The 72,089-nt window shown below is 39.8% G+C and overlaps 1 protein-coding gene across 1 annotated transcript; it reads right to left on the reverse strand.

Annotated features, from left to right (window-relative positions):
- Positions 1 to 4,021: 4,021 nt before the first annotated feature.
- Rad21 (RAD21 cohesin complex component) lies at positions 4,022 to 30,969 on the reverse strand. The gene is given in 14 exon segments (NM_001025701.1): positions 4,022 to 5,657; positions 6,310 to 6,393; positions 7,873 to 8,022; positions 8,878 to 9,026; positions 9,408 to 9,579; positions 10,828 to 11,051; positions 12,625 to 12,747; positions 13,090 to 13,215; positions 13,757 to 13,963; positions 14,542 to 14,648; positions 16,742 to 16,841; positions 18,292 to 18,421; positions 22,275 to 22,449; positions 30,796 to 30,969. Coding segments are annotated over 13 exon segments (1,908 nt in total). The 5' UTR covers positions 22,419 to 22,449; positions 30,796 to 30,969; the 3' UTR covers positions 4,022 to 5,465.
- Positions 30,970 to 72,089: the final 41,120 nt, after the last annotated feature.

Below are 72,089 nucleotides of genomic sequence, written 5' to 3' on the forward strand. Positions count from 1 at the left end.
AGCATTCGCATTTTGGTCATCCTTCTTGAGTTTCATGTGTTCTGTGCATCTAGGGTAATTCAAGCATTTGGGCTAATAGCCACTTATCAATGAGTGCATACCATGTGTGTTTTTCTGTTAAAAGGTTACCTCACTCAGGATAATGTTTTCCAGTTCCATCCATTTGTCTATGAATTCATAAAGTTATTGTTTTGATAGCTGAGTAATATTCCATTGTGTAGATGTACCACATTTTCTGGATCCATTCCTCTGTTGAAGGGCATCTGGGTTCTTTCCAGCTTCTGGCTATTATAAATAAGGCTGCTATGAACATAGTGGAGCATGTGTCTTTGTTATATGTTGGGGCATCTTTTGGGTATATGCCCAAGAGAGGTATAGCTGGGTCCTCAGGTAGTTAAATGTCTAGTTTTCTGAGGAACCTCCAGACTGATTTCCAGAATGGTTGTATCAGTCTGCAATCCCACCAACAATGGAGGAGTGTTCCTCTTTCTCCACATCCTCGTCAGCATTTGCTGTCACCTGAGTTTTTGATCTTAGCCATTCTCACTTGTGTGAGGTGAAGTCTGAGGGTTGTTTTGATTTGCATTTCCCTTATGACTAAAGATGTTGAACATTTCTTTAGGTGTTTCTCAGCCATTCGGCATTGCTCAGTTGTGAATTCTTTGTTTAGCTGTGAAACCCCTTTTTTTAAATAGGGTTATTTGTCTCCCTGCGGTCTAACTTATTGAGTTCTTTGTATATTTTGGATATAAGCCCTCTATTTGTTGTAGGATTGGTAGATCTTTTCCCAATCTGTTGGTTGTCGTTTTCTCCTAACAACAATGTCCTTTGCCTTACATAAGCTTTGCAGTTTTATGAGATCCCATTTGTCGATTCTTGATCTTAAGAGCATAAGCCATTGGTGTTTTGTTCAGGAAATTTTCTCCAGTGCCCATGTGTTCCAGATGCTTTCCCACTTTTTCTTCTATTAGTTTGAGTGTATCTGGTTTGATGTGGAGGTCCTTGATCCACTTGGACTTAAGCTTTGTACAGGGTAATAAGCATGGATCGATATGCATTCTTCTACATGTTGACCTCCAGTTGAACCAGCACCATTTGCTGAAAATGCTATCTTTTTTTCCATTGGATGGTTTTGGCTCCTTTGTCAAAAATCAAGTGCCCATAGGTGTGTAGGTTCATTTCTGGGTCTTCAATTAAATTCTGTCTGTCTATCTGTCTCTGTATCAATACCACGCAGTTTTTATCACTATTGCTCTGTAATACTTCTTGAGTTCAGGGACAGTGATTCCCCCAGAAGTCCTTTTATTGTTGAGGATCGTTTTAGCTATCCTGGGTTTTTTGTTATTCCAGATGAATTTGCAAATTGTTCTAACTCTTTGAAGAATTGGATTGGTATTATGATGGGGATTGCATTGAATCTGTAGATCACTTTTGGTAAAATGGCCATTTTTACTATATTAATCCATGGCATGATGTTTTAATAGACATACAACACATACTGATCAGAATAACTGACACGTCACCTCAGGTTTGTGACATTATAATCTACAACATTTAAAATCTTGTTTATTTCGAACATCCAACTAATTACTGTCAACTATAGTTAGCACACTGTTACAGAATCTTGGACAGTCCATCCCAATGTGCTCAGACAGGCAACACCTGAGGTTCTCTACCTTATCAACCTTATAGTGTCCTATACATAAGGAACATGGTTTGCTTATCTGTGTGACTCCAATTATATTTACAATTTATATATATTCCATACAACGTATTTTGATATTCCCAACTCCTCCCAGACCCAATCCTACCTCACTACCCCAACTTCATACTTTTCTTTCTTAATAGCCCATTCACTCCCAATTTGTGTGGCTCCTGGATCCAGAGCCACTCACTGGAGTATGGTCCACCTACCAGAAACCATACCCTCTTTAAAAAACAAACAAACAAACAAACAAAAAAAAAACCCAAACAATTCCCTTTCCCCTAGAAGCCACCAACTGTCCAGTTTTTTAGCTGGCGGTGTGGGTTCATGAACGCTTCTCCACTGCAGGCTTATATGCTGACTGGGTTGGTCCTATTCAGGTCTAGTGCAATGCACATTGCTCAGTTCTATCCGCACTGCCTCACATGACGAGATTTTACCTGTTTTATGATTCAGTGTTCTACCATGAACACATACATCTTTTATGCAGTGACCTGTCAATGGGCACTTGTAGGTTGTTCCCATCTTTGGCTACTATGAATAGCTGTGCTACCATAGGCATCTGCGTCTCTTATTTACCATACTGACCTCAGCCCTTTCAGTAATGGATCATACTGACCTAGTTTTAGTTTTCTGAGGAATCCATACCAGTTGCGTAGTGGCTTGGTTTTAAATTCCTACCACCCATATGAAGGTGTGTGTTTAATTCCAAGCGTCCCTCAAGGCTCCTGTGGTTTTGATGGCTGTAAGGACTGGCTGGTAGCTTACTACTTACTCCGCATTTAGCTCTGTGTGTGTCCTGGCCCAAGCTAGAGGAGACATTGCCATTTGATCCTTTTGTGTTTACATAAAGTGTGGATGGTCAACCTGCCTCTGGGCTAAGCTTTTATCACAGGTGACTATAGAAGGACCAAGCATGAGAATTCTGAGAGTTTGGTATATTTCACGTATATTTAACATTACATAGTCAAACTAAGTAGAAGACTGAAAAGATCTTACAACTGCTTAAGTATTGTCAGTTACTTATGAAATTTGTTAGTCACTTTCTGGGAGCCTAAAGAGCAGTCAATCAGAATACCTGACCTAATGTAGCCCAGGCTGGGTCAGCAGTCTCTCTTGAGGAAATTTACCCTCAGCTGGAATCTGAAAGGTATGCAGCATTTACCGTCCGCATAAGCAATTCACCCTGCAGACGACAGCAAAGGCAATATACTCGAAAGAAGGAGTCGCAGTAGACAGATACCTATAGTCCTTCCAGTCTCTGTAACACTCCATTATTATTCTTGAAAACAGCCTATTTTGGTTTCTTGTTTTATACATTTTCACAAGAGCAAGCATTTATTGAATACCTAGTTTTAAACACTTCCCTATTCTTTATGCCATGTGATTTTCAACACTTCAAGACCGACTTGTATCATTGAGGAAACCAAGACCCAAGACACACTAATGCTAAAAAGTAGAGTGGAGTTTCAAATCCTGGTCCGTTTTAACTGCAAATATTAAGTCTCTTTCTAGTTGGCACTCTCAGATTCAGGCAATGGTGGCATGGTGCCAAGGATTACTCACAATTTACTGCAAAAACACTTCAAGAAGCATCAATACCCCTGCAAGCTTGTGGCAGCAGACTCAAGCTCTGAAACCCCTTTCATCCAGTCAGTTATTACGGACTGGGAAGCAAGACGCCAGAGAACACTGCGGGGAGTAGGCTGTAGCCAGTCTGTCCTAAGGTCCACTGGGCGTGACGGAAATGACAGCAACAGGAAGCATAACCATACAAAATCTGAGTCCTAGCAGCTTTTGCTCTACCTACTAATACTTCCTTTACACTTTCAGTCATACTGATCTTTCTTTACCTGTCCCTAGGGTCCCCCTTCTGCAACACTGGGCCCATTTATTAATTACCCCCTTCCCTGGTCTAAATCTTCAAATCTTTTATTGCTCAGAAACTCACCTTCTCCGAGAGGCTTATCCTGACTAACCTACACTAATACTGCAGTCTATCCTACTATCTGGACCTATGACGTCAGCTTCTCGTGACTTGTCTCCCTGTCAGACAGAAGCTCTAAGAAAGCACAGGATTTGTTCTATGTAAGGACTCCAAGCACTCTGCCTAGGTTTAGAATTACCTTAAGACAGTGCTGTCTTTCAGCACAAGCTGTCAGACAATGGTCATCATTATTCATGTAACTACTGAACTTAAAAAATTCACTTAATTAGCATGAAATATCTCTAGGTAAAGCAAATGAAATATTGGCCACAGTACCTTTTTCAGTCAACATTTCTCTTGTGATATATCACCGAGTATATTCCAAAATATACAGCTTGAAACACAACTTTTATTAGAAAAGTTATACATAACATAGCATTGACTATTTTCAAGAACAATATTAAACCCAATAAGCGACAAAAACTGGACTAACAAAATGTGTAACAAGAAACTAATGGCCTTTCTATAATCAACATTCAATTATCTACAGTGTCTTTTTACAAAGGGGATCCATGGTTTCCAGGCACGTCTTACTGAAAAGAAACCGCAAGAGCATCTATACACTTACCATTCTCGAGAAGCTCAATCATTAAAATAGTAATTACGAGTTCACAAATTTAAAATATTTCACATAATTTTAAATTACTGGGTATACATGGAAGTCTTAGTTTTAAAACTGATTTCCCCCCCATAAAAGTGCCAACACTTAAGCTAGAACTTTCAACATAATTTTGTCCTACAAAGTGAACACGTTTTGATATTTATATAGTCACATAATTTCTGGTACTATCTGGTCTGTTAATAATAAAGCCTTTATTAGGATGTTTTTTTCCATTTAAATTATAGGAAACTGATACAGGATTACAGTTGCAAAGTTATTAAAATAGTTTCAAACACAGGAGTGTGCAGCATTGGAAGCTCAGTACTAACATTTATAATAAATATCAGAGAAGCCATTAGTTTTTACAGCACTGTTTGCTTAAAGGAAGTCAATCTGGGGTAGTTTCTCATTGGTTTGCCCTTCAGCAGGCAGGGGAATTTCTATTTTCATGATCTCATTACTCAAGCAAACATCCAGACACCTTTGAGAAAGCGATCTGCAGCCCTTGAGGAGTCCCGCCACTGCAGAAGTCTGTCATTCTGAGCTGCACTAGCGTCAGAGTTCCTAAGAGTCACGGAATGATTTCAGAACATAATAGTCGAAGAGGATCAGTCAGCACAAACTCACAAGTTCTTGCTCATTATGAACTGACTTACTTTAAAACATGATCAAGAAGACAAGCACGATGCCTCACATACTATCCCCAGGTACAGTGGTTAACCAGACTGTTGGTTTCACTGATGGGAAGACATTTTTCTCTTCCTGTCAAGGGACTCAAACCACAGTTCTTAAAGTGTCAGGCATTTTCCTAGGCAGGTTTTTCTTTTAAACAAAGTAATGGAAAACTAACATAAAAATGGGGACTTTTGACTGTTACTCCATATTCTTACATGCACCAATATTGCACACATCTGCTCTGAACTGTTAAAAGTCTTCTGGGTTCTTGGGGGTACTGTCTTCTCCAGGAATACAAACCCAACCCAAATAAGCAGTTTCCCTTAAAAGATGGTCGACAAAATTAGAAACACTGGGGGAAAAAAATGAAGAAAGAAAAGGCAAAGATTTTGTACAAACAAAAATCTAAAAACTTCCTTAAAGGGTTCTGGTGCCCTACACATGGGGCAATTTGTACGTCCTAGTGAGTTAACACTAGCTCTAAAGCGTCTAGCTCCTCAGATGATGTGGAACCTTGGTCCAGGTGTTGCAATGATGTCACTGTACGGCTCTTCCTGTGTGAGCTCGATGGCTTGCTGCTTTTTAAGAACCAAAAAGCTGTAGAACTTTGCTGCTGCCTGCTTTCGGTTTGTGTTTCGACATAGCTCAAGCAAACTGATCGACTCTGCTCCAGTTTTAGCAAGAGCTCGCTGAAATAAAACACAACAAAGTGAACTTAAGGAACTCACACAATAAACTAGTACTTGGATGATGCAATTTTGGCACTCCCAAAGCAAGCTCCCTTTGGCTGGAGCCAAGACCGGACATTCATGTAGTTATGCAAGGGGTTACCGTGCTCATCAAGAGGTAAAGGGCCACAGCACATTAGCTAAAGGCATAAAAAGTCCAGGCAGTAAGTGAAGTTGCTACACTATAGATGAGATAATAAAACCAAAACCAAACCAGCCCTGGCAACACCACAAACCCTAAGTATCAACCATTCCTTCATTTGAAGAAATGAAAGGAAATTGCCAGAATGTCATGGGTGCTCAAGCCTCATCTGTATTTGGAATCCTGAGCCGAGCTTATTGACATCTGGCACTCAATGACTTAGCACATTACCGTTGCTAATCAAACAGAAGACAGAAATGCACATACACAGGTGCGCTCTGAATCAGTGCACCACAGGTCTGCTTTTTAGGATAATCATGGCTAGCTATATGCCCTAGCTTAACATTTCATGTATGTAATTAAGATACTTCAAAGCAATGTAGTCCTGGAGAAATTCCCTCAAAGGCATGCTCCACGGTTCTACCAAGACTTGCTTTCTAGCAAAGAATTCTTTGTAGACTGCTGGCATACCTGAAGACCATGAAGCATCTGCTGAGTCCTTTTGTTCCATCTCCTTTCCTCTTGATCCTGATCACCCCCTGAAGCATCTTCATCCTGAAAAAAAAAATGGCCACTAGAATTGAAAAATCTGCCTGCTGAAATGACTACTTCCCCATATACAGAAAACCTTTAACAGTTGGACGCGTTTGGACTCGTTGACAGAAAACTGTGATCTTGCCTTTTCAAAATCATTTGCCATCGGCTATGAACTTTGATCACAAAGGATAGTTCTTGTGAGCAAACACTTGTACATAATGTCTCTGTAATGCTCTACAAGTCATAGAACATGGATTGTTGCAGGTCACCTAGTTAAGAACCTTGTGCTAGGACTCAAATCACAAAGTACGTTTCTTTCAATTATACATAGCTGTAAATAAAACACAGCCAGGACTCAAATCACATAAAGTACAATGTTTCCTTCAATTATATATATCTGTAAATAAAACACAGCAAAACACTAGGATGGGCAACCCTGGACGATGACAATCTAGTTACTGGGAAAGGTTAATTAATGTTGGATGATAACTTTGTAGTATGATATTCTGGGTCATCTCTGACCAGTACCAAAGAGCCTGCATTTTATGTGAATAACTCAGATTGTTTCTATATTAAATGATGTACACTGTTAATTATTAATGTATGCTTTATTTTACCCTAACCGTCCAAATGGCTTTTTGAATCCTAAGTGGTATGGGCCAGGAGCTGCCACGTTGCCCAGGAACACTGGGTTTTAGACAGCACGCTCTAAGAAGAGCTAGTGATCGGCAGCTTTACCTAGAACAGCAGTGTTTTAATACTGATTCACAATAAATCTGAGATAATAGCATAATCCAACCGTTTGACACTAAATTTTAGTTTAAAACACTGTACCATCACACAAAAGGAAAGGATCTACTTCTGTCACTGGTATGAAGGCAACTAGAAACAAATGGCTGTTAGTAAAACCACTGTAGGCAATATATAAACAGGTTTGGGAAAGATCTTAACAATTCATTTAGTTATCTGGAAAAAGTTTCAAAGGCAAAGGTTTAAATAGATACATACATGATAAAAATATCAGATGAAGAGTTAAGTTATACTACACCTCAAGAAGGATCCAGAAATCAGCAAGATAAAAACTTTGGAAAGGATCTTAACATAGCCCAGGGAGAAAAGGGAAGCATGTCTAAAACATTTTCCATTCTGTAAAAAGGAACAGTGCTCCAAGCTCCACTCCCACAAGCCAGGTCTCACTCTGGTTTAATTAAAACAAAGCCAAAACCCGGCACAAATGGAGTATGTCTGGCTATTTGATTTCCAGGCCACAGGCAGGTTAGACCAGAGGCTGGCTTTAATAGCAATAAGAATCGACTACCGACCACAAGATGATAAAATGCAGCTATAAGCAATTTAGAAGTCTAGCAACAATCTGTAAGGGCAGCCCTTGCCTTTCCTCTGAGGAAAACTTGGAATTATAACAGCACAAAATCTGATGTCTCACTACACTAAGAATTTATTCTAATTTTTATTCTTTTAAACCTTTTAGTTTCTTACCTCCTCCTCTTCTTCCTCCTCCTTCTCCTTCTCTTTCTCCTTCTCCTTTTCTGGTAGAAGCTCTAACTCCGGTATCAGCTGACAGATATTGGGAGGTTCTTCTGGGGGAAGTTCTACTGGTGGTATTTCCATTTGCTCTACCTGCTGAGGCTTAAACAATAAAAGAACAAAAATCAAGATGCGGGTTTTAATGGCACCTTCTCTAAAATGCAGGGTCACGCCAACTACTTTAAAGCTACAATAACTTACTATCCCATGTTCCTTCAGAAAGACCTCTGAAGCAAGCACCAAGAAACATGGAAAAGGACACTGTTTCCTGAGTCTGTATCATTTCATTTTGAATTTAAGGTAAACATTTGAGAGCATTAAAGAGACTGCCGGAAGAGCAGCGTGAAAGAACTCTCACTGACAAGTCCTTTCCAGCACAGGGCACTGAGAAACTTCTCTAGGTCAGCAATAAGCTGTCCTGTCGGTAGTTTTGATGAGGACCTAAACAGGAGCCTAGTGTCACCAGAGTCCTGCTTTCCCTTCAAAGGAATTTATTCCACAGACTTAAAACAGGAGTCCTAAACCAGATACCACGGCTAGTTTTTCTCTTCTAGCAGGACTTCATGGTATCCAAAGTCTGTCGTCGTCAGTTATGGCTTCATTGGTTTTCAGCTCTCTACATACCAATCATTTAATGACTTGCCCAGTACTTGAGAGATGTAAGAATTCTCATGTAATTCTAGTTCAGAACCACTCACTTCAGTGATTAAGGTTACTCATTCTGGACCACTCTGAAGCAAGACCATTCACAAAGAGCCAACAAGTCTCTGCTGAGTGCATTAACATCCTTTCCCACATATGACAAAGACTGTGCTCCTAATTCTGCTGTCACTCTTGTAGATCCACTTCTTGTTATCCTCTGCCTAAACCAAGAGACTCCTAAGTCAGACTCCTTAAATGCCTCTTGCAACTAACTGCATGGCCATCTCTCCTACCTGTGTTTTTCTTTATACTTACAGGAATCGCAGGCTCCGGGTCTACTTGCCCGGCTTTTCGCTTAACTCCCTGAGGGGGTGGTGGAGGCATGGCCGACTCTTCTATGTTTGTTCTGCTGGCCTCCATCACTGAGTCCTGAAGGCGGCTTGGCTCTTCTATAATGGGCTCATCTGCAGTTATCACAAGAAAACAATTTAGTTTTCAACAGTATTTTGGAACAATCTACTTTTAAAATTGGTATATTAAGATTCAGATATAGTTACTTTCCCTAATGAAGACAGGCAGTGAAGCCCAAAGATGATTCAGCTGGGGAGGAGTATTAAAAGTGGCTTACAATCCTGTGAGATACCCTTTCACCATCAATTCAGTCAGCTGAGCCCTGCAGCTTTCTGAACTCGAGTTTCCAATCCAGCAAGGTGAGGAGACTCATGCATCTCCGTGCCACCCAACCAAGCACACCCCCTCACCCTAGAGCACTGTGGCTGTGACAGCACAAAGGTGACGTTTAAGACATTTTCAACTTCATCCAGGAACCCCCCAGCAGAACTAACCAATGACGTCACGCTGCGCCTGCTGCTGCTGTGGCTGCGGCTGCTGCTCCTCTCGGGGGACCTCTGGGTTCTCGAACTCTTTGAGGAACTCATCCAGATTATCTGCCTCTCCCCCTTTCCTTCTTTTCCTAAGGTCTTCTGGTACAAGTGGAGTAAGGCAGCGTGTAAAGAGCTATAAAAACATAAGCACAGCATCAACTATAAAGCCATGGATCGGAAGACTCATTAGCATCTGTACTGTTCTCACTGAAGAACATTTTAATATAGTTTAATATAGTTCATAATCAGGAAGCAGCATACACACACTTTAGCATTTTTATTTCACATTCTCACATTTGTTTTGAAAAACAAGTATTCAAATTATAAATGTAGCCATTTCAGAAAGTGGAGAACAATGATATTAAGCTTTAAGGTTTCTAATTTATTTTCCTGCAGTTATTTTCATTGATAAAATGAACATACAACCTGTTCCAGTACTCAATGCTTGCACCTGTCTTCACACGGTTTAATGACTATCTCACACAACACCACAACCTATTCTTACTTATTATTAACAAGCATGTAAAATATGTGATTATTTCACAGACGAAGAACACCTCATAGTTTAAATTATAAACAGCTATGTTGGCAGAAGTGGTTTTTTCCTCAAATTTTAAACTTTTGCTTAGAAAAAAAAAATGAATCTACTGAAACAAAGACTAATTTTAGATTTTTATTACCCTATATTCATATGAACAGGGTATTTTATGACATTTTAATACAGGTACATGAGCTAGCCCGTCTCATTCAAGCATAGTAAGTTTAGTGGTGCATACATGAGCATGCACGAGGGGTTATCTATACAAATACAGGCATGTGACCTGTGGTTTTGCCACTCATAAAATATATCCTTCCAAAGCATAAACATTTTTACCAGCATCCTTCGAAACTGTTTGCAGGGTTTCCATTAAAGAGCAGCCACCATAACCTTGCTGCCTTGGAGTATTACAGAGAACCCCGGCTGTTCCTCTGCACATTTGAGCTCACCAATCTCACAGCACCATCCCCAGCAGCAGGCATCCTGCACAGTTAGTTTACAGTAGTCTGCAACTCCAATGTGCCCGGGGCTGTGCAGGGGCACTTGTGTAGAGCCAGGATTCCACTGCAGGAGCAGCAGAGCTAACTGCAGAGTGAAGCACGGCGTTCTGAAGCCATGTACATTAAGAGTGGATAGCTGGGTGCTACTCTCCACAGCGACAGTCGACACCAGGGAAATCACATCCTGTCAGTGTCCGTGTCCGAGCACAGCGCACTCAGCAAGCTGTGATGTAAAGTGGAAAGAAGAACCACGTATCTAAAACAAAAACTGTCCAAGCCAAGGTTTTAGATGTCACTGTTTCTAGAAGACAAAACACATAATTAACCCTGGCAGCTGCACTACCTTCAGTAGTCGGTTATTCCACAATGGCTGCGCTGGTAAGGAGAAGAGCTTCTCCACCCCTCCCGTCTCTTTCCACATCATCAGCTTCTTGGTGGGCGGGGCCAGGTCCAGAGTTGTAACAATATCAGAGTAATCACTGAGTTGGGCTCTAATTGTCTTACTATCCAATTCCTTGACACTGTCAACAATCAGCTTCCTCTTCCTCTTGGCTTTTGTTTCTTTGACTAGAATAAAAGAATATAAGATCATTTTTGTGAGAGGCCAGCCTAGAACACCCTCCTCATCTTGGGCTGGGGCTATCCTCTACCTTTCTAGACAAAAAGCATAGGAGCAAGCCCTCATAAAGACAGTATGTCTAAACCGGAAAATTTCAAGCATTTTTTACAACAGAGATGTAATTTGCTGACTGCATAAATCCACACTTTACTATAAAATAGGTAAAATAATTCAAGGGTCAATCTCTTAAAGTCCACAGAGCTTTATTCTGTAAGCAGTACACACGTCACACCTGTCACTCAATTCTGACATTCTTTGAAAGTGTGCATATTTAACTTTTAATTAAATCTTTGCTTTTTGAGAATATAATTACACCGTTTCCCCTTCACCCTTCCCATTGCATGTGGGTGTGCGAGCACGCAAGTCCTCATAAATATAACCTATTCAGTCTACATGATGTTACTTGTATGTATAACCTATTCAGTCTACATGATGTTACTTGTATGCATGCAAGTTTTCAGGCCTGACCACCTGTTAGTGATGAGCCAATTCTGACTTTCTTTTGAGAGAGGCAGGGTACTGCATATGTGGACCAGTTTAGCCACAAAGTCCGAGATCCACCTGCTTCTGCCTCCCAGGTGTCAGCATGCCTGGCTAGTTCTAACACTTTAAACTCTGACTATGAAAAAGAACTAACTTTTAGCAAAACAAACCCAAAAAAAATTATTTTGTTTGAAATAGGCCAAATATATAGGAGCCCAGTGTCTAAAGTAGTCTAAGTTGCCTAGAAAGGATTCCGCTGTATGGCATTTACTGTGGTAGTTATAACTCATAAATGATAACTACACAGAGCTGCTTGATCAAGGGGAAGAAGCCCAGAGTCAATCAGGGTCTGGAAACACATCCTGGCATACCTTAGCTGTTTGCTTCTCATTCATATCACTTTACAAAGACACCTGCATCTGCAGAGACTTCTGGGATTGATTCAATCTCACTCTCATACATTAACCCATTTCATAAAAAAGCATTCACGAGTTTTATAACATAAAAAGATGGATCTCTCTCTGTAACTGTCCTTCTGTTACAGTGCCTTCCCTTCTCCCAGTGAGCTATCATTCTTACTGACTAGAATCCTCTCACAAAAAACTGTCATGTTCTTCCTAAAAATACATTAAAAAAAAGGGGGGGGGGAGTATGTATGTGTATGTAGCACATGTGTAGGCCAGAGCACAACTTAGGGGCATTGCTTCTCCTTTGCCACCATGTGGGACACTGGGATTGAAGGAGCTCAGATCCTCAGGCCTGCTGAGAAACACCTTTACCCACTAAGTCATCTCGCTGACCCGAGACTACTGTTGTTAGTTTTATGAGGACTCCCAAAGACTAAAATACAGTTACAGAAAGCCAGTCCTGTAATTTTACACCTTGCAGCTCCCTGTATAGCTCTTCTACCAGACATCAAATTATAATGGACAGAGTGATGACTGTGATAGAGTATGAGCAAGAAGCTTATCTTCAACAGCAGAGAAAGAAAACACCTAGGACCTTATGTTCTACACACTGTGAACTCCATTTGCTCACCAGTTATATCAATGGGCTCCAATGCAAAAGCTTCTTCCTCATTTGGGACGAGTGTTGTCTGATCAGTCATGGTTGGCATTGGTTCAACAGGATCCACAGAGTCAGGACTATCAGGCCCACCCACTGTAAAAGCAACATGGTTATAACAGGCTTTAGGTATAGCACGCAGACTCTACAAATGGAAAAAGAAACTCCTTTCAGCAAGTGGAACAAACCTCATGGGTTTGAAGGAAACTACTGATGTATTTGCGAGGCAGTCCCTGAAGAGTTCAACTCCAATGTACAAGTGAGGGGAATAGCACTGAGTAACACCAAAAACCAAGAACTGGCAATCAATCCTAACCAAGCCAGTCAAGGGTGCTTACTACTACCAGGAGGTAGTTCTGTGTCACCACTTGCTTTGTGATGTGTCTCTTTCATTGCTACACCACCAACCCCAAGAATCCTAGAACATAACATGCTTACACGAGCCATTGTCATCCTCATCCATATCATCGTGTGCAGGCTGCTCTGGCAACATGACCCCCGTCTCAGACAAGGCAGGGGGGTCGTCAAAGATGCCACCGTCATTATTACTTATAAGTTTGTCGTCTGAAATAGAAATTGAAGTTAAAATTTGAAAAAGAAATGCTATAATTACATTAACTAATCTAGGGAAAAACGGCATTAGGTTTAAGGGAATTAAATTTAAATCCATATTCAATTTGTTTCTCTTAAAGTAGTTTATAAAAGCGAAAACACTTAGTATCTAAAAAAAAAATTCTACCAACACTTTTAAGTTCATACTTTCACAAAAAATATCTATGTGTGGTAACACATGCCTTTAATCCCAGCACTCAGGAAATAGAGGCAAGTGGACCTCTGTGAGTTTGAGGCCAGTTTTTTTTACAAAGTGAATCCCTGTCTTGACCCTCTACCCCCAAATCTACTTATTAGATGTTAAACAAATGCAGCAGCTTGAACATCTAGTGAAATTCAGACCTCTGATCAAAGCATGTATACAAAGGTAAACACTTTCGGTTAGTTTTCTAGAGAGCTTTCGTGAGACAGCTGATCCCCATTCGTACACTGCATGCTTAGCACTCAGACTTGGGGACTGTTCTGAAACAGGAGAACAAGCACGACTACCTACCCAATATACCACCATCATTGCCTTCTCCAAAGTTATCATCTTTGTACTGGTCCTCATACTCTAAATGGTTAATCTTTTCATTCAGGTTGCTGGTGCTCTGCTCAGGCTCTAGGAGGAGGTTGGAAGCACTGGTGCTCACTAACATGTCGTCATCCTCGAAAGCACTGCCTTCTCTCATGATTTCACGGTCATCCATTCCAAAGTCACCTAAACACATTAAGTACGTCATTAGCTGTGAAAAGTCAAAAATGCTACTGTTATAATAGTTGATGTTTTATTACAATTATGATGCCATATTGCTTCCTGAAACCTTATTTGGTGGCAAATATTCAAGTATCTGACGTAAACTTTGTACCTCTGGGGAATGCCTAACAAAAGTCAGATTGCATAAGGTAAACTAAGCATGCACAATTAACACTCTGACTACAACTGATAAAGTGGGACTGTGCAAGACTGAATGTGTACTTGACCACTTAGGTTTTGAACAGTGTTATAGTAGTACAAGCAACTGTTCTAAAACGGCTACTTCACAGTAGCATTACTATAGTGCTTGGAGTTTCCACACAACTTCAAATAACAGGTTCTCTCACTGCACAGCCAACAGCAGGAGTAAGAACCCCAACTCTGGTACAGCAACTGTAAAGATGTCTGACACATAAGCGCACAAACTAGACACAGTTTTTCTGTCCTCAGGTGGGAAAATGTTAACCCTAGTAACCTTTTTAATTCCCGGCAATGTAACAACATAATTAAAACATAACTAATGACTAGCAATTTGCTTTTACCGAAGTCATTTTCCTGTAGGATACTGATGTTCCCAACTTCTTCTCTCATGGTTATCTCTTCTACTCTGCTCTGGTTCAAGCTGAACTGCTGGGCGACGTCAATGTCACTTTAAACAAAATTGAAACACATCAAGTTTCACAAAGTATGCCAATTTCTTCTAGATACCCCTTTGAGAAGTTTAATACTTTATTAAATATTAATATTAAAAAATCAACATAGCCCAAACTTAATTTATATTTAGAAATTTAATAAATTCCATTAATGACAGGAAAGAAAATATCATACATTAAAACCACTACCTAAGGTAATTTGGTAAAGACTTACAGATTATGAATTAGATGAAACTTACAGGATCTGTATGAATTCTAACTTTCCCTAGTGTTTCTGAAACTTGTTCATCTATTAACAAATGACCTCTCTTATAATTTGAAAGTAGACAACATTAAACATTGATGAGAACACCACTGGCAAATGCATAAGCAAATGATCAATAGATGGAAAGAGATGCAGAGCTAGACTTCTAAAGACTGATAGTTACTGGACAGAGCAACTAAATGCATTCTGCAGACTTCATGTAGCCCTCAACCAAAAAGAAGAAAGCTAAAATGTAGGAGTCAACTGGGACATTTAAATACTAACTGGATATATTAAGAATCACTGGTATTTCTTGTGAAGACGGTGGTGGTGCACACCTTTACTCCCAGCACTCAGGAGGCAGAGGCAGGTTGAGTTTGAGGCCAGTCTGGTCTACATAGTGAGTTCTAGGATAGCCTGAGCTAACTAGTGAGGCTTGAAAAAACCCAATACAAAAATACCAAACCAAACAAAGCAGAGTATTATGGGTGTCTAAAAATTCCTTGTCTCTAAAGATGCAAGCTTTACAGATAAAAACATCACCCACGGTTAGTATAAAGTGGGAAGGGGAGTTTAAATAGCCGATATTAGATGACTGTAAAGGCTACAGTTATTGACAGGAAATTCGTAATGCTATTTTTTTGAGGGGTGGGGAAGCTGGTGGCTAGCACCAAGCCACAACTAACAAAATATAGAAATTGGGAAACAAACCAAAAACCCACTAGGAGTCACAGATCTTCTCAAAAAGCAAGAAAATTTGTTGTGAAATACATAGACAATTCAGTGTGGAGGTCTGGTATGGCAACACAGTCCAAGAATGAAGTAGTGTGAGACTTCTGAGAAAAAATCCAAGTAAATGAGAGCCTTGTTTTGACCTTAGTTTCTCCAAAACACAGAATTATTCTTGGAATGTGTTTCTGTGCTCCTCTCAGGTGTAGCAGATAGGAGTTTACTTCAGCTGTTGTTATTCATGTGACTCTATGGAAAAGCCTGCTCTTGTGATTGGACACCTTATTCAGGTGACTTTTTCTGTGGTGGAGACACAGTTTCTCTGTGTAACAGCCCTGGCTGTCCTTGAACTCAGAGATCTGCCTGCCTCTGCATCCCCAGTGCTGGGATTAAAGACTTACATTACCACACTCTGCCAGGTGAGTATAAATTGTTGCTCTGAATAAAGTCGGCTATTTCATGAAACTTTAGTCTGTTTCATTTTGAGATGCAACTCTCCCAGGCGCACACTGACGACTAGAGTGGTAAATAGGCTGACTGCCAACTGCGCTCCCCAACACTCAGTAGGTATAGCCACATCTACCAGCACATCATGGCAGTTAGATGTTAATGCCGGGAGAAGGAAGGAGGAACAACAGTCCTCTGCCAAAACAATCATCTCCATTTAACTTTTTTCTCTTAAATGTTTGTTTTAAACAATGACACTTTTGTATTCTTTACAGAATAATGTAAGTCATCATATATGTATTTTTAAAAATTACAGCTTTCAGTAGTTTGCTAAGACAACAGTACATAACTGTAATACCTCTGAAAAAAAATCTTGAAACAAGACCCAAGTTTAATGATAGCACCACATAAAGAATGTATCAAGACAAAGTCTTCAGCTACGTTAGCCTTGCCTAAGTCTCTCAGTATTCTCAAATTATAGCTGTGTTAGAAGTTGATAGCCACAAGATTTTCTCAGAGAGGAAAAAAAAATTTCCTAAACTGTACATCTTATAATTAACATATTCATAAATCAAGACTGGTGCCTTAGTATCAAACACTAAACAATGTACAAGATGAGGGCTTAGGAAGGAGGAAGGAAGTGATAAGAGAGGAGAGACGCAGACATACTCTAAGTCTGGCAGTGGCTGGTCAAAATCGTGAAATTCCTCAGGTAAAGTAATGGCATTATAAGCCGCTTCCCGATTTTCCTCAGGTAGATCGACAACACCTGGAACAGAGAGACGAGGCTTGAAGGCCTGAGTAGATTACATGTGGTCAGAGGTAGCCCATGCAGCGTCCAGACGGAAGCACATCTTTTGTCTGCTGTCATGTTAGCATGAGCCACAGCCCCTGTTCTACACGTCCAGGCACTGAATGTGCCGTAAGCTAAGTTTCTAAAACAGCATGCCAACAACACTGTTAGTCTTCTACTTTTTACCATGAACTTATCAGGGGTAGTATCAATGGTTACAAAAAGTACAATAAATATAATAATTGTGCTTTCTTTGTGAGCAGTGTGGAAGCCAGAGGTCTAGGTCAGGGGACTTTTCCCAACTGCTCTAGACCTTTCTTGACACAGGGTCTCATTACATTTGAAACTCAACAATTAAGCTGGTTGGGCTGTAAAAGAAGTCTAAGGGACTGTTTCTTCTTCCTTAGCACTGGAATTACAAATGCCACACCGAGCCTGGCTTTTGTTGTTGTCTTCTTATAAGGTGGGTGCAGGACTCATGCCCTTTGTGTTTATAGAAAAAAGTAATAACTAAGTTATTACTTAGGACAGGAGTTGGTTATCTTAGGAATAGTACCACAAAATTTTAGCTATGTTCAAAATTTTCCATGATTAAAGTATTTAAAAATAACATGACAAGTATTAAGGACAAAAAAAATTACTGTCTATTTAGCATAGTATAGACACAATAAATTTTTTATTAGAAAAAATAGGTAGTTTACTGTCATGTATTAAAATAGAAGTATTAGAATATAGCCTCACCACAAGCTGTTATATAAAAGCACACCTTATACATCCAAAGTTGTTATTATTGTTGTTGTTGAGACAGGATCCTCTCCCTCAACATATATCTCACAGATTCTGCAAGGCTAGCTGGTCAGAGAGCCCCTGGCATGAGCCCATCTCTTCCTCCCTTCAGTAAGGATTAGAGGCAGGGCCCACCATTTTTCCATGGGCACTGGAGACTAACCTCAGGCTCTCCTTGTTTGCCTCCAAGCACCTTGGCCACTCAGCTAACCCCACCCCATATTCTGATCACTTAAAACAGCAACATTTCATCAGTGCTAAAATTGTTGAGTGTGAGTTCAGATGAATACTCCAAATACTACTTACTTTGGTTGGTAGAATCCAAATCTAGAACCAAATCTTACCCCAAGCAAAACAATTACAATGACTTGACAATGAAATGTCTCAGGATTAAAGTACATTAAGACTGTTCAGGAAAAAAATAGCCAGAACCCCCTTCAGTCGCATTTTCTGAGCCACCTTTTATAATTCATCACAGAACCACAGTTTTCAGCATTTTTGCTCTGATGACTCAGCTGTAAGTCTGAGAATGGAAATAGTTACCTATGAAGGGCTCCTTACACTGCTATGAAAATAAAACACACCTATGTAGAACAGGCAATCAGCAGTTTCCACCGTGGTAGAAAGCAAGGCACAGTACCTGGCCGAAAAGCCATCTTTATTTTAATAAATGCTTCATTACAGTCCGCGAGGAGGTATTTGGCTTTCCTGTGATAGATGCGGACTACGCCCAGGAGGAGGTGTCCTGACGTCCGCAGCGCCATCTTCACCTGTGAGACATTAAATCCACTGTCTTTAAATGTTCGAGGCAAGTGTACTTTAAAGTGAATATCCTGTGCTATTCATAAGGACCTTTCGCTTTTTTGTATTTTCTGGGTGATTTAAAGTTGGTTAATAAATATTGCACCTTACCATTTACTGTGAGTTCCACTAACACAGACTGAACAACACTAACTCATAAATTCACTTAGACATAAAGGTAACTATGAGGCAGGAGGCAAACCTTCCTGTGGACTTTACCATCAGCACACCAAGGATTATAATTTTGTTTCAGAAGCAAACACTCCTGGCCTTAAAAAAGAGATGATTTCAGGCCTGTCTGTTAAAATTTGTCACGAACCAGGTGTACTCAACACGCTTCAGTCAACTCCGAAAGAGGGGTGGGGTTTGCCAGTGAATTTCTGAGAAAGACTTTCAAAATAAGAGAATGTCTTTGTCCTTCTCCCTTTCCTGCTGTGTGGAGACAGGGCGTGATGGTGTGTGAAAAAGGACAGAGTCACTGAGCAGAATGCTAAGGCTTTGGCCATCTCTGACTACTGAGCCAATCAGAGCTGTCTTGGAATGTCCCTTTAACACTTTTCCCTTGTTAGGCCAACGTTCATTACTTTCTACTACATCAGAAGACACAGTAATGATCTAAACAAACAAAGCATTAATGACCGAAACAGAAATATTCAAAACTTTCCTGGATACAAGAAAAAATAATGCAAAGAATAAAAAATATGAACTCAAGAGTTCCCCAGACAGCTCTTCAAATCATACCCATTAACTTAAGCTTCCCAAATTCTATGGTAAAAACATGCTTGTTAAAAGATATGTTTGAAATTATGTTCATTGTATGTGTACACTGCATTTGTGTAGGACCCCATCTGCAATCTTGTCTCTGCATTTGTGGTTATCTTATGTGATTTAAAGCAAAAATAAATTTGCTACTATAAATTTTTAGACAGTGCCTCTTCAGTGTCTACAATTAGTAAATAATTGTGTTTGTGTTAATTTGGTTTAGAGCGGGTAAAATGAAGTAAGACAAGCTTTCAAGCAGAGGGATGTAAATACAGTAGATAGGACACAGGCTGTATGCTAAAACAAAGGGTTCCTGGTCTAATGGGAGGACTTGGGAAAGTTCACAGAAGCTCCCAGTTAAGGGAGAACAATCCTAACCTCAACACGAAAGGCTCCTCAGTGTCAGGTCAGTCTCACACTGTATTGCAATACAAGCTGATAAAGACCCCCAAAGAAATGATTTCAAAATGTTAAGTGAGTACTTTGTGCTGTCCAACAGTTATCGTTAATGTCAAACTGTCTATATCTGTTACCACACTCTCACCTCTCAGACTTTCTGTAGTGTACACAGTACTCATACATACTGTAACAAGTATCCTTAAAGCCAAAGTAGTTTTGTATTTATGGATATTAAATAAAAGAATACAATCTCTCCAGTTCCTTCTTTAGTACATTTATAACTGATAAATTATACAGCAATATATGGTGACCCAAAGTCCACTTTTGGTTTTAAAGTGCCTGTAAGCACTTGAATTTAATGGACAGAGCCATATCCTCACCACCATGGTTAAGGGAGCACAACTCTACTGCCCTAAATCAAGCCTGCGGTCTCCCAGTCACACTCCTTCTAGCCCCAAGCCCTCATTTTTCACTACTTTTATAGCTGTGCCTTTCTAAGAGTGTTCTGCAGTCAGAACCCTGCAGCAGGAAGCCTTTCCAGAGCAGGGCAATGCACAGGCCAGGTTTTATCAACACATCCACTGAGGATCTCTTAAACACTTAGGATGTTGCACGGCAAATCTGAGTCAAGTTGCTATGAACATCTCTTTGTTTTTAAATATAGACGTATAAGTTTTCAACTACTTCTGGGTAAGTATCAAGAAAAAAAAAAGACTTCTTTCGGGCTTACAATGCAAAGTAAAGGAAACATTCCCACTTCGGTTTCCCTGCAGCTCCACCTTCTCCCCAACGGTTAATACCCCCAGGGTTTTAGATTTTGGTTTTTCAACAGACATGTGATGTCATTTGGTTGTTGGAATTTTTTTATTTATTTTGTCACACAATGTGGAAACACCTTTAAATATATTTACTTGTTCTCTGCATATTTTCTTAATCAACATCTGACTAAAATGTTTGGCATATTTTCTACAAATAGGGTTTGTCTGAGTCTTAATAGGTTATTTTCTAGTTTTATACTTCACATTTTAGGTCTATGACCCTGAGTTAACTTATTTTTGCAAGAAATAAGGTATGTCTCCAGATTTGTTGTCGTACATGCTGATATTATTTGTTCTAGCACTATTTATTATAAAAAAGACCACCCTTTAAGAAAAACATTAATTTTTAACTCTTAAGTCTAAATACACATGTACAATGTTTATGTATGTATATGTCTATAGGGTTAAAGAACAATACCAGGGGTCAGAATTTTCCCACCACCATGTCTTTTCCTAATTACATTTATTTAGTGGGTATATTTGTGTGTCTGCCAGGAGACAACTTGCTGGAATAGGTTATCTCCTTCTATCTCGTGGGTACAAGGGACTGAACTCACATAGTTAGGTCCCCCTTAAGCAAATACCTTAATCTATTGAACCACTGTTGGGGCTCTCCATGTTTGTCTTTCTGTCTTTTTTTTTAAAGTACACAAGGGCTTTCTCCTAGTTTGCCACCGTGCTGTGAACTCCAGTATAGCTAGCCCATGAGCCTTTGTTCAGCAGGGAGGTGGTGGTGGTGTGGTGACGGTGGTGTTGGGGTGATGGTGGTGGTGGTGGTGTGGTGATGGTGGTGGTGGTGTTGGGCAGGAGTTTCCTCCTTTTTCAAATCCCCCCATGCCACAGGTTTAGAGCCACCTCATTCTGCTTTTAAATGAGTTCTAGGGCCCTGAAGTTAGGTCGTTAGGCTTGCACATCAAACGCTTACTCATTAAGTCATCTCTCTGGCCTGAGGACTACCTTTCTAAACTGTATCATTTGCTGCTGTATCTTTCTTTAATGGCTGTATTACACAGAAAAGAGTTAAGACTTCAAAAAGTTAGAAATAAGGTAAACTATCCTAAGAGAAGGCTTAGGATAGTCACATTCAACCCAAACAGTGACTTAGAATTCCAGACTTAAAGTTCTATATGACTTTATGAACGATTTCACCTCAGCTGAAGTATGCTTCAAATCCTCTAAGTTCTGCAGACAAAGGACTCTGGTGCTATGCAACAATTAAATGAGCTATAAACACAGTTTCTGAATGCAGTCAATTACAAGGCAATATAGTTTACTCTTATGTAGACGATACAACTAATACTGTGTATATTGTGAGCACCTACAACATTCTTGCAGGAAAGCAACTACTATGAAAGGGTTCTCTAGGTGATACGGTTATTGATACTGTTTGTCTGTCAGGTCTTCATGATACTAAAAACTTTAAATGAGAATTGTCCTAGGAAGGATATGGAGAAATACCTACAATCCCAGTAAGATCCACGAGCTATTTAAGTCTAAAACCAACCAAATGTCTACAGAACAAACAAAAAACCTCAATCCCCTACCCCTCACCTAAAAAAACAGATGTTTCCTCACAACATTTAAGAACAAGCCTCTGCTCATGTCCATTATCCTCCAGATCCTCTCTTCCTACAGCAATACCAGGGGGCGTTAGCCTAATGGATCTACAGTATTTTTCAGTCTATACATTATGATCATTATTATTTTGAATGATAAAAATGAAAATAAAGGAAAATTGGCGAATCTGCCTATAGGCTTCTCTTGCTTCTGATGCACAGGTACAGTTGTTTTACAAGTTCCGTCTCACACACAAGTATATAAAAATCGCCAGCACCAAACCTACCTTAGGTGAGATGATACTTTCCACACTGCTTTCTAAGTTACACTCAAACACATGGGCTTTGGTTAGCTTCTTGTCCCAATGGGCCGCCAGCCAAATTTTGGCCAGAGGCCCTCGTTTGCTGAGGACAAAATGTGCGTAGAACATTTTTCTTATTTGCTATGAAATAAAAAGAAACCTGAGGAGAGAAAAAAAATTATTAAGTTTCGTGTGAGAACTGAAATATTTATTAAGATGTAGAAAATATGGAAACACTAGTTTTTTACATTGAGTATGAGAATATAAACAGCCTGAAAGTACAGTAAGCATCTTACAAAATAATCCTATTTTAGTATGAGGGCAAGGCCCACCGCCAACATTAACACAGATAGGGAAAAGAGAAGGGTCAAACCCTTTTATGAATTGCTATTCTAAAGACTGTCGTAAAAAATCTCTTATTCTAAACCCAACCAAGTATTAAACCCTATTTCCAATCTAATTACTGATGGCAGACAATACTTCTGCTCATTGGCTAGTATCCACATGAAAAGAAATGTGTAAGCCTAGCAAGCATGAGGCCTTGGGCTTAATCCCTGGCATCACAAAAGAAAACAAAAACACCCCTTCCAAGAAAGGCGCTCAGTACAGGCAGCAGCACACCTGCTGAGGTGAGCAGGACGGTCAATCTGAGGTCAGGCTGAGCAAGTAGGTGAGGTGCAGGGACAGGAGGAACCCAGCACCTCTAACTCTTTAATTACCTTTGAAGACTTTGTTATTTAATTTCCCCCTTCAAGAAGATGTTAAGCCCACCTTTTTTGTCAAATGAATTTGTGCCCTTTTCTGAAATAACAGAGGCCCACTTTAAGAACTAGAAAGCAGATCTTTAACAGTCTATGAATAGTTTTGGCCTTTTAACTTTGGAAGGATTATAGATTCACGACCAGTTGACTCAGTAGTGCTATCCTGTAAACTAAGACAGAGCACATCGCTTCTCTACACCATCATGCCGGATGTGTACAAGTGTACTCAACACTGTAAATGAGACATCCAACTGTTTGCTCAGACAACTGACTCGCCCACTCCTGCCCCCTATGCCTAAGCCTTGGCAAACAAAACTGTATACATTTCATTTTGATATTTTTATATAAACATGTTGACAATAAAGTCACACAGAATGGGCTTTCTTTTGATTTAGCACAGTCAATCACCTTGCTATTTATCAACAGTGCATTCTCTTTATTGCTGAGGAAACTATGAGAGGAAAGAAACTACAATCTACTTGGCCACTCACCCACTGAAGAATATTCAGTTACTTGTTAAGTTTGGGCCACTGCTGATAAAGCTAATGTACATACAGTGTATACACTTACTGTGAGCCGACTTTACAGCGAAAGTTCTAAGTGTGGCTGCTAGGCAGTACATGAGATTACATATGGTTTCAAGGGTATTTTAACACAATGCGCAAAAACAGTGTGCTTTAAGAACCACAGGTAAGATTCTTCTAAAATTAATAGGGAGCAGCAGACAGAAAAGCTAAAACATCTTCAAAAATAAAGAGTAAAACAGAGAGAACAAGCCCATTCAGTTTTAAACCTCAGAGCTGTAAGTCCACTATGGTACTAGCAGAAAGATATTCATAGGGATCGCTGCAACTAAGCAGAAAGCTCACAGACACCCATGTATCTCCAATCTGGCTTTTCGCAGAGATGCAGAAACAAGACAGAGAGAATGATAAATCCTGCAACAAACTGGACTGGAGAGATTTAAGAGTCAACAGACCAAAAGAACAGAAACAAAATGCAAAACCAACAGAGCTAAATTCAAACCTCACAGGCTACACACAAATTATTTAAAAAACAACCAAATTACATTTATCTGAACCCTGGGTTGTGGCCACTGTGCAATCAGAACGCAACTTGCCTGCTCCCTGGATGAAAGGAACACTCCATTTGTACCACATTCAACAAAAGCTAAAGAGTAGACATCTGAAAAGTTTAAGTCTTAAACCATTCCATTTGGCCATTTTACGTTAAACTCAATTAACTGCATAGGAAACAAATTAAATCTGAATAAAAATCTCTCCACAAAATTAGGCCACAGTCTTAAATGTAAACTAGAGCACTTTTAGACAAAAGGTACCAATGTATGGGCTATGTAGCTCTTAGGAACAAAACCACACTGTCCGTAATGAACTCTTTAAACTGGTTTTCATTAAATTAAAACTGTTTGCTTTATAAAAGACTGCTGAGAACTCAAACTGAAAAAGCTAAAAGCCCCATTATTTACCTAGAACTTAATCTAGGATATGTTAGGAACTGTCAAGACCAGTAAGTAAAAAAAGAGGAAAATCCAATAAGAAAACAAGCAAAAAGGAAATTTCCCAGCAAAGACATCCCCATGAGAAATGAGAACATAAAAAGGTATCTAGTATCAGTAAGCCACGAAGAAAATGTACCCTTATCACAACGGTTTAAGTAAAAAAAAAAAAAAAAAAGTAACTGTAATTTCCTTTTTCACATAAAAGGGAATAGTAAATTTTAAAGTGAAAATTTGATTATATTTTAACTAACAACATGCCTGTTCCTTCTATTGATGAAAAGAAACTTTGTTTTCAATGTATCATAGGCAGGAAAATTCATATATGCCAAAAACATTATTTGTGGTAAAGAAAAATGAAATTTTCAGGTAAATGTACAGAACTAGCAAAGATCATATTGCTAACTCAGAAAGACAAACTCTGAATGTTTTCTCTCATGTGTTTCCTAGATTTAATTGCTGAAATCAGTACAGTAACAAAGGAAAAAGGAGGCAATAGAGGGAAATAACCTGGTGTGATCTTAAGGGGAAGATGTAAAAAATGGGGAGGGGGGTTAATTAGAGAGGGAGCAGGGAAATAATAGAGAAGGATGTCTGAAAGTCTTAAAGAATCATTATCTACCTAAAATTACATATAATACATAAGTTGGTATAAAAACATACATACATACTCTACATAAAAATCTCCCATCTGGACTGATGATGCTTCTTCTAAGAGGCAAAGACTGCCTTAACCAAAACTCAACACAGGCATGAAGAGCCCTTCTCTTTTGAATAGTTGTCAGGGTTGTCCAAGAGACTCTACCAAATACTACGACTATTGCCACTGCCCGTGGCTGCCCTATATAAACAGTAAATGGTATTCCAAAAACACCATACACTTTGGAGGCCAGACCAGAGGACCCAAAGGGAAGCAACCAACAGTCCTACCTAGCTATGAGGCCTCAGAACTACAATGATGACCAGCATGGCGCAGTAACTCTAAGGGTACAGGAGTGGCATGCATATCTTGATGGCAACCACAGTTCTCTAGTTGGGCTCAAGATGTGTTCTCTCTAAGAGGGAAATCAAACCTGGAACTGGAAACCTAGCCAGTCCTTGGGGGCTAGTGAAGTCATGAATCTTGGAGGAGAACCTACAACGGTCATTTTACTAAACCAGCACAATTCTTAACTACAGTCTAAATAATTATCCTTAGACCCACAGATAAACACAGTTCTCAACCCTCATTAAAGAAACTCCTCTTTGTAACAAACCATTAACAAAAAGCCACAACTTTCAGAATCCAGATTAGTGGAATCCAGTATTAAATGACAAATCTACAACACAACTCCTACATCCAAGGCTCAGGGATCATTGAGGAAAAGTGGTGGGAAGATTTTAAGAGCCAGAGGAATATTAGGTTTACCACTAGTCTGTGTCTACTAGAAATGCCAGCGAAGCCACACCCATGAAGTCTCACCAAGCAGCCTGCCAAAACAGGATCCAAACAAGGGCAACACCAATAAACATGCAGACAGGGATGGGGATGGGGCAAGCTCATGAGTCCTCAACCCTAGACAAAGAACTAGAGGCAACTAAGGAATGCTGAGAGGAGAGTCTTCGCCAGGGAAGAGCACACCAAATGCTCAGCCCTGAAAACATACGTGTAAGTAACATACAGACTGAACAGGTTTTATTTTTATATTCAGGAACACACACACACACACAGACAAACACAGACACAGACACAGACACAGACACACACACACACTCTCAACAAAGAAAAATAGGCTATGAATTTGAAGAACATGGGGTATGAGGGAAGGTTTGGAGGGATGAAAAGAGAAAGGGAAAATGATATATTATCTTTGGAATAGGTATGATAGCAAGACAGAAACAGTCAAGTTTGCTTCAGCTCCCTCCTTTCCAACACTTAGTAACAAAGGATGCTGAAATTCTTATTTTTCTGAGCCTAATGTTCTAACTGCATCATTAATTTACAGTAGAAAGTGTTCTCAAGGGAAAACAAGAAACCAAGCTTCATCAGCTCTTTATTATACTGTAACCTTTCTCTCAAATACCAGGTTGAAACTAATGAATATTATAATAGAAAATAATAGGTTAATGCTCTGTGGTGTATGAAACAGTACTTCATAAGTTATGTTTGCCACTTAATATTTTATAGAATATTTACCATATCGTGGAGAAACTTACATTTGCAATTCAGAGATTTCGAGCATTAAAGTTTGTTACAGAAAAACCTCAACTATTTCTAGTGTATAAGCAAACCTAGCGAATTTATGGGAATTCAATATGGTAATGTGTTCTTAAAAGTCACTCCAAACACTCTGTTCTAAATAAGAGAAAAACTTGCTACAATAACGTTGGCCACAAGACAGTTACTAAATATATGCTTATTAATAAGAAAATAGGATATACTAACTGCTCTCAATTAAAAAAAGTAAAAAATTCTAGAGAGTCCAGAAATGAAAACTACTAGTATGTTTCAACAGGTGTCAGTAGTTTATGGTACTACTTCAGCTGCTGGGCAGAGAGGCCTGTGCCTAAAGCATTCCAGCTATGCAGAGGCAGATTCCTAAATAGATTTTGGCAGGTGGTGGGAGATAACAAGTAAAGCAGAGGGGCACTAAAATTAATCTGGGAAACAATTAGTAACAGGAGAGCATTCTACCAAGGGAAGTCAGACAGAGCAACTCCAGTAAGTCACTCAGTTACAGCCTGTATCTGAATAAAGAAAAAAAACATAAGCATCATTTCCCCCCTTCCCTCAATAAATCTAAACTTTAAAATATGGCTACTTAATCTGTAGAGATTTTGGAGATTCTAAATTCTGTTGATCACTTGCAAAAGACCTTTGCATTTGAAGTCAAAGCAGAGCTTGTCATGATTTTAAACCGTTTTCTAGTTTTCTAAAGCAGCAAGCAACTCAATTGATGATGCTATTTAGAACATCCTCACTGACGCAAGACTAAAGCAGTCTCTTTTTACAGCAAAGAAGGAAAGTCAAAGTGAAGCTCATGTTTCTGCTCCAAGGTCTGTTTTTACCAGCATTTCACTTACCTACTAGGAAAGTTACTGAATAAACTAGTCCACCCTCTTTCAAGAGCAATTTGGCAAGGTCTTAGGAAAATTTCACACATTCATGCTTTCTGGACAGAAACTATGCTTTCACTAATCAATATTAAAGATATACTGGAATGTGTGGAAAAAGAGACAGGGAAAATGAACTAAGTATGTATGGAATGTTTTGCCCAATTTCCTAAGGACTAAATACTAGCCCATTTTACGTAAGAATAAAGAATATACATGATAACTGTATTCCCTAAGTGCTTGATGGAAGTGTAGCTTTTGTTGCTTTGACGGTGGTGGAGTCTTTGTACTTAATGGATGTGGTCTATGAGCATACAGTTGCCCCTTCAAAGGTAAAAGGTATATATTCTTAGATTAAGCCAACAGCAGTAAGAACTAGTTTTTAAATGTGTGTCAGTAGTGAACATGTACGCCTTTCATCCTTTTCATTATTCCCTAAACAATATGGTATATCAGGAAATTTGAGCATGTCCATATATTTATTCTTTCTTGGTATGGGAGGGGGCTGTAATCCCTGGGGCAGTGTCCCCTGGAGCAAATTTCTTATAGACACCAAAGCACAATGGCCATCTCAAATTTTCCACAAACACACGTACATTTCAGAGCTATTACTGCAGGCTTGGTTCTAGACCGTTTCTACTGAGTCAAAGGAGGCTTTCGCTTGTCAGTATGTATAAAAGTTATTGTTTTAGGACAATAATTGTATAACAGCTTTGTATCTTAAGAAAACTCGGTGCACACTGTAAGTAGTATTTTACCAGCCAAATGACCCGATCCTGATCTGAATGTTGGAAAAAAATGGCATCTATCTCTAGATTGGCTGGGTCAAGGGTTGTTACAAACCTCCCACTGGTTTAACAGACAAAAATTGCCATAGTAAATATGAAAGGCAACAAAAGAGGTATGATTAACATTTTTAATCTGTGGCTGGTTTAGTTCCCCTATGGGACGCTAAGGATATGTAGGGTCATCTGTATACAGTTAGGAGAGTTTGCATAAGTACAAAGTATCTATGGCACTTAAGAATCTGGTGACAACAGTTCCATCTGGAAAGTGACTCTTCACTTTTATACTATTTTGCATTTATGTGAATACTTAAAAAACAAAAATTAGGCACACCAATCCAAAATTGGAACTACCACACTAGAAGTCAAGGCATAATCACAATTTGTAGTAGCTATCCAGTTAGCAAAATGCTCAACTATGATCTGTATGTGTTTTTATAATAGGAAACCTAAAGGTTAGGTTGCTAACTATGGAAAACATCAATACCTAAGTCAAATTAAAACAGAGCTGTCTATTAGTGGCCTGGGAGGTTACAGAGGAAGGGGTGTGTGTGTGTGAGTGTGTTCTGTGTGTCTAGTCTGTCTTGCATATGGCTGCTCAACTCTCTTTGATTCTAGTACTGACAGAGTGCGTTTTCTTTCAAATTTAACTCCTCCTTTACTTCGTTATTTGTAATAAGAAGTCATTTCATGCCTGAAGTTTAGCCTGGACTTGGTGTCTGTAATCCTAGGATTCCTGAGTCTGAGGCAGGAGGATGTTCAAAGCTAGCCTGGGGTACATAATCAGATTTCCTCACCTCTCCTAACAACAGGAACAAAACATAACCCTGATTTTCAGCTATATCAACTACAAAGCAAACAGTATTCATTAGGGATAATGACAATTAAATGAACAGCACATGTAATCCCAAGTATTTCAAACAGTAGTCTCAAAATACAACTTGCCCAGTTAGTATGATCACACCTTTAAGATAGAATGAAAAACAAAATATATTTCTCAAGAATTAGTTTCCCCAACTACCCAAGTATACGATAGTTCTAAGAATCTGCATGCTTTGCTAAGTCTGAAAAGAAATTCCAACTTACTTCTGCATAATACAAAAAGCACCAAGTCCACTCCTTAAACACCTCTGTAATTTTGGTTATACAAATTCTAAAATAATTCAAACACTGGACAAGGACACACACCCTCATCAACACCTTCTCAAAGAAAGCTGCTTTCAACCGTAAAGGTATTTACAACTCAGGAAAGCTACTTCAGTCTGTTCCAAAACTCTGCAGCCTTTCAGTTCACTGACACTTGATTTTTAAGAGGATTTTGCACCCTTGTGGGAGGAGGGAGGGGGACGACAACAATGTTTTTCCCTATACAGTTTAACGAGAGCAAATATTAACTTTCTTTTGTAAAGAGAAGCCACTTCCATAAACCCTTCAAACACCAACGCGTTTTGGAACGCTGAAGACGGCTTAACAAATCAGAGAGCACGAAGAAAACGTCCACAGTCTTTCCCTCTTAAATTTGAAGGCCGCTTGGTCTAGTTGAACACCTCGACAGTGTCACCTTACACTATCCTGGCAGAGCATTCTCAAAGCCTTCCTCTGCTACGAAAAAGGCACCCAGCCTCGGAACCTCTCTACAGCACTCGATCCTTAACCATTAAAAAAAAAAGTTTTGAAAAGTTAAGGGGAATACCAGTTACACTCATGTTCTTTCTTGGAAGCAATGTTACTCTGTAGTGTTTTAGAATAGCCTGATCAAATTCTGAGATTCCCAACATACAAAAAATATATAGAGAGAAGTTGGGTTGAGGGAGACAGCAGTACAGGCTGGCGAGTTCCCGGGTCCTGCGGCCAGCACACGCCTGGCGCGACCCGGACCCCGGACCCCACACCGGGTGCACCACGACCGCCGGCCCAGGAGCCTCCCTGCCGGCTCCCGCCCAGAGTCCCGCGTCTTTGCAGACAGCCATTTTCCCCCGAGGGGGCGGCCAGGTCCGAGAGCGGGCTCGTTCAAACCTCCCTCCTCTCCCCGTGTCCCCACTGTCCGACCTCCAAGTAGCGGAGGGGCTTTTGTGGGCCGTGGAATGCAGCGGAACCATTAGTAACTCAGCAGGCGCGGAACACGGCCCGGCCAGCGAGGACCCCAGGCGAGGGCGGACCCGGGACGCAGGGGCCCGGGCGCGCGGGGTAGCTGGGCGCTGCCCGGGAGCTGGCAGCACGCGGGGGGCGCGGTGCCGGCCGCCTCTCACCGCAAGTCCGGGCCGCGGAGCCCGCGCCCCTAAAGCAGCACGGCGGGGAAGAGCACGGGGGAGGGAGCCAGAGCCTGAGAAGGGGTCGGCCGGGTCGCTTACCTGTATCTCTGCGGGGAGCTGGGAGGGGTGGGTGGCCCGGGGAGGGGGAAAAGGGTCGGGGGAGGGGGCGGGGAAAGGGGGAGCCCTTGTGCGGTGTAGCCTCGGAGTTGCTCCCGCCACCGCCACGGCCGCCGCCTCCTTTCCGATTCACTCAAACAAACAAGATGGCTGCCGTTACGGCGCGGCTCTTCCGGCCGCCCAAATCCTTGGTTCAAATCGGCAGGATGTTTACGGTCAAAAAGGTACTTGTGCGCCTGCGCAACCCGCCGGAGCCACAGAAGGGGCGGCGCAGGCGCGCTGACCACTTCCTTGTCTTTGGACCAGCCGCCTGCTTGCAATGGAGCAGGCGCAAAGGTTCGTCGAAGAGGTTTTTCGAGCGTCAGAGTTGGCAAATAGAGCGCATGCGCAGTGCATTGTAAATACTTTGGTTAAACCTGAATTCGAGTTAAAGCAGATCATGGCCAGTTTTCTGTGCGCCTGGCAAATTTTAATGACCTTGTAGAGCGACGAAGGAAACAAAAGTCTTTAGCTGCAGGAAAAGTAAGGACTAATTGGTTCGACCAACCTGTCTTTATAAACAGCCTTAGGTTTGCCGCTGAGGCTCTGTGAAAATTTTTTGAGTGTAGATTCATTTTACATGCAGTTCTTTAACTCTGGTCTCCCATTCATGGAGTCTCATACATATTCTGGAAAGTTCCCTTTAACAATATTTGATTCTCTGGTGGTGGTAGCATATGCCTTTAATTCCAGAGGCCTTACAAGTATCTCTGTTGAGTTCAAGGTCAGCCTGGTTACAGAGAGAGTTCCAGAACAACCAACGGGACACAGAGAAACCCTATTTCAAACTCAAACCAAACCAAACCAACAACAACAAAACCCAAAAAAACAACGTTTCATTTTTTTGAACAGATGCTTGTTTATGGTTCATGTACACTCGTTTCCTTGTACTGAAATGCCAAGTAAATTTCTTACTTCGGGAGTTAGCTGCTGACAATGCCTCCTCTCACCTGCTGAAGGTGCATGTGTCAACTTAGGCAGTTTGTTTAAAAACTGTTGACAGGACAGATTTAACTGACAGATTTCACCTCTTTTCATTGAAAAATAATTTTTCTTTTCCGGTTACTCAGTAATGACTTGTATGATTTGACATAATAACTTACTGAGAAGCTGGATGTTGCCATTTTCTTGTCTTTTTATAAAGCAGCTCTGTTCTGCCTCTCTGTTTTATGATAACACACAGCACATTTGTGAGGAAAATGGTAGGAGGATGCTAAAACATATAGTAGCAGATTTTGGTTTAGAATTGCACACAGTTTTGCAGATTTGTTCCTCTGAATTCATCAACTTTTGAAAAAGGGTTATACATGCCAAAAACACTACAGTAAGCAGAAAACTTAGGTTAAGAGGATTGACAAAAAGATTTTTTTTTGGAATATCACAATGTTTGTGTTTCATCATAACTTTAAAGTTTTTAGATTAAGTGAAAAAAGATATGAAGCATTTGTTTAATAAAGAAAACTCCCCCAGTGAAATGAAATGCCCTTAAGGTTTTGGATTAAGCAGAAGGAAATGGACTTAAAGCACTGATAAAACACCAATAATGATTATGCTGTCTAGTTGGACTTTGATAAGAAAAATGTCATTTAAGAGTAAAATATGTAGTAAAATGTTATAATCAGGCATAGACATAGAGAAGCAAAGGAATTAGGGATAACACTCAATATTTGAAATACCAACTCAATACAACATGTATGAATTAAACAAGTGATTATATCCCTGTGTGTGTTTTACATTTAAGTTTAATTCATAATTACACCCACCTCATGGGAAAGAAAGGATTTGCGTCAACACCAAGAACAGAACTTCACAGACCATGTCAAGGCTGGGTGTAGGATCTGCTTAGGCATGTGGGTGAATCACCAAATCAGAATCATCTAGGTTCAGGAGTGGGCCTAGAAAGAATGAAGAGTATATATTGATCTGAGATTACAAAGGGTTGATGAGACTAGGGGAAAGCTCAGAAGCAGAGTCTTGTTAGAGTCTATGTAACTAGAGACTTTTGTCCAAAAATTTCATCATACTAACATTTCAATACCAACAACATTTCTGTTATTTCCCTGGGAATATTTGACAGTAATCATTTTGATAACAGACATTTAATAAAATAAGATTGACAGTATTTTTCCCGATGTGTCATTGTTTTACTTTGGTGTGTATCGCATCTTTCATCCAGCAAAATTGCTTAGAAAAAATATTGACAAATAGGGAAATAGAGCTGAGGTGGAACTCTTAAAATAATGTAACAAACAAAGACCTTATACTGCTAAAACTTTGCAAATTAGAAAATAAATTACTATCAGTTGAGAGAAGGATACCACCAATATAGTACTTTCACTGCAAAAGAAATGAACGTGTGTGATGAGGGCCATAAGGAAAGATAGAAGTTGCTAACGTTGGTAAAGGAGAAAAATGGAGTGTTAAGACAAACTCCTAAAAACACTTCTAAGAATGCATGGGGGTCACTGCATAGTTCATGTCCTTTGATAGGGATAAAATTAATTACTACAGCTTCTGTGTTATTTGGAAATCATTATGTTCCAAAAACCATACAAATAGCTGGTGCAAAGATTTGCCGTGTATTACAACACTTAACTTTTTCCTGAAGGAAAGGTCTGTTTATCATCTCTGTCTTGGTATACTTGTGCAGGGTACCTGACAGTCATAGTTTTCTAATTTTATTTGGTTTACTACTTGTCCTGAAATATTATTTCAACTGCATTTGACTTAGAAAGTCTAAGTAGGCCTGAGAATATGCTTTATAAACAGTTTCTATGTAATTACAAGTCTTCTGCTGTATAGACCCTATGTTTTTAAGGCAGTTTGGAATCATGTAGGCCTGAGATTTCATTACAATTTTCCATGTAGAAGCTGCTGATTTTTAAGTTGATCAAACTCTCTGGGGTTAAGTTTTATTTATAAAATCAGGCAATTTTTGTCCATCCAGTTGGCGTTGTGGTGCTTATTACATGTGATAATGTATATAAAGTACTTAGGAGAGCATTTGGCACATTAAACTCAATACATTAAATTATTACTATTATCAGGATTGCTCATAGTAGATTTGGGTATCCATTTACAGTCTTATTCTCCTCAACATTTACTGATTCTTTTCTATTTATCTTTTATCCATATTGAACTATATCGTAAATCTGAGAATTGACTTCCAACCTCTTTGCCTTTAGTTTGGAGCATGCCAAGTTAACTAATAGATTATAGTCCACAATCAATTTTCCAGGAAAATATAAATGAGTCCATATTTATGGAATTGAGCTAGGTGCATGCCTTTAATTCTGGCACTCAGGAGGCAGGGGCAGGCAGATCTCTGAGTTGGAGAGCAGCCCGGTTTACAGAGCAAGTCCCAGGACTACACAGGGAAAAATCTGTCTTGAAAAAACAAAAAGAAGAAACAAAATCTATGGTGTTGATGTTGAAGACTGAATCAAGGGTCTTGTACATGCTATGCAGTTGTTGTAACACTGAACCAAAGCCCAGATTGAATATGTTTTAGTCAAAGTTGTATGTAGACAATCTACGGTATTTTTGTTCTTGTTTTTTAGAAGGGAGCAGGCTGCTCTTTTCTTTCTTCTTTCTTGTTTCTTGGAATGCAGGTTCAATGGTTAACACTCAGACAACAGACTTTGATAATAATGATAAATGTTTAAATAAGAATAGAGAAGCTTGGAGATGGAAAACTGGATGTCTGCAAGTAAAAGAATACAAATAGATACATATCTATCACCCTAAACAAAACTCAAGTCCAAGTGGTTCAAAGACCTCAGCATAAAACCAGATAAACTAAATCTGACAGAACATAAAGTTGGGAATAGCCTTGAACTCATTGGTACAGAAGACAACTTCTTGAACAGAATATGCATATGAATATGAATGGCTCAGGCTCTAAGATCAACAATTGATAAATGGGGGACCTCATGAAACTGAAAAGCTTCTGCAAGGCAAAGGATGACATCAATAAAACTAAATGGCAACCTACAGATGGGGAAAGCATCTTCATCAACCCTACAGCCAATAGAGGGCTAATGTCCAAAAATTCATAAAGAACTCAAGAAAGTAGACACCAACAAACCAAATGACCCAATTTAAAAAATGGAGTACAGAACTGAACAGAATTCTCAACAGAGGAATCTTGAATGGCTATGAAGCAGTTAAAGAAAAATTCAATATCCTTAGTCATCAGGGAAATTCAAAATGACTCCAAGATTCCATCAGAATGGCTAAAATAAAAAACTGAAGTGATAGCACATACTGTGGAGAAAGCCTCTTGAGCTATGTTTGACTTTATTTAATCCCGTTTATAATATTCAAGCAGAAAATTCTTGGATTAAAAGTATGTACTAAGGGGGTTGGGGATTTGGTTCAGTGGTAGAGCGCTTGCCTAGCAACCGCAAGGCCCTGGGTTCAGTCCCCAGCTCCGAAAAAAAGAAAAAAAAAAGTATGTACTAAGGCTGAGCCGCACCACAACTTAAAACAGTTTTTTTTTCAGTAAATACAGTCTTAGGGTTCATGGTGTAATCAAATATCCTGCAATAGTGAGGAGATGAAGGAAGGACAGACACACAGACACAGAAGTGATGTGATTAGATTGAGTTCTCAGATGGAGAAACTGCAGCATCTAGAAGCTTAGCCTGTTTATTATCTACAGTTGAACAGACGGCAGGGATCACTGCACACAGCTGAGGCAGAGTGGTTACACGAAGTGAGCAAAGAGGCAGCTTTTGTCAGTCTTGAGGAGTAGTCTTTGTAGGAGAACAATCTTCAGGCTAAAACATCTTGGCCGTGGTTCTCAACCTTCCCAATGCTGTGACCCTTTAATTCAATTACTCATGTTGTGGTGACCCTCAACTATAAAATTATGTTTGTTGCTACTTCATTACTGTAATTTTTCTACTGTTATGAATTGTGATGTAAATATGTGTGAAGATAGAGGTTTTGCCAAAGGGATAGTGATTCACGAGCTGAGAATCACTGATCTATGGAGAGATAGTTACAGCAGACATTTTTAGTGCATACTGTCAACATTCAAACTTGGACCCAGGGGAAGGCTTTGTCCTCCCTCTGAGCTTCATTTGAGTAAGACTTTGCCACTCCTGTGGGGCTGAAGCATTGGGATCCTTGTTCATGTCAACTACAACCATGGACTTAGGACTTTATGTAGGGAGCCATGTTGGATTTGGGCCTAGCCGCTTTGTGACTGCATAGCTCAAGGTGGCTACTTGACTCTGGGCTGCATGGCCACAGAGGTTTAACCTTGAAATGACTGCCATACGGACATGAGATTGTTGAACTAAAGCCTCTCCCAGGAAGACCCTGGGAGCAATGACAGGATGTTTCAGCCTGAGCAAAACACCGGATGTCCCTGAGCAGATTCCTGAGAAGGGTTCCACCTTTTCAAAGAACATGTCCCTGGAAGACTGTTGCCTCTTTGTTATAGGAGGATATCTTGCAGTGTAGTGATTCACCTTATATCCTTGGGCACTTCCCAAACTCCCCCACCCTAAGCTTCAGTTCCCATTTCTATTCCTGCCTCAGAGCTTTAAATGCGGTACATTTCTCTCAATAAACGAGACCTTGACAACAGAACTTTGCTTGGTCTCCTTCTCTCGCCCCCCATTTAGGCCCAAGGGTAGCGCCCCTTCAGGACCCTGAATAACTGGGTCCCCGCTGGTGGGGACAACTTCATTTACTTCCTGTACTCACACATTATGTACTTCTCATTTGAAATTAACTAAATTCATTTATGTTAAGATGTTAGGTCAGGCAATGATAGAAGTTCAAGTAGTAGAATAAAAGAATTTACTCTAAATCATTTGGAACCATCCAATTCCATGAGACGCTTAGCTCTGCTGTTCGCCAACAATTCAGGATAGGATTTATCATTTACCCATCTTCCTATTAGCATATATTAATGATCTTTGTGTATTGTTTCACTATCAGAAGACAATCTGTGGTTGAATCTAATTGATGTCTGAAGAAATAATATTAGTTAAGACATGTTCTCCTGTGGTTTATAAAGTTGTCTGGTTGCCATTGTTCATTCATTTATTAGCAAGTGAGTGTTAGCAGATACTGTAGCTCAGGTCATTAGGAGCTAAAGCACTCAATGGCAGTCTTCATTTGTTCATCCTGAGGTGAACTTGGACACCTTCTATGCTTTGGTAATCATACATTTATTCATGAAACATCTTTTAATAATCATCATAAAATGACACTGTATTTGCTATTTTAAACATCTTTCCCTCTGTCCCATTTTTCCATATCTATTTATAACACAACTTCCAGATTGATGTTTACCGTGTCCAGTGTCTCTTCTATAGTCTTTTTGTGATAAATTACATGTGGTCAATTCATCACATTGGTTATATAAAATTGTATAATTAATGCCATTTAGTACACTTACAAAGTTGGATAAGTCACAACTGTCTAGTTTTAGGTTAATTTTATTATTTCCAAAGGGAGTCTGCTACCCTGCTTAGCAAATCTGGCCTCATATCCCATTTCTGTAACTTCTAGACATTAATTAGCTGTGGATTTGCCTCTTCTGTGTATTTATTTTAGGTGGTATTGTTTGGATTAAAAACAGTTTTTTAAATTAATGACTTTTTTGCATTGTGGTGTAAAAAATACATAACAGAAAACAACTTAAAAGAGAAAAACACTTACTTTTGTTCATAGTTTCAGAGATTTAAGTCCGTAGATAACTTGGTCCAGGGCTCAAGAGTAAGACATCATAATAGAGGGAGTGTCTACCCTAGGGCAGCTGTTTACATCATGAGAGAGAATCAAAGAATGCTGAAATAGCCAGAGGCCAAGTATTATTTTCAAAGCTCCTCCATCACTGACCTACATCCACCTGGCTATATCAACTAAAAATCTCATCCGTTCTCAGCATAGTACCATCAGCTAGAGAGCAAGCACATAAAATATGAACTTGTGGGATCATTCCAGACTCTGACTATAACAGGTTCTCAGAAGCTTATGTGTTGAAGGTTTGGTTCCTAAAGCAGTACTAGTCAGTGAGACCTTTGGAAGATGTTTGTGTCATGATTGTTAGCCTAATTTATGAATTAATGCACTAATGTATTCATAGCTTAAAAGACTTGGGAAGAGGGCTCTCGTAATAAAAGCAAGTCTCTCTTTCCTCTCTCCTTCCTAGTCACTGTGAGTTAGGGTTCCCCTTCTACAGGTGTCTTCTATCATGTATAGAAGGCTAAAGCCAGCCAGCCTAAGTGATCATGGATTAAACTCTCTGAAAGAATGCGCCAAAATACAACCACCACCACCACCACCACCACCACCACCACCACCTTTCCTTCTTTAACTTGATTTCTCAGGTATTCTGTCATAGAAACACATCGTATAAAAATGATCATACAACATGTTGCTTTTTGTACCCTGGTTCTTCTAATTAGCACTGTTTCCCAGTTTCATCCACATTACAGCAATGTCTGCATTAATTTCTTTTCAAGGCCAAACAGTACATTTTATCTGGAGTCATGGAGGCGTTTCACTTTCTGGTGACTATGCAGTGTTGCTATGAACACTTGTATACAAGTTTTTGGTTGATTATTTGTTTTCAGTTTTTTGGGGTATACATGCCTAGGAGTATAATGGTTGAGTCATATGATAACTTCATGGCAAGCTTACTATGAAACAGTCAAACTCTCTACCATAGCAGCTGAACATTTGCATCCCACCAGCAGTACATTAGGAGTCTGGGTTTTTACATCTCCACTAACATTTGTTATTTTTATTATATTCATTTGAGTAGATAGAAAATTATCTCACTGTGGTTTAAATGTTTATTTCCATAGTTACCAAATGACACTGGACTTTTCCTGCTTATGTTCACTTGTGTACCTTTTCTTCACACACTGTCTCCAGTTCTTTGTCTACTTTAAAGATATTATTTATTCTTTTTTTTTCTTTTCTTTTTTTAGGAGCTGGGGACTGGACTCAGGGCCTTGCGCTTGCTAGGCAAGTGCTCTACCACTGAGCCAAATCTCCAACCCTATTTATTCTTATTTTATGTGTAAATGTCTCTGTGTGTATACCACATGTGGGGGCCATGAAGAGGCGGGAAGAGGGCTTTCGATTCTCTGGAACTCTGGGAATGGAATTTACATCTCCTGGGAAAGCAGTAAGTACTTTTAACATTAATCTTTTGCTCATATTAATTGGGATGAAAAAGCTACTGAGTTGTATTAATTTTTAATATATTCTTGAAACGAATCCTCACCCCCACATTTTAAGGTTTTTGAGACAAGGTTTCTCTTGAAAGACCCCCGGAGTGGGGAGACCCTCACTCAAGTCTCGGGATGACGAGACCCCCCAAGAACTCACATAAGACTGTCCTTGCTGTAATTCACATGAGGTTTATTGATAGGAACCAGTGCACTGGGGTCGAGACTCATATCCCACGCAGAGGCAGTGGAGCTCGACCCCCAGTAGCTAAGAGAAGGGGAATTTAAAGGAAGAAACCACAGCCCAAGGGGGTAGGGAGGGCGTCATTGGAAAATGTCGAGAATACCAGTGAAAAATCACAAGGAGGAGCTTCCTGTTTCTCAAGATTGTTTAACTTTATGGTCCTCTAGTTTCTGGGAGAAGCTTCTTGCTTCTCAAGATTTTAATCTAACTTTATGGTCAGCTAGTTCCTGGAAGAGAGTTGTCGAACCAGCCGATGTTCTATGGTCCTAGGAGAAGCTTCCTGGAACATACAATCCCAGGGCCTAACTGTTTTTTTTTCTTCTGCTCTGAAAACCTTTGTCTGGGGGTGGGAGGCAACCTTAAAACTTCTACCTTTCACTCTGTGTAGCCCTTGACCAGACCAGGCTGATGTTGAGCTCACATAGAGATCCACATTCCCCTGCCTCCCGAATGCTGCGATTAAAGGTATGAGCACCACTAACCATCTTTGAAACTAATCTTTTATCAGATTTATTTTTGGATATCCTTGAGGAGCAATAATACAAAGCTTAATAATCCAAAATCTTCTGATAGTCATTAGTGTAAACTGACATTATGTTAAATGTAGTTTGTCTATGTGTTCACTGCTCATAGAACTAAAAATAATTCAAACTTTAAGTTACAGCAATCATTTAGCTTATTACTCAAACATTTTTCTAAGCATTAGACATCAAGGTTTTAGAGTATTTGTTTTATGACAAGTTTTACTATACTGCCAGACTGATCTTGATGCACAGCAATCCTCTCACCCCCAGCCTCTTGAATGTGGGGATTACAGACATGTGTCACATTCCTGACTAAAGTATTGTTTCTTTTATACTCTTACTACTGTTCATTTCTGTGGTTCTGGAGTTTTAATTTGGATGAGTGCTCTGACATTGAATTATAAATTACAAAGAAACATAGTTTTAGATGTTTAATTTAATCTTTGGGCTAACATTTGAAATTTTACCACAGAATCCCAGTTACAAAATTTTCACTCACATAAAGAAGGTCAGTATAGTAGAAATTCAATGTTCTTGAGTCTCCTGATTCTTGGATCTTCTCCATACTACATTTTGGTTAAATTGAACACACTAGGTTACCAAGCTTAGAAGATTGACCTTTCAAGTCCAACATTCCAATCAACATTTCAGAACTTAATCAGCTCCTGACATGTATACACAATAAAAATAGTATTTGCAAAATTCCTGTGAACTACCTAGGGATAATGTGCCACTCTGGGTGGGGTTAGGAGGTAGCAATCTCCGACTACTAATTAGAATGGAATATGGTTGCTTCAGGCAGGGTCTTGCTGTATATAGCCTGGCTTGGCTTCTGAAGTGCTAGGATTTCAGGAATGCACTACCACACTATGCTTAAATGAAAGCTCATATGAACTCAGGACACTGAAGCAACAACCCCAGGACCTTCACAAGACTGCACAAGGCACTCTGAATTTATCCTGTGACTTCCAGTTTAGCATTTTTTTATGGGACACGTAAGTGTGTGAATGAGATGGTCTCTGATTCTTGTGCCTTGGACTCTTTCCCTTCTGTTGGTTTGCTCCATCTGACTTCAATGGGATGGTTTTGTTTTATCTTATTATATTTTTTTTGTTTTTATTCTTAGAAGTCTGCTCTTTTCTAATGAGAGATGGAAAGGGCATGGGTCTGGTTGGGAGGGGAGGAGGGGAGGAACTGGGAGTAGAGGGGAAACTGTAATCAGGATACATTGCATGAGAAAAGAATTTTTTCAATAAAGGTAAGAAAAGAATTACGTTGAATGGATAATTAACTAAACAAAGATGACTACTTGTCCTAGTTAGAATTTATATTGTTGCAATGAAACACCCTGGCCAAAAAGCAAGTTGGGGAGGAAAGGGTGGGTTTATATGGCTTACAGTTTCACATTGCTGCTCAGGAAGTCAGGATAGGATCGAACAGGGCAGGAATGTGGAAGCAGCAGCTGATGCAGAGGCCATGGCCATGGAGAGATTCTGATTATTGGGCTTACTCCCTATGGCTTGCTGAGCCTACTTTCTTATAGAACTCAGGAACATCAGCCCAGGCATCGTACCACCCAATGAGCTAGGCTCTTCTCATCAATCACTAATTAAGAAAATGCTTTACAGGCCCAATCTTGAGGTATATGAGGTACTTGCCAATTGGGGTTCCCTCCTCTCAGATGATTATGGTTCGTGATAGGTTGAGATAAATCTAGCCAGCACACTACTGAATAATTAGTAACAATTTGGTAATAAGAAGGGATTAATCATTAAGTAAAGACACTGCCTCAGAGCACAAGAATACTAGATGTGGTGAACACATGTTTCCAATAGCTGAGTCTACGTAGCCATGGTAGAAGGAAAACTCAGTGGCCCACCTTGAGGTTTGCAACTGCAACAGTGTAGAGTATGGTTCACTTAGTGAACTACAGGTAAGAGGTGCTGCAGATAAAGCAGAGATGGGTACAAGGGGCCAGGGTACCAGTGGAGGAGCTGGGACTCTGCCCTCTGGGATATGGGTACATCTCACAGGAACATTTCCCTTTATGGTGTTCAGGAGCCTGTTAGTGAAGCTAGCAAAACTAGCAAGAACATGAATACTCCTGGAAGTTCTGCTGTTTGTAAAAGAGTTGCTTCAGTAAAACCATATAGGGAAATCGGTCTCTCCCTCTCTGTCACATCTCTCTCCCACCCTCTTCTGAGAAGGGAAATGTGTATTGGCACCTGATGACAAAGGAAATGTGTATTATTACATCAGAATCTTCCATCACCAAGCAAGATCAAAGCAGACTAGGAGACACTTACTAGCAATAAGCAGACAACTGGTTAAGATGGTCATAATATTGAAGGAATAATAATAATAATAATAATAATAATAATAATAATAATAATAATATTGTTAGGAGACATTTCAGAAGTGGTTAAATGGTTATTGGTGTAACCCAGCCTAGTATGTTGAGTTTATCTGAAGGTGTATCTCCAAATGCCCCACAAAATAGGAAACAGTTTTTTGGAGAACATCTTCAAACAATGCACATGGCAGGTACTTTATAGGCAAGTATGAATTGATACTACATGTCCAAGATGAATGTTCTATTAAGTCAAGAATTGCAGTTGTCAGCAAGCCAGGTCTCCCTACCCCAAGTGTCCCCCAGGGTGGAGGAGGGTGCCTCAGGGAAAGGCCTTTCAAATCATGTTGGGCTATTTCTGAGGGCCTTGAAAAAATAGAAACTCTTCCTTGTAGGTATATCTGACTTAAGATTCTTTTGGTTGCAAGGAATAAATGATAAGTACCGTTAGTTTCAGAAATAAGGATTAAGGTCGTTAATAATCTCATGCAACAAGCTATCTGGAGGAGGCTCATTCATAACTTTAAAGTCTCATATGCCCTCACATCTTTCAGATCTGTCATGCTTACAATACTGGCTTTTTGCTTCATGGTTGGAAGATAGGACTTCTTATTTTAGACATCATTTTACCATTTAGACAAGAAAAAGACAGAACTGTATTCCGCATCTGCATTCAGTGGCTATTAGGTGTGAAGCTATTTGACAATATCTTTGGAAACATCGGATGTACAGAATTATCAGGCTATATAATTTAATTTTCAGTGTAGAAATATATCATCTTGGCTCTCCTGCAAGCTCTATGGATCTGAATATGAGGCTCTTGAGACTCCAATTCCACCTCATGGTATGCCTCCCTCTGTGCAAACAGAACAGGGTTGGTCTTCAAGACTACACACCTACCAAAATTATTCTTCCCCAGCCTGCTTAGTATATACTCCTGGAATTATCCTATTTACTTGTAGTTACTATATAGTGTATGTGTGAGTAATATTTTATGTAGTAGTGTTTTGTGCCATAAAAATCCTTTAAAATAAATTTCTATTAGTAAAGATTTTATTCTTTTTCAGCTTGCCCCCCCCCCCCAGATCAATAAAATGTCAAATGAAATGAGGCTGCCTTTTAAAGGGATATTCTTTGTGCTGCTAGTCTGGTTTCTATTTGATATGAGCATTTAAATGTTGGCTGAATGAAAAAGAATGTTTTAGTAATGGTTAGATAGTTTCTCATTGTCTAGCGTGTGCCTTTACTGAGGTTGTTCCATACCTTCCTTGCTGTTTTGGATCAAATTTGAGAATGGAAAAATTATTTAAGTAGAAAATTTCAGTGTGCTTGCAAAAATTCAATGAAAGTGAACTAACCTAGTGTTTGAAAATTTTGTATTGCTAACTTTCTGTTATTACTAGCAAATAAATTTCTTTATTCATCTTCTAGCTCCTCTGACTTTTTAATGTTTATAAAGTAGAATTCTCTTTAACTTCTTTAGAGAGGGAAACTGTCTTTTATATATAAAGTTATTTAGATTTTTTTGCCTATAATGTTTTTCTGAGATGGTGTTTTCTTGAAGGAAAATATTTTCAGTTTCAAAGGCTGAAAACAAATCCACAAGAACTCACTAAACTCAGAAAGAGTTTAGCTTCCTAAGCAGACTGTGCAAAGATAGGAATCAGCAGCCGGATTCACAGCCTCTGATTGTCCCAAATCACACAAGTCATCAACTGAGTACTCAGAAAAGGAAAACAAGCCATTTTCAGCTAAAGGATATGAGCATAATGTGTACCATAAACTCACGGTGGATGTTTTAGAACCAAGCATGTTTGTGACTTAATTTGAATTTCTCAGTGCAACACATCTCAAAAATTCCTTAAACATCATAGATGATCTATTATGTACAAAACATGACTGTTGAGAAACACCATTTCCTTGCCTTCTGGGAGGAACCTTAGGAAACATCGGCAGCAGGTGCAAAGTATTCCAGAGAGAGGACTGGCTATAAAGAACATATTTATCCATCAGTTCCAAATCTTTCTGCTTCTGAGGGCTTAAAAAAAGAGATTTCTTGAGCTGAGGAAATTAAAAACAAAACAAACAACCATTCTAAGGTGGTGGAAGAGGACGAGGAAATGCTCTGTGATATTGTGAAATCTGGACTTGAAATTTGTTCTCATTTCCTTATGCACAGCTTCTAACATCCTTGGTTTCAGAGTAAGGAGCATTTTTTTTCATATTAATGAAGTGACTTGTAGCTGGAAGCCATTAGATAGCTTCAGGACAAGTAGTGGTTCCAAAAGAGTAAAGAATGATCAGATTTTTTAGTTCTACCTCTTAGTCCTTGAAAAGCAAAGAGAGACTGCACCAGGACTAGTAATACAGTTAACTTGCCTTTGAAATGAAGCCTCCACAGGTAAGACCCCCACCCTCCATCAGTGGTACTTACTCTGAGACACCTATGAATGAGGCACCAAGACACAGGTCGACGCAAAAGCAAGAGGTTTATTTTCTGGGCACATCAGTGTCGACCCTCAATCAGTCCCTGGAGGTGAGTGACTAGAAGGTGACCCCAAATGGCTATTACAAGCAGTTTTTATACTTTTTAGGGGCACAGATTACCTCAGCAAGGTTAGAGTTCAAACTTATTGGGTAAGCATATTAACCTTTAAATCTACCGACTAGCAAGCACCAGTCAGTACATTCTGAGAATTTTCTACCCAAGAATGTTCCTGTGGGTGGAAAATGGAACTTGGCCTAGCCTCAATCCCAGGTGGGAAGCTGGAACCTGGCCTAGTCTTGCCCTGAGGTGGGTGGGTGTAAGGCTGGTGAAAGCCCCTAGGGTCCTTCACACAAACACTCAAAATGCACAGGGATCAAAAGAATGACTGAACATGTGGAGAGTGGCAACCCAGAAACTCTGAGAGCCTACCCACTCACCTTGCCTTTATGCAACTTTTTCTTGTGGTCATTCACCCATCTTTTTTTGTAATATTTTAGAATTTGGTTTTGGGGAGTCATAGAAAATTGAGTTTGGGGGTTGGGGATTTAGCTCAGTGGTAGAGCACTTGCCTAGCAAGCGCAAGGCCCTGGGTTCGGTCCCCAGCTCCGGAAAAAAAAAAAGAAAATTGAGTTTGATATGCCATTATCATTGAACATTTTTGATGCTCAATGTGCTTGTGAATGTTCTTGTATTTGTCAAGGCTCGGTTGTAGAGACAATTGGAGACATTTGGCTGATCTAAGAAGAAGCTAGTTGCTTGTGAGACTCACTGGGGCATGTATGCTTCCTGGATAAATTCTTAGTGTATCAGTTGGGAGCCTGTCCACCAAAGGTCTGTGGACCAAGGTCTGTGCTCCTTCTGCAACCTCCAGGAAGCTGGAGTCAGGAAGGCACTGTTTCAGATTCTTGATTCCAGCACTCCACTGCCCTAAGTATGCCGTAGAGTAATAAGCCATCCCCATTGGTATAGACTCCTGTCATACTCCACTTCCTGTATCTACTCCAGCGAAACAGACGTCTTAGCACCCTGCTTTTTATTTGTTAATTACTGCTGTGCCCATCTCCCAAATACTTACTAAAACAAATAATGATGCAGTATCCTTGAAGGGGATGAGAGCAATGCAGGAATGTTGTCTAAGTAGTGGGAGTAGAGATCATAGAATGGATCAAGATGACCTTCCTGGAGAGGTAATGCCTATGTGATGACTTGTAAAAGGTAAGAAGATAAGCTTGTAGGAATTTAGGGGAGCAGCCTCCAACAGCAAGAACAGAACATGCAAAGACTCTGAGGCAGAACTTGTATTGAATGACCAAATGATGGTACAGGAATGGGTAGCACTGATGAACTCTCTGCTAGAGATTCATACTTATTCCAAAGAAGAAATGTTTAAAGTAATCCCTTGCTTGGTTTGCTATACAAAATGTATTTTGAATTATGATAGTCAACAGTTTTTGTAGCATTCAAACTAATATATGCTTCTTGAAAGACAAAGAGAAATCTCCTAATAGTGCCATATTTGAAGCTACTATGTAGTAAAATAATATTCTTGCTACTAACAATGCGACTATCTGGGTTAGTGTGTTAGCTTTTCTTTTTAAAAAGGTCAACATAAAAATTAAAAATGCATATGTCTGATTTCTGGATGGAGTAATATTTTTTAAATTAATTTTCGAGAATTTCATGCACCACATTTTGAATCCAATCACCCAAATTCCTCCCATTACCACCTTCACCTTCTTATCACATTTCTTCCCTCACTTTCTGCATGTACATTTGACACTCCATCACCCAAACTTGGGATCTATTTCTCCCCTTGCCTTCTGTCTTAGGGTTTCATTGCTGTGAAGAGACACCATGATCAAAGCAACTCCTATAAAGGCAAACATTTAATTAGGGCTGGCTTACAGTTGCAGAAGTTCAGTTCATTATCATCATGGTGGGAAGATTGGCAGTATCCAGCAGACATAGTGCTGGAGGAGGCAAGAGTTCTACATCCAAAGGCAACAGTAGAAAACTCCTGTGGGCAACTGGAAGAGGGTCTCATCCACACTCTCATCCGCACTGGGTAGTGCTTGAGTATAGGACCTCCCCAACCCCCACAGTGACCCATTTCCTCCAACAAGGCCACACCTATTCTAAGAAGGCCATACTTCCTAATGGTGCCACTGTCTGTGGACCAAGTATTCAAACACATGAGTCTATGGGGGCCATACCTATTGAAACCACTATACCTTGCATCTGAGAGAGCATAACAAGCATTTCAGAGCCCTATAAGGCCTCTAGGAGTGTGTTTAAAGAAAGACCAAGTACAATGAGATCACTATGATGTAAGGAAATGCTAGTCATCTATATAGTAAGACAATAAGAAGAAAGAGTGATGCCACTGAAGAGGCCATCTTGGACTGAAGAACTCCACTGCTGTTGTATGGGCAAGAGTCAGGAATACTGAGGCAAAGCCCCTCATTCATCTTCAACCATTTAGGAAATCTCAGATGAAGTCCCAGGTTTTGTGGTGAACTTAGAAGCATTTCCTCCAACAAAATTTCTTACATAATGAAGTAAGAGAAAAACAGATTAATTTATCAATGCAGCTATGTGGAAGAGCATCACACAACTACGTTCACAATCTATTTACATTGCAGAAATCAGGAAAAATTTAAATATTATTTTTCACTTTAACAACAGTAACAATGATGATTATAATAATGGCAATGAGAGTAGTGATTTACTGATAATCTTGGAGAGCCAGGGCTCTTCCACTGCTAAATCCACTGTTTTATGTGTTTGAATCTCATATGGTAATACAGATAAACCTGGATATTTTTCATATGGTTGTTTGAACTCATCCAACCAAAATTCATTTTCTCCCCCTGCCTTTTTCTAGTACTAACATGTTTGAAGGGCTTGCATAGAAGGTCAAGAGTAGTGGACTTTTATGATGAGAGGCCACTGATATGGTTGGAGATATGATCATTTTGTCTTCTGGGGAAGCAATACCTTATAGTGGCCTTTCTGTAATGGTCTTTCCACTACAGGGGTAAAGTTGAGATGCAATAAATAAAAAGAGTTGACCAACTCATTACAGGTGGGTCAGTATTGCAAAACTTTATTTAGCATAGTTTGGTAGATGGGGCTTTTCTCTAATTTTTGATTCATATAGTTCCAGAAAAGCATCATGGGTTGTCCCAAATTATAGGAATAATCTGGTCCATTATGTAAAATTTTATTTCCCTTACTATTATTCTAAGAGATAACTTTATTTACAATTTTATTTGGAGAAAAAAAAGTGAGGACACAATGTTTTTGCATTTACTAATTGTGGGGAAGGGATGAGGAGGGCAACCTGTCCCCAGGTTCTTGTTTGTTGGATGCTCGGCGGCAGATGTGATTATAAAGTCTTACCTTGCCACAGAAGAATAAGATAATACTGCCTTCATTCCCAGATGAAACCAGAAGGGGGAAGCCGGTCGAGGCTTCGGGTTTTTGGGAGAGAACTGTGACTATAAAGTTGGCTTGAGGTGGCTGGAGGCTCTGTTCCTTACATCACCACACTGCTCTCATCTGTTGTAATGAAAAAGGGCCAGGATTTGTAGCCTTCAGGAGATCCTTTCAAGCTACAACCTACCTCCCTAGAAAATGAAACTGTGATAGTTTCTCTTGTCTGGTTCATGGGCATGTGAATTAATTTATGTTCGATTGTGAATTTTTCTAACTGCTAAGTACATTTACACAGTGCGTGTTCTGCATGCCAGACACTTATCTAAGTACTGTCTTCAGACTAATTCATTTACTCATTAGGAAAACCATGAGTTAATTTTCTGGATTCAACTATATGAATGCAGGCACTGGTACTATGTTTTAATGCAAAATGGGGAGTTACAGCTGGTATCTACCTCCATTTTGGAAATCAAAGGTTCCCCATGATTCTTAGGAAGCAAATAATTTGGACCTTGTAAACCAAGGTGTCAGGATAATAAATACAGACAAGGAAACTGACAACATAGAAGTTTTGTAAGTTATCTAAGATCATCATCAGCCCTGAAAGGCTAAGAATGTGGCTTAGAATGAGAAAAACACTTGGATTTAAACACCAGCACATATACATTTCACACACTTGGAACACTAGTTTTTTTTTTTTTTAAACAAGGTGGATTTTTTTTCTTTTTTAAGATTTATTTATGTTTTATACATGTGAATACACTGTCACTGTCTTCAGACACAGCAGAAGAGGACATCAGATCCCATTACAGATGATTGTGAGCCACCTTGTGGCTGCTGGGAATTGAACTCAGGACTTCTGAAAGAGCAGTCAGTGCTGTTAACCACTGAGCCATCTCTCCAGCCGAGAACTTTTAATTAGTGAACTGATATTGGTAATTGTTGCCAATACTGATTTAGATAATCACTTTTATATTTAAAAATTTGCTTTATGGAAGACTTTTTTGGGCAGTAAGTGAAAGTAGACTTTGGCTTTTCTTTCTAGAAAGAAAATATTACATACAATATGTATAATAATACATTGTTTATTCTGAAGTGGATGCTATCTTATCTCAGTTTTCTGAGGGGAAAATCTGAGAATTGGGAAGGCGTGGGTACACTGGGTTAGTAAATGGAAGACTCACTCCTAGACTTGAGGTCTGTCTGCTGGTTCCTACCTAGGGGCTGAAGATTTCATTTTACTAGTTAGTGGCTTTTGTTGCATCCTAATACTAGTAAATTCTTTTGGGAATAAACACCTCTCTGCTTTAAGCCCACAAATTAGCGTTTTACAACCTGTTGGTTGTGACGTCTTTGGGGGTTGAGTGACCTCTTCAGAGGGGTTCCATCTCAGATATCCTGTAATAAGATGTTTACATTATGATTCATAACAGTAGCAAATTATAGTTATGAAGTAGCAACAGAAATAATTTTACGGTTGGGTTCACTACATCATGAGATACTTTATTAAAGGGTCACAGCTTTAGGAAGGTGGAGAAACACTGTTCTAGAGATGAATTCCAAAGAAACTGGATCGTGTCAATTGCGAAGTCCTGGCCCCTTTAGAGTGGCTTTACAACACACCCAAGGCTGCATTACTCTGATGACTTGTTCAAGTATCAGCTATTGAGATGAAGTAGTTGACCAAACCAACTCAGTCAGTCAACAGCTTCTCTAGGGAGGAAATGAGGATTAACAAGAAGAAAATGATCAGACAACACTATGGCATTACCCCAGACAGTTCAGAGGCTGAAGCAGGTTGATTTTTTTCCCAGTCTGCTTTTATACCATTTTAAGTACATGCAAAGATTAAGGTCAGTTCTAGGTTAAGAAACAAATGAGTCAATAAACACAAATAGACAAGGAACAAACAAGGCAGTTAACAAAGTCCCATGATCACTGCTTCTAGGGGCTTAAGAGGATGACCAAGATATCTGAGCCCACTTCCCTGTCCTAGCCCAAAATCAAATTCTTGCCTGAAGCCTACTTCTTTGTTTTAGGCCAAAGTCAGATTCCTGCCTGAACTTACTTTTGTGTTCTGCTCCAATGTCAAATTTTTGCCAAGTTTCTAGAAGTGGCCCCAAAAGCTCTCCACAAGTAATTCACTTCTGAAATACAGTACAGCACAAGGAACCTCTGGTTCTTAATGTAGAGGTGAAGAATGTAAGCAGTAAGTCCCCACATTTCTATCAAGATAGATTATTAGTGTCTGCATTCATGTAGCTGAATATATTACACTGCAGGGAATTTTCTCAAATTTTCTTCATCTCAAAAGTCAAAGTTTCCAAGTGGGAAACCAAATTGACTTTCATGTAATTTTCTCAGTTCATTTATTCCAAGGAAACTCGTACTATGTGAAGTTTTCTGAGTGTAGCTCACAGGCAAATGACTCCTTTACTTTAAATAGCAGGAAACATCAGGGAATTAGTTCTTATCTGATAATAGTTCACAGAACTACATTTTGTAGAGTAGTTCTAATTTCAGGGTAAGTGACAGTTCTGTTCTCCAATAGAGAAAATCCTTTGCTGCTGGTCTGAATTTGGTCTTGATGAAGGGTGCAGTGTGCTCATTGTTTTAATTGCGTGATGCTCATTCCGTTTTACTTCTGTTTGTCTTTATAGAATTCAGTAAATGCATTTTAACAGGGAGATGATTCAGACAAGGATGACTGATTGACTCCTATCACTGACTATTGGTCTAGTTATTAACCCAGCAGGCTGACAGAACCCCACTTTTCAAAAGCACAATCATCAGGTGGAAGAAATACAGACAGTGTGCCATAGATCCATTTCCCTTTAGAAACAACTTCACCTTCAGAGTGAATGGTAAGTATGAAATTCTCTATTAAGGACTTTCTATGATAAACATTTTGTTGAACATTTTCTGTGGAGAATTTATTCACTGAAGGGTTGCAAGCCCAAACATGCATCCTCAACACTCAAAGCTAGCCTCACTCATTTTAAATAGATATTTTCTAGATAGTAGTCTAACTTGCGCACAAGAAAATTCATCCAATTTTTGTTTCTCATCCTAAAACTGTAGTAGTGTCATAGCAAGAATTAAGTACTTGCTAAATACCAACTTCATTTAAAGACTGTTGAGTTCATATTTTTCTGTACTATCTTACATTGAACTTATACTAAGCTTACCTATTAAAATCCCTCTGACTAAAAGAAAATACTCTGTGCTAGTAAATCCCATCTTCCTGTGACTAATTGTCCCTTCCATTATCTTAAGCTAGCATATTATTTGTAAATATTTGGGTCATGGCTTCTTAGTTTTGATTTTGTGAATCGTGTCATCTGAACTTTTTTGGCTATATTCAAATCATTAGCAATAAATAAGGAGGCCAATGAATAATTACAATTGTCAAGGACAGAAACAAAGGCAATTAGATTGATTTTGTCTATTGTGTGTGCACACCAAAGCACACACACATGTGCACATGTGCACATGCATGTTTGACTCCAGCATTAACATGGCTTTCTAACTTTTTTCAAAGAAAAAGACTTGCACGCTCATTTTTGTCAGCATACAGAAAGTAGTATTTCTTAGCTAAAATTTTATTACATTTATCTACATTTGTGTCCACATAGTCTACATGTGCTACACATGCTATGTGTGAGGAGATCAGAAGCCATCTTGCGGGAGACAGTTCTTCCTTCCACCATGTAGGTCCTGGAGTCCAACTGAGGTCAACAGGATTGATGTCAAATACCTTAATCTGCAGAGCCATCTTACCAGTCTGAACAAAATGTTTCTTAAAAATTAGTGAGAGTCAAATGAAATTGTAGATCCCTAGAATAAGTCCTAAACTTAGCAAACCTCACCCGAAACTACTTATATATTTTATCAAGAAGTATAATTTCTTACCAGAGAAAGAGATCCTGGATAGCATTAGAAAACAGGCATCAGTTCCACACTAGCTTTTGAAAAACTTATTTTCTGTCAGAGGTAATGAAGTTTTAGGGCTATAAACAACCCAAATTTTAAAAAAAAATTCTACTTCAGTCTTGTTAAAGAACTCAAGTGTAGCTCCCTGTTTTTGACCATCACTTCTGTCTGTCTGTCCGTGTGTGTGTGTGTGTGTGTGTGTGTGTGTGTGTGTGTGTGTGTGTGTACATGCGTTCCACACTGTTAATCTGTGGATACAGGATGTGAAAAACTGCAGCCTCAAGCAATGTGATCATCAATGATAAAGTGGTGTTACAAAGGTATGAGACAGAACAAGATGCAATGCAAGTGTTAACAAGGTTCTGTTTCAGGCCAGTAAGAACAAGTCCCGGACCAAGGTGATGTAACATGGCTGCCAGTGAAATCAGATTTGCCTTAACCAGATCGTACTGCAGAAAGGTACTCTGAACGAACGAAAGAAATTAATAAGGAGAGTAACATAATACCACCATGTCTTAATTATCTGAATCTGGTTTGCTTTGGAAACAGATCTCTTTTATTTTGTTGGAATATTTATTCCATTGAAATACATCTAATGCAATTTAAATAATTTTAATACCTTATTTTATGGGAGATCTTGATTTGTGCCAAGACTTTTCAGGAATGCAGACTGGGGAGTTTGACAGGAGGTTATAATCTAAGCCAATATGAATTTTTGACAGTATTTATTATTAATATTACACCCAAAAGTAGAAGCAATGAGTGTTCCTGACAGATTTTTTTGAAGTCTTCACAAAGTATGAGGGCCGGCTGGTGCTATGTGGACCAGATATTGTTAGAACAGTTTAGTTCTCTGTCTGGATTATTTTCTTCTTAGATGACATGTTAACTGATAAGAACATTTTGATTGGCTTGATAGTTATATGTTTCTATTGCAAATTAATATGTGTCTCTTTTAGGTTATCAAAACAAGAGACAAAAGCTATGTCCCATTACACCACAGCTTTAGAGAGTGGCTCAGAGCAACTTTCCTTACTACAGCATAACTCTGTGCATTTGACATAAAAGTGGATTAATGAACTATGGTCTTTCTTCAAATACCAGTGCCATGGTAAGGCTTTATCTTAAAGTTTTAAAATCATCACTGGATTTGGAACATTTATACTTGAAAAGAAAAGCTATTAGCTAAGGATATTTTCACATGTTATTTTAGTTATTAAGTATCTCCTAACAGATATTTATGATTCTTGGAATATAAAATGAGACTTTGTCTTTGTAACAAGTGCTTGCAATTATAAATCCAGGAGCAATAATTTTTTTAAATTAAGAGACACTGTAGTGATGTACTTAATAGTAACAAGGATCAGACAGTATAATTAAGGATCAGGTGAATGCATAAAATAATGCTATCCGTGATTAAAATTTATCTTGATTCACTTCCTAAAAATTATTCTTGGTATATTTCATTTCTCTTGTAGTTTTATTATAATATTCTATGAATATCATTTAGCTACATAGGCTATTTCATTAATAACGAATAAATTCTACTAACCGAGGGCAGGAAATAATAAAGCTGCGTGTAAGTTTTAATATATCTGGGAATAAATGGTAAAATTAATCTAAAAAGATGCCAATAATAAAATTAAATTATACGGGCTAAAGAAAAATGTGAGAATCAAATTAAAAAGAGTTCCATTCTAAATCTGAGACAAGGTGGATGAGCAGGGTTGAGTTTCAAACGAAGAGAGACTTGAGTCAAAACCATAACTAAAGTTTATGGGAAGCTAGCACATCTTATTTTATATTCATCCCAGCTCTGAGCTGCAGCTACATGCCTGTATTTTATGATGAATATTCTCCAGAATGATAGTAGAAGGTATGTAATGTCTCCTTGGTGATCGAAAGAAGGCAGGTTGGGTGGACAAGACAGACCAAGTTGTTTTTAAGCAGTAGCTTATTAATAAAAGCCCATTGATAAAATGAGTGAGGTCGTAAGAGAGGAGAGCTGTAAAAAAAGAGGCAAATGGCAGGAGCAAGAAGTTTGAGGGAAAAGATTCAGGCTGGATGCCAAAGAAATGATGTGGAAGTAAGCAAGGCTCTTTGCAGCTATGGTTCCTAGCTCAAGCCCCAGCGTCAGTCTTTGCCAGTTACTCAACCACTGCAAAATTCATCTTTCCTTGCACTGAAATGAACATAATGGCTCGAACAGTGTTGAAGTCAAATGAGGTGTAACGCATGTGGAGTGCTTAGCACAGTGCTTGGCGTAAAAAAGATCAGCACATAACAGAGATCTTGTTGTAGAGTGGTTTGAGAAAGAGTGACGAGATATGAGTGGGCTCTTGAATCAAGGTGATTTGGATCTAGGATCTAGAAGAAGGCTTGCATGATTTACAGGAGATGACAAAAACAACTTACGATAACAATCTGGTGCCAGAAATGGTAAAAATACGTTCTTAAGGTTACTTGTTGAATGTCCAGCCCTGCCCTGCTAGCCCTGGGGAGACACAAAGTATTGTGTTTCTTTGGACAGCAGGGGGCTCCCAGGCATTGGAAAGCAGGAAGCACAAGGGTTTATTATTTTCTGTCTGTGCCCAGTTAATGGCTGCTGCTTGTGAGTGAGCTAACACTCATCTGGTGCCACAGTTAAAAAGAAGTTGTGTATTTCTATACTTACATTGTATGGTTGTTGCCGCTAAGTAGATGAAGTCCATTGCATGCTACAGAGTGTACCAGGGTACTTATTGTCCATCTGTCCATTCCAGAAGCACATTACAGGATGCTGGGTTAGATCCCATGGAAGAGGAAAGGCTTACATCAAAAAGTCAGATTAAAGGCAAGATGCCAATGTAGCAGAGGGGAAAGGGTGGGAGCTGCGAATGTAAGGGAAGCAGTATGTAATGGAGGGGCTGTACTCCATCTGGGAACTTATGGTACTCATTAGAAGAGGGCAAGAAAGAAGGGCCCTCAACTTATAGGGCCAGCATGAGCTGTAGATGGAGATGCAAAGCATCTGAGAAATGTTCTGGGTGAGGCAAATTTGCAGACAAATGTTGAAGCGTAACAATGGAGAAAAAGAGGACCACAAAGAGGGAGACTCAAAGCCAAGTGAGGAAAGAAATCTGTTATCTCGTACTCCTTGCTGCTCGCCTCTCTACAGGGCCACAGGTCACACACTGCAGATTCTTCAGTTGATACAGATGATGTTTCTACCAACACATTTTAAAGTTACTAAGTATTTCCCCTTTCAAAGGATCACTTCTCAGAAATCACATTTTGCTTGCCTTCTGATTTTAGTTTACTGCTGTCTGGGCCATTTCTTTAGCTTTAAAGTTGAGTGATTCGAAAGCAGATGACTTTGCTGACTTACCTGTAAGTAGACTGCACATGGAGATCACATCTTCATCCTCTCTCTTCACATCTGCTGCTTACTTGCCCTAAGGACTGTGAACGAACTTGTCGCCAAAGAAAATTAATCATCAGCCATCAAGTCAAGTCCTGTCAAAAAACGTCAGGACAGTGGTTCTCAACCTTTCCAATGCTGCGGCCCTTCAATACAGTGCCTCATGTTCTGGTGATCTCAACCGAAAGATGTTTTGTTGTTATTTCATAACTGTAATTTTGCTACTGTTTGGAATCACAATCTGTACCCCACACAAAGAGATCGCAACCCATAGGTTGAGAATCACACTGCTTTAGAATAATATTATCTGCCTTAATCATTTAGGTTCATTCCATTGTCTGAAAGTTGTCTTATCAAAGGCATGGTTTCATATGCATGTGCTAACTTCTGGGATTAGCATTTTTTAGGACTGGGAAATTTATTTATTCTTCATGGAATATAGATTTTAAAAGATTAAAGGAAATGAAAGTTAGTGGGGGAAAATCAACTGAATGCAAACAAAACAAAACAAAACCCCACACTAGCAAAACCTGGGTTTAAATCAGGAGGAAGCATTGCACTTGATAGTCCAGAGTAGGCTCCCCCCTTTTTTAAGATTTGTTTATTTATTATATATAAGTACACTGTAGCAGTCTTCAGACACACCAGAAGAGGGCATCAGATCTTGTTGCAGACAGTTGTAAGCCACCATGTGGTTACTGGGATTTGAACTCAGGACCTCTGGAAGAGCAGTCAGTGCTCTTACCTACAGAGCCATCTCTCCAGCCCCCAGAATAGTTCTTAAATGAATGAATGCTGTTCTGTTCCTAATTTCCAAGTATGTGTAACACACAGTGAATTGCAGTGTGTGATGTTAGATGTCAAGCTATTTTTATATTATGTAGAAACTTGCCCTCTTTTGGGGGCCCCTGGCATTTTCTAAAACCCAAACAAACTTGAAGTGCAGCTTGCTTCATTTTAACCACGTTCCTTTGAACACCCAGGTCCTTTTCTGTATTGAATCTATTGCCATTCTTTTGCTTTCCTATTCTCTCTCACAGGTTATCTGGATTCTTATTCTGTACAGAAAATTCTCACAACGCTGGCAGCTGGCTATGGTGGCACATGTCTGTAATGGCAGGGGACGCAGAATGAATTCAAGGGCTGGACTGCATAGAGACATCAGTCTCCAAAATACAGCACAACAAAATGAGGGACATTGATAGCTGAGACATAAAATGAGAAACACAGTTCTTCTGGAGAGTCTAAAGCTTTTTCTGATAAAGCTGATGCAGGTGAGTTAGAAATGGTGTCCAGACAGAAGAAAAAGGTCTTCAAATCTTTCCCAACAGAGACCAGGAGATAGCTCTGTGCATAAGTGCACTCAAGTACGAAGGCCTGAGTTCAAATCCCCAGTACCACATCAAAAGTCTAGTGTGGCTGTAAATGTCTGAAACCCCAGGGCTGTGGAAGTGGAGGCAGTAGGGTTTCTGGGGCTGGCCTAGGGGTGTAGGCAACCACACCTGCTCGGGATTCAGTGAGAGACGTGTCTCAACAGTTTGATGTACAGAGTCATAAAGGCATACTTGACATTGTCTTGCTGGCCTCTCATGCACTGGGATACAGGTACATATACCGCTTATATAGCCCCATACCCCACAAGTAAAAAAGCTAAATAAAACAAATCTTCCCAAACAAGCAAAGCCTATGTGTTTCTTTTTTTTATTGGATATCTTATATTTACATTTCAAATATTATTCCCTTTCCCGGTTTCCTGGCCATAAGTCCCCTATCCATTCCTTTCCCCTTCTTCTATAAGGGTGTTCCCTCTCCCCAAGCACCCCCTTCCTGCCCTACATGGGGGGTCCACCCTTGGCAGGACCAAGGGCATCTCTTTTCACTGGTGACCAACAAAGCCATCTTCTGCTACATATGCAGCTAGAGTCATGGGTCAGTCCATGTGTACTCTTTGGACAGTAGTGGTTTAGTCCCTGGGAGCTCTGGTTGCTTGGTACTGTTGTTCTTATGGGATTGCAAGCTTCCTTAGATCATCCAATCATTTCTCTAATTCCTCGACTGGGACTCCGTTCTCAGTTCAACGGTTTGCTGCTAGCATTTGCCTCTGTATTTGACATGCTCTGGATGAGCCTCTCAGGAGACAGCTATACCAGGCTCCTGTCAGCATACACTTCTTAGCTTCATCACTCTTATCTAGTTTTATATATATATATATATATATATATATATATATATATATATATATATATATATATATATATATATATATGCTGTATATCCATGTGGGGCAGGCTCTGAATGGCTGATCCTTCAGTCTCTGCTCCAAACTCTGTGTCCATCTCCCCTCCTATGAATATTTTTGTTTCCCCTTTTAAGAAGGACTGAAGCATCCGCACTTTGGTCATCCCTCTTCTTGAGCTTCATGTCATCCACAAATTGTATCTTGGGTAATTTGAACTTTTGGGCTAATAGCCACTTATCAATGAGTGCATACCATGTGTGTTTTTCTGTGATTGGGTTACCTCACTCAGGATGATATTTTCCAGTTCCATCCATTTGCCTATGAATTTCATAAAGTCATTCTTTTGATAGCGGAGTAATATTCCATTGTGTAGATGTACCACATTTTCTGTATCCATTCCTCTGTTGAAGGGCATCTGGGTTCTTTCCAGCTTCTGGTTATTATAAATAAGGCTGCGACCCGCGGATCCCGGCCCGCAGCAGCTCTCTGCTCCCAAACCCCGTGGGAGAGAGACCTCACCGCCTGAACAGGTGGGCACTCCTGAGGCTGCAGAGCAGAGGAGACCACCAACACTGCCCACCCCTGCCCACATCCCTGGCCCAAGAGGCAACTGTATAAGGCCTCTGGGTTACCGTAGGGGAGGGCCCGGGAGCGGCAGGACCCCTGCGCCTGAGACACCGCCGGAACCTGAAGGAAACAGACCGGATAAACAGTTCTCTGCACCCAAATCCTGTGGGAGGGAGAGCTGAACCTTCAGAGAGGCAGACACGCCTGGGAGACCAAAAGAGACTGCACTCTGTGTGCATCCAGACGCCAGAGGAAAACACCAAACGTCATCTGGAACCCTGGTGCACGGAGGCTCCCGGAAAGAGCGGCGCAGATCTTCCCGGTTGCTGCCGCCACGGAGAGGACTTAGGCAGTGCCCCACGAGCAAACTTGAGCCTTGGAACCACAGGTAGGACCAACTTTTCCCCTGCAAGAAACCTGCCTGGTGAACTCAAGACACAGGCCCACAGGAACAGCTGAAGACCTGTAGAGAGGAAAAACTACACGCCCGAAAGCAGAACACACTGTCCCCATAACTGGCTGAAAGAAAACAGGAAAACAGGTCTACAGCACTCCTGACACACAGGCTTATAGGACAGTCTAGCCACTGTCAGAAATAGCAGAACAACGTAACACTAGAGATAATCTGATGGCGAGAGGCAAGCGCAGGAACCCAAGCAACAGAAACCAAGACTACATGGCATCATCGGAGCCCAATTCTCCCACCAAAGCAAACACAGAATATCCAAACACACCAGAAAAGCAAGATCTAGTTTCAAAATCATATTTGATCATGATGCTGGAGGACTTCAAGAAAGACATAAAGAACTCCCTTAGAGAACAAGTAGAAGCCTACAGAGAGGAATCGCAAAAATCCCTGAAAGAATTCCAGGAAAACACAATCTAACAGGTGAAGGAATTAAAAATGGAAATAGAAGCAATCAAGAAAGAACACATGGAAACAACCTTGGACATAGAAAATCAAAAGAAAAGACAAGGAGCTGTAGATACAAGCTTCACCAACAGAATACAAGAGATGGAAGAGAGAATCTCGGGAGCAGAAGATTCCATAGAAATCATTGACTCAACTGTCAAAGATAATGTAAAGCGGAAAAAGCTACTGGTACAAAACATACAGGAAATCCAGGACTCAATGAGAAGATCAAACCTAAGGATAATAGGTATAGAAGAGAGTGAAGACTCCCAGCTCAAAGGACCAGTAAATATCTTCAACAAAATCATAGAAGAAAACTTCCCTAACCTAAAAAAAGAGATACCCATAGACATACAAGAAGCCTACAGAACTCCAAATAGATTGGACCAGAAAAGAAACACCTCCCGTCACATAATTCTCAAAACACCAAATGCACAAAATAAAGAAAGAATATTAAAAGCAGTAAGGGGAAAAGGTCAAGTAACATATAAAGGCAGACCTATCAGAATCACACCAGACTTTTCGCCAGAAACTATGAAGGCCAGAAGATCCTGGACTGATGTCATACAGACCCTAAGAGAACACAAATGCCAGCCCAGGTTACTGTATCCAGCAAAACTCTCAATTAACATAGATGGAGAAACCAAGATATTCCATGACAAAACCAAATTTACACAATATCTTTCTACAAATCCAGCACTACAAAGGATAATAAAGGGTAAAGCCCAACATCAGGAGGCAAGCTATACCCTAGAAGAAGCAAGAAACTAATCATCTTGGCAACAAAACAAAGAGAAGAAAAGCACACAAACATAACCTCACATCCAAATATGAATATAACAGGAAGCAATAATCACTATTCCTTAATATCTCTCAACATCAATGGCCTCAACTCCCCAATAAAAAGACATAGATTAACAAACTGGATACGCAATGAGGACCCTGCATTCTGCTGCCTACAGGAAACACACCTCAGAGACAAAGACAGACACTACCTCAGAGTGAAAGGCTGGAAAACAACTTTCCAAGCAAAGGGTCAGAAGAAGCAAGCTGGAGTAGCCACTCTAATATCAAATAAAATCAATTTTCAACTAAAAGTCATCAAAAAAGATAAGGAAGGACACTTCATATTCATCAAAGGAAAAATACACCAAGATGAACTCTCAATCCTCATCTTCGGTTGGTTTATATACAAGTGTGAAATTTCTAGGCTTGAAAGTAAAATGATGCTATCTGGTGCTGGATAGAGGAGCCTTATTTTTTATTATGGCAGCTTGCTATTTTTGTAACATGGTGATTTGGTTGAACACTATAAAGTACAATAGTAACTGATCTCCCCTTCTTCCTGGATGAGTGAGGAGATGATTAAATGTTGATGTCAGCATCCTTGAGCATATTTAGATGAGCTTCTGCTTCTGTTGAAAAGGATGCTGTGTTTGATTGTGGTCCGAAGCTTTGAAGCACTACTTGGCATCTCCTTCCTTGGAGGTCTCACTGTTTAAACATAACAGATTTGATAGCTTGTTGGTAAGGTGAGGTCCAGCTTGTCTCCACTAGGTCATCTTCATGTGAATCCAGTGGTTATACGGTTTTGTTCTAGGGATATTTCATTTTTTAAATAACGGTTTTAGCTGACATTCATGGAGAGAATGAATCCTTAGAACTGTGCCACTAGTGAAAGGAAATCCTGTCTAGAGTATGTTTCTTTACAAAGCTGTGTCACACCATCCTTTGGGCCCTCTGCTGGAAAAGTAGAATCAAGTCTCAAATAATGCCTTTTAAATTGTATCCTCTAGTATTATAGATGTAGGACAGTACTGTATCATACCTCTGTGGATGTAAAATAGCTTGTACCTGCTTTATGATACGTAGTAGTGACCGTGCTTTATCAGAGCTGTTTCTAATGATGTTGCTCAGAATGTTTTCTTTCCAGATGATGATTGAGAAGCTAATTTAAAAAAAATGGTGCCAGGTACCACAAGAGTAACAGAACTGTGCTGTTTTCTCGGGTTTTGTTTTTTTACTTTTTTTTTTTTTATTAACTTGAGTATTTCTTATATACATTTCAAGTGTTATTCCCTTTCCCGGTTTCCGGGCAAAATCCCCCTCCCCCCTCCCCTTCCTTATGGGTGTTCCCCTCGCAACCCTCCCCCCATTGCCGCCCTCCCCCCATAGTCTAGTTCACTGGGGGTTCAGTCTTAGCAGGACCCAGGGCTTCCCCTTCCACTGGTGCTCTTACTAGGATATTCATTGCTACCTATGGGGTCAGAGTCCAGGGTCAGTCCATGTATAGTCTTTAGGTAGTGGCTTAGTCCCTGGAAGCTCTGGTTGCTTGACATTGTTGTACTTTTGGGGTCTCGAGCCCCTTCAAGCTCTTCCAGTTCTTTCTCTGATTCCTTCAACGGGGGACCTATTCTCAGTTCAGTGGTTTGCTGCTGGCATTCGCCTCTGTATTTGCTGTATTCTGGCTGTGTCTCTCAGGAGCGATCTACATCCGGCTCCTGTCGGTCTGCACTTCTTTGCTTCATCCATCTTGTCCAATTGGGTGGCTGTATATGTATGGGCCACCTGTGGGGCAGGCTCTGAATGGGTGTTCCTTCAGTCTCTGTTTTAATCTTTGCCTCTCCCTTCCCAGCCAAGGGTATTCTTTTTCCTCATTTAAAGAAGGAGTGAAGCATTCACATTTTGATCATCCGTCTTGAGTTTCGTTTGTTCTAGGGATCTAGGGTAATTCAAGCATTTGGGCTAATAGCCACTTATCAATGAGTGCATACCATGTATGTCCTTCTGTGATTGGGTTAGCTCACTCAGGATGATATTTTCCAGTTCCAACCATTTGCCTACGAATTTCATAGACTCGTTGTTTTTGATAGCTGAGTAATATTCCATTGTGTAGATGTACCACATTTTCTGTATCCATTCCTCTGTTGAAGGGCATCTCAGTTCTTTCCATTTTCTGGCTATTATAAATAAGGCTGCGATGAACATAGTGGAGCACGTGTCTCTTTTATATGTTGAGGCATCTTTTGGGTATATGCCCAAGAGAGGTATAGCTGGATCCTCAGGCAGTTCAATGTCCAATTTTCTGAGGAACCTCCAGACTGATTTCCAGAATGGTTTTACCAGTCTGCAATCCCACCAACAATGGAGGAGTGTTCCTCTTTCTCCACATCCTCGCCAGCATCTGCTGTCACCTGAGTTTTTGATCTTAGCCATTCTCACTGGTGTGAGGTGAAATCTCAGGGTTGTTTTGATTTGCATTTCCCTTATGACTAAAGATGTTGAACATTTCTTTAGGTGTTTCTCAGCCATTCGGCATTCCTCAGCTGTGAATTCTTTGTTTAGCTCTGAACCCCATTTTTTAATAGGGTTATTTGTTTCCCTGCGGTCTAACTTCTTGAGTTCTTTGTATATTTTGGATATAAGGCCTCTATCTGTTGTAGGATTGGTAAAGATCTTTTCCCAATCTGTTGGTTGCCGTTTTGTCCTAACCACCGTGTCCTTTGCCTTACAGAAGCTTTGCAGTTTTATGAGGTCCCATTTGTCGATTCTTGATCTTAGAGCATAAGCCATTGGTGTTTTGTTCAGGAAATTTTTTCCAGTGCCCATGTGTTCCAGATGCTTCCCTAGTTTTTCTTCTATTAGTTTGAGTGTGTCTGGTTTGATGTGGAGGTCCTTGATCCACTTGGACTTAAGCTTTGTACAGGGTGATAAGCATGGATCGATCTGCATTCTTCTACATGTTGCCCTCCAGTTGAACCAGCACCATTTGCTGAAAATGCTATCTTTTTTCCATTGGATGGTTTTGGCTCCTTTGTCAAAAATCAAGTGACCATAGGTGTGTGGGTTCATTTCTGGGTCTTCAATTCTATTCCATTGGTCTATCTGTCTGTCTCTGTACCAATACCATGCAGTTTTTATCACTATTGCTCTGTAATACTGCTTGAGTTCAGGGATAGTGATTCCCCCTGAAGTCCTTTTATTGTTGAGGATAGCTTTAGCTATCCTGGGTTTTTTGTTATTCCAGATGAATTTGCAAATTGTTCTGTCTAACTCTTTGAAGAATTGGATTGGTATTTTGATGGGGATTGCATTGAATCTGTAGATTGCTTTTGGTAAAATGGCCATTTTTACTATATTAATCTTGCCAATCCATGAGCATGGGAGATCTTTCCATCTTCTGAGGTCTTCTTCAATTTCTTTCCTCAGTGTCTTGAAGTTCTTATTGTACAGATCTTTTACTTGCTTGGTTAAAGTCACACCGAGGTACTTTATATTATTTGGGTCTATTATGAAGGGTGTCGTTTCCCTAATTTCTTTCTCGGCTTGTTTCTCTTTTGTATAGAGGAAGGCAACTGATTTATTTGAGTTAATTTTATACCCAGCCACTTTGCTGAAGTTGTTTATCAGCTTTAGTAGTTCTCTGGTGGAACTTTTGGGATCACTTAAATATACTATCATGTCATCTGCAAATAGTGATATTTTGACTTCTTCTTTTCCGATCTGTATCCCCTTGATCTCCTTTTGTTGTCTGATTGCTCTGGCTAGAACTTCAAGAACTATATTGAATAAGTAGGGAGAGAGTGGGCAGCCTTGTCTAATCCCTGATTTTAGTGGGATTGCTTCAAGTTTCTCTCCATTTAGTTTAATGTTAGCAACTGGTTTGCTGTATATGGCTTTTACTATGTTTAGGTATGGGCCTTGAATTCCTATTCTTTCCAGGACTTTTATCATGAAGGGGTGTTGAATTTTGTCAAATGCTTTCTCAGCATCTAATGAAATGATCATGTGGTTTTGTTCTTTCAGTTTGTTTATATGATGGATCACGTTGATGGTTTTCCGTATATTAAACCATCCCTGCATGCCTGGGATGAAGCCTACTTGATCATGGTGGATGATTGTTTTGATGTGCTCTTGAATTCGGTTTGCCAGAATTTTATTGAGTATTTTTGCGTCGATATTCATAAGGGAAATTGGTCTGAAGTTCTCTTTCTTTGTTGTGTCTTTGTGTGGTTTAGGTATAAGAGTAATTGTGGCTTCGTAGAAGGAATTCGGTAGTGCTCCATCTGTTTCAATTTTGTGGGATAGTTTGGATAATATTGGTATGAGGTCTTCTATGAAGGTTTGATAGAATTCTGCACTAAACCCGTCTGGACCTGGGCTCTTTTTGGTTGGAAGACCTTTAATGACTGCTTCTATTTCCTTAGGAGTTATGGGGTTGTTTAACTGGTTTATCTGTTCCTGATTTAACTTCGATACCTGGTATCTGTCTAGGAAATTGTCCATTTCCTGAAGATTTTCAAATTTTGTTGAATATAGGTTTTTATAGTAAGATCTGATGATTTTTTGAATTTCCTCTGAATCTGTAGTTATGTCTCCCTTTTCATTTCTAATTTTGTTAATTTGGACGCACTCTCTGTGTCCTCTCGTTAGTCTGGCTAAGGGTTTATCTATCTTGTTGATTTTCTCAAAGAACCAACTTTTGGTTCTGTTGATTCTTTCTATGGTCCTTTTTGTTTCTACTTGGTTGATTTCAGCTCTGAGTTTGATTATTTCCTGCCTTCTACTCCTCCTGGGTGTATTTGCTTCTTTTTGTTCTAGAGCTTTTAGGTGTGCTGTCAAGCTGCTGACATATGCTCTTTCCTGTTTCTTTCTGCAGGCACTCAGCGCTATGAGTTTTCCTCTTAGCACAGCTTTCATTGTGTCCCATAAGTTTGAGTATGTTGTATCTTCATTTTCATTAAATTCTAAAAAGTTTTTAATTTCTTTCTTTATTTCTTCCTTGACCAGGTTATCATTGAGTAGAGCATTGTTCAATTTCCACGTATATGTGGGCATTCTTCCCTTATTGTTACTGAAGACCAGTTTTAGGCCGTGGTGGTCCGATAGCATGCATGGGATTATCTCTATCTTTCTGTACCTGTTGAGGCCCGTTTTTTGACCAATTATATGGTCAATTTTGGAGAAAGTACCATGAGGAGCTGAGAAGAAGGTATATCCTTTTGCTTTAGGATAGAATGTTCTATAAATATCCGTTAAGTCCATTTGGCTCATGACTTCTCTTAATCTGTCGACATCACTGTTTAATTTCTGTTTCCATGATCTGTCCATTGATGAGAGTGGGGTGTTGAAGTCTCCCACTATTATTGTGTGAGGTGCAATGTGTGTTTTGAGCTTTAGTAAGGTTTCTTTTACGTATGTAGGTGCCCTTGTATTTGGGGCATAGATATTTAGGATTGAGAGTTCATCTTGGTGGATTTTTCCTTTGATGAATATGAAGTGTCCTTCCTTATCTTTTTTGATGACTTTTAGTTGGAAATTGATTTTATTTGATATTAGAATGGCTACTCCAGCTTGCTTCTTCTGACCATTTGCTTGGAAAGTTGTTTTCCATCCTTTCACTCTGAGGTAGTGTCTGTCTTTGTCTCTGAGGTGTGTTTCCTGTAGGCAGCAGAATGCAGGGTCCTCATTGCGTATCCAGTTTGTTAATCTATGTCTTTTTATTGGGGAGTTGAGGCCATTGATATTGAGAGATATTAAGGAATAGTGATTATTGCTTCCCTTTATATTCATATTTGGATGTGAGGTTATGTTTGTCTGCTTTCATTCTCTTTGTTTTGTTGCCAAGACGATTAGTTTCTTGCTTCTTCTAGGGTATAGCTTGCCTCCTTATGTTGGGCTTTACCATTTATTATCCTTTGTAGTGCTGGATTTGTAGAAAGATATTGTGTAAATTTGGTTTTGTCATGGAATATCTTGGTTTCTCCATCAATGTTAATTGAGAGTTTTGCTGGATACAGTAACCTGGGCTGGCATTTGTGTTCTCTTAGGGTCTGTATGACATCAGTCCAGGATCTTCTGGCCTTCATAGTTTCTGGCGAGAAGTCTGGTGTGATTCTGATAGGTCTCCCTTTATATGTTACTTGACCTTTTCCCCTTACTGCTTTTAATATTCTTTCTTTATTTTGTGCGTTTTGTGTTTTGACAATTATGTGACGGGAGGTGTTTCTTTTCTGGTCCAATCTATTTGGAGTTCTGTAGGCTTCTTGTATGTCTATGGGTATCTCTTTTTTTAGGTTAGGGAAGTTTTCTTCTATGATTTTGTTGAAGATATTTACTGGTCCTTTGAGCTGGGAGTCTTCACTCTCTTCTATACCTATTATCCTTAGGTTTGATCTTCTCATTGAGTCCTGGATTTCCTGTATGTTTTGGACCAGTAGCTTTTTCCGCTTTACATTATCTTTGACAGTTGAGTCAATGATTTCTATGGAATCTTCTGCTCCTGAGATTCTCTCTTCCATCTCTTGAATTCTGTTGGTGAGGCTTGTATCTACAGCTCCTTGTCTCTTCTTTTGGTTTTCTATATCCAGGGTTGTTTCCATGTGTTCTTTCTTGATTGCTTCTATTTCCATTTTTAATTCCTTCAACTGTTTGATTGTGTTTTCCTGGAATTCTTTCAGGGATTTTTGCGATTCCTCTCTGTAGGCTTTTACTTGTTTATTAATGTTTTCCTGTGCTTCCCTAAGTGTGTTCATGTCTTTCTTGAAGTCCTCCAGCATCATGATCAAATATGATTTTGTAACTAGATCTTGCTTTTCTGGTGTGTTTGGATATTCCATGTTTGTTTTGGTGGGAGAATTGGGCTCCGATGATGGCATGTAGTCTTGGTTTCTGTTGCTTGGGTTCCTGCGCTTGCCTCTCGCCATCAGATTATCTCTAGTGTTACTTTGTTCTGCTATTTCTGACAGTAGCTATACTGTCCTATAAGCCTGTGTGACAGGAGTGCTGTAGACCTGTTTTCCTCTCTTTCAGTCAGTTATGGGGACAGAGTGTTCTGCTTTCTGGCGTGTAGTTTTTCCTCTCTACGGGTCTTCAGCTGTTCCTGTGGGCCTGTGTCTTGAGTTCACCAGGCAGCTTTCTTGCAGCAGAAAATTTGGTCTTACCTGTGGTCCCGAGGCTCAGGTTTGCTCGTGGGGTGCTGCCCAGGGGCTCTCTGCAGCAGCAGCAACCAGGAAGACCTGTGCCGCCCCTTCCGGGAACTTCAGTGCACCAGGGTTCCAGATGGTCTTTGGCTTTTTCCTCTGGCGTCCGAGATGTGTGTGCAGGGAGCAGTCACTTCTGGTTTCCAAGGCTTGTCTGCCTCTCTGAAGGTTTAGCTCTCCCTCCCATGGGATTTGGGTGCAGAGAACTGTTTATCCGGTCTGTTTCTTTCAGGTTCCGGCGGTGTCTCAGGCGCAGGGGTCCTGCTGCTCCTGGGCCCTTCCCCACGGGAGCCCAGAGGCCTTATACAGTTTCCTCTTGGGCCAGGGATGTGGGCAGGGGTGAGCAGAGTTGGTGGTCTCTTCCGCTCTGCAGCCTCAGGAGTGCCCACCTGACCAGGCGGTTGGGTCTCTCTCTCACCGGGTCTGGGAGCAGAGAGCTGCTGCGGGCCGGGATCCGCGGGTGTGGGACTTCCGGTCTACTTTTTTTTTTTTAATGGAGTGTGCTGGATGCCTCTACAGTTTTGTTCAGATGACTGCAGAACCTGGAAAAGCTGTTGCTGCTGTTGATGCATAACACACTGCTATATTGGTCTTTTTATATAAATATAAATATATATATATATACAGATATATAATTTGAATTTTTTGAAACTTTAGCTGTGCTGTCAACTTTGGAAAAAAGTATCCCCGTTTACTGTTGAGTTGGCACTGTACAGAAATTAACAGCCATATTGGTCTAGAAATGTTGAACTTAAGTTTTTTCCACTTGTACAGGGGTAACACACTGTATTAAATATGTAAGGTCTTATCTACATGGGTTTGATTACAAAAACTAATAAAGTATTCTCTAAATTAAAAAAAATAAATAAATAAAAGCAGAAAAAAAAATAAGGCTGCGATGAACATAGTGGAGCACGTGTCTTTGTTGTATGTTGGGGCATCTTTTGGGTATATGCCCAGGAGTGATTAGCTGGGTCCCTGGTAGTACGATGTCCAATTTTCTGAGGAACCTCCAGACTGATTTCCAGAATGGTTTTACCAGTCTGCAATCCCACCAACAATGGAGGAGTGTTCCTCTTTCTTCACATCCTTACCAGCATTTGCTGTCACCTGAGTTTTTGAACTTAGTCATTCTGACTGGTGTGAGGTGGAATCTCAGGGTTGTTTGATTTGCATTTCCCTTATGACTAAGGATGTTGAGTATTTCTTTAGGTGTTTCTTAGCCATTTGATATCCCCCAGCTGAGAATTCTTTGTTTAGCTCTGTACCTCACTTTTAATAGGATTATTTAGATAACCTACCAGATAGCCCTCTATCAGATGTAGGATTGGTAAAGATCTTTTCCCAATCTGTTGGTTGTTGTTTTGTCCTATTGACAGTGTTCTTTGCCTTTCAGAAGTTTTGCAGTTTTATGAGGTCCCCATTTGTCGATTCTTGATCTTAGAGCATAAGCCATTGGTGTTTTGTTCAGGAAATTTTCCCCAGTGCCCATGTGTTCGAGGCTCTTACCCACTTTTCTTCTATTAGTTTGAGTGTGTCTGGTTTGATGTGGAGGTCCTTGATCCACTTGGACTTAAGCTTTGTACAGGGTGATAAGCATGGATCGATCTGCATTCTTCTACATGTTGCCCTCCAGTTGAACCAGCACCATTTGCTGAAAATGCTATCTTTTCCCCATTGGATAGTTTTACCTCCTTTGTCAAAGATCAAGTGACCGTAGGTGTGTGGGTTCATTTCTGGGTTTTCAATTCTATTCCACTAATCTACCTGCCTGTCTCTGTACCAATGCCATCCAGTGTTTTTTAAAATCACTATTGCTCTGTAATACTGCTTGAGTTCAGGGATAGTGATTCCCCCAGAAGTTCTTTTATTGCTAAGTATAGTTTTAGCTATCCTGGGTTTTTTGTTACTCCAAATGAATCTACAAATTGCTCTTCCTAACTCTATGAAGAATTGAGTAGGAATTTTGATGGGGATTGCATTGAATCTGTAGACTTCTTTTGGCAAAATGGCCATTTTTACTATATTAATCCTGCCAATCCATGAGCATGGGAGGTCTTTCCATCTTTTTATATCTTCTTCAATTTCTTTCTTCAGAGGCTTGAAGTTCTTATACAGATCTTTCGCTTGCTTGGTTAGAGTCACAACAAGGTATTTTATGTTATTTGGGCCTATTGTGAAGGGTGTCATTTCCCTAATTTCTTTTTCAACCTGTTTATCCTTTGAGTAGAGGAGAGCTACTGATTTATTTGAGTTAATTTTATACCCAGTCACTTTGCTGAAGTTGTTAATCAGGTTTAGTAGTTCTCTGGTGGAACTTTTGGGGTCACTTAAGTAAACTATCATACCATCTGCAAATAGTGATATTTTGACTTCTCCCTTTCAAATTTGTATCCCGTTGACCTTCTTTTGTTGTGTGACTGCTCTGGCTAGGATTTTGAGTACTATATTGAATAAACAGGAAGACAGTGGGCAGCCTTGGGTAGTCCCTGATTTTAGTGGAATTGCTTCAAGTTTCTCTCCATTTAGTTTAATGTTAGCTACTGGTTTCCTGTATATTGCTTTTACTATGTTTAGTCATGGGCCTTGAATTCCTGATCTTTCCAGGACTTTTATCATGAAGGGTGTTGAATTTTGTCAAATGCTTTCTCAGCACCTAATGAAATGATCACGTGCTTTTTATCTTTGAGTTTGTTTATATAGTGGATTACGTTGTTGGATTGCCAAATATTAAGCCATCCCTGCAACCCTGGGATGAAGCCTACTTGATCATCATGGATGATCGTTTTGATGTGTTCTTGGATTCAGCTTGAGAGGATTTTATTGAGTATTTTTGTGTCAATATTCATAAGGGAAATTGGTCTGAAGTTCTCTTTCTTTGTTGGTTCTTTGTGTGGTTTAGGTATAAGAGTAATTGTGGCTTCATAGAAGGAATTGGGTAGTGTTCCGTCTATTTCTATTTTGTGGAAAAGTTTGAACAGTATTGATATGAGGTCCTCTATGAAGGTCTGATAGAATTCTGCAATAAACTCATCTGGTTCTGGGCTCTTTTTGGTTGGGAGATTTTTAATAACTGCTTCTATTTATTTAGGAGTTATGGGATTGTTTAGATGGTTTATATGATTATGATTTAATTTTGGTACTTGGTATTTGTCTAGAAAATTGTCCATTTCCTTTAGATTTTTCAGTTTTGTTGAACATAGACTTTTGATGATTTTTTAAGTTTCCTCAGATTTTGTTGTTATGTCTCCCTTTCTCCCTTTTCATTTCTGATTTTGTTAATTAGGAAACACCCTCTGTGCCCTCTGGTTAATATGGCTAAGGGTTTATCTATCTTGTTGATTTTCTCAAAGAATCAGCTCCTGGTTTTGTTGATTCTTTGTATAGTCCTTTTTGTTTCTACTTGGTTGATTTCAGCCCTGAGTTTGATTATTTCCTGTCTTCTATTCCTCTTGGGTGTATTTGCTTCTTTTTCCTCTAGTGCTTTTAAGTGTGCTGTCAAGCTGCTAATGTATGCTGTCTCCTGTTTCTTTTTGGAGGCACTCAGAGCTATGAGTTTTCCTCTTAGCACTGCTTTCATTGTGTCTCACAGGTTTGGGTATGTTGTTCCTTTATTTTCATTATATTCTAAAATGTCTTTAATTTTTTTTTCTTTATTTCTTCCTTGAACAAGTTATCATTGACTAGTGTGTTGTTCAACTTCCATTATAAGTGGGCTTTGTGTCACTTTGTTTTTATCGAAGACTAGCCTTTGTCTGTGGCAATCTAATAGGATGCATGGGATTATTTCAATCTTCTTATATCTGTTGATGCCTGTTTTGTTATTGATTATATGGTCAATTTTTGAGAAGGTACCATGAGGTGCTGAGTAGAAAGTATATTCTTTTGGTTTAGGTTGCAATGTTCTATAAATATCTGTTAAATCCATTTGGTTCATAACTTCTGTTAGTTTCTCTATGTCTCTGTTTTATTTCTGTTTCCACTATCTGTCCATTGATTAGAGTTGGGTGTTAAAATCTCCCACTATTATTGTGTGAGGTGCAATGTGTGTTTTGAGCTTTAGTAAGGTTTCTTTTATGTATGTAGGTGCCCTTGTATTTGGGGCATAAATATTTAGGATTGAGAGTTCATCTTGGTGGATTTTTCTTTTGATGAATTAGAAATGTCCTTCCTTATCCTTTTTGATGACTTTTGGTAGAAAGTAGATTTTATTTGATATTAGAATGGCTACTCCGGTTTGTTTCTTGGGACCACTTGCTTGGAAAGTTGTTTTCCAGCCTTTTACTCTAGGTTAGTGTCTGTCTTTGTCTCTGAGGTGTGTTTCCTGTAGGCAGCAGAATGCAGGGTCCTCTTTGCATATCCAGTTTGTTAATCTATGTCTTTTTATTGGGGAGTTGAGTCCACTGACGTTAAGGGAAGGAATAGTGATTATTCCTGTTGTTTTTGTTGTTAGAGGAAGAATTATGTCTCTCTCTCTCTCTCTCTCTCTCTCTCTCTCTCTCTCTCTCTCTATTAACTTGAGTATTTCTTTTTTATATTTTGATTGTTATTCCCCTTCCCGGTGTCCGGGCCAACATCCCCCTAACCCCTCTCCCTCCCCTTCTATATGGGCTTCCCCTCCCCATCTTCCTCCCATACCCCCTCGACAATCACGTTCACTGGGGGTTCAGTCTTAGCAGGACCCAGGGCTTCCCCTTCCACTGGTGCTCTTACTAGGATATTCATTGCTACCTATGAGGTCAGAGTCCAGGGTCAGTCCATGTATAGTCTTTAGGTAGTGGCTTAGTCCCTGGAAGCTCTGGTTGCTTGGCATTGTTGTACATATGGGGTCTCGAGCCCCTTCAAGCTCTTCCAGTTCTTTCTCTGATTCCTTCAACGGGGGACCTATTCTCAGTTCAGTGGTTTGCTGCTGGCATTCGCCTCTGTATTTGCTGTATTCTGGCTGTGTCTCTCAGGAG

This window comes from Rattus norvegicus, chromosome 7 (genome assembly GCF_021556685.1).
Source record: "Rattus norvegicus strain SHRSP/BbbUtx chromosome 7, alternate assembly SHRSP_T2T, whole genome shotgun sequence".
Taxonomy (NCBI): domain Eukaryota; kingdom Metazoa; phylum Chordata; class Mammalia; order Rodentia; family Muridae; genus Rattus; species Rattus norvegicus.